The 72089-nt window shown below is 35.8% G+C and overlaps 1 pseudogene; it reads left to right on the top strand.

The window, feature by feature from the left end:
- The first annotated feature begins 38675 nt into the window (after positions 1-38675).
- Positions 38676-40878, top strand: LOC149202085 (uncharacterized; annotated as a pseudogene).
- Positions 40879-72089: the final 31211 nt, after the last annotated feature.

Raw genomic sequence — 72089 nt, 5'->3', positions numbered from 1 at the left:
TGAGCTTAGATTTAATCTGATTTTCGAAATTAGGGTTGATTTTCCTCAGCTTTTGCTAAACAGGTTTTTCATCGTCTATCATTGGGATAATATGCTGAATGATAGAAGTGTCGTAAGTCTTAAGTTCATCATAGTTCCAGGCAAAGACACTTTTGTATTGTTTCAAGAGACGAACGTATGCTAATCTTTCTTCAGGGGCTAGGCCAAGACCTAGATTGATATTTTGTGGCTTGGTATCAGTTCCTAGATTTACTAATTCATAGTTTAGAGTTGAACTTTGAAGTTTTGAATTGGTAGATCTTTTGAATCGGTCTTTCAAATCATATAAGTCTTCCAATTTGACTACTGATTTTGGCATAGCATTATTAGTGCTATCTTGTTGCAACTGTTTGTCATGTTGGTCTTCATCTATAATCTGATTATTGTAAGATCCCTCTGATGTGAGGAAGCTTACAATATCAGGATCATCGTTAAAAATTCTCCAATTGGTAATGTTATCAGGAATCGAGGGTCTAAAAATTAATTCAATTGAGAATCTATCTGGGCTAAAGTCTTCTGAGGGAATGAGCTTGGAAGCTATGTTTGCCAAGAGGTCAGCACTAGCATTTTGGAGTCTGGAAATTGATGAAATATTGAATGCTATAAAATGTTCAGTCAGATCTTGTACTAAAGATTGATAATGCTTTAAATGACCTGATAAACAATGTATAGTATTTCGTACCTGTCTAATTACAATCTCAAAATCTCCAAAAACTTGTAGATACTTGATATCTAGTCTGATTGCTTTGTATAATCCTTGGATTAAAGCCTCGTATTCTGCAGTATTATTGGTACAATCGAACTTGAGTCTGCAAGTTAGCATAATTTTGTTTCCCTCTGGACTAACTAATACGCATCCTGCTCCTGCTCCATCGTTAGACTTAGAACCGTCAAAAAATAACTTCCAAAATAAATATTTATTTACAACACTATCTATGAAATTAACACATTTAGAACTATCTGTTTGAGAAAATTTTTCTACTTGAGACAAAACAGAATGTTCTAAATAAGGAGAAGTATGAGCATTGAAATTTCCTAAGAAAGAGTCAACAGAATAGTTGCCAATTATATTGTCGTTGTATGCTAAAGGCTCATTTTCTCCTTCCAATTCTGTTACTATGTATTTTTTATGCCTTTCTTGCTCAACCTTTATTTGATTTGGTTTTCCATTGTAAGGGAGACACATATGCGACCAATCGGTTACAAAATATCCATGAAGCTTTTCAGACCAATCCTTGCTAAGAATTAAGCCATAAAATTCTGGAATGTCTGCAACTAAAATAGCAATAATTTGACATACCTTTGGATTAGATGACAGCCTTATGGTAACCTGATTTAGTTCTCCAATCACTTCAACCTGCAACTGGTCCAACTGAACTATACGTACTGCAGATTTTTGAGGTCGAACGTTTACCTTTGCACATATTGATTTAGGTAAAATATTGGATGAAGCTCCTAAATCAGCTAGAACAATTATGCAAATTTTTGTTGAAAACTTCATAAGTAAGAAGAAATGGTGGAGTATGAGATCTTGACCTTCCTCCAATTAGAGCGATGTCGTTAGGATCAAATTTACTAGTCACAGTATTTGGAGGTCTTCCCATCTCATGGGAAGCTTGTGAAATTACAACGGCAGGCAGAGGTGCAACTGGTATTGCATGTAATTCTTTCAAAAGTAGCTTTTGTTGATGTTTTAACTTGCTCAATTCATAAAAAGTAATGTTAGCCCTAGTCTTCTTCATGTCTTCTACGATATTATATTCCATCTCATCAGAAACAATCAATGTTTTAGATGGAGTTGGTGAATCTGTTTGGACTGGGCTCGTTTGAGTCACTTTGGGTGACGTTTTCTTTCCTGCGACTTTATCCTTAGTCATTGAGCTTGTGCTCTTCGGCTTAGGAGTAGGTTGAGGAGGATCGAGCTGATTTCTAATTCTAGTAGTGAGTGGTGATGCCTCTTGATCCTCTTCATCTAGGAGGATAAAATCCCACATTCCTTGTACTTCTACAACTTCTTCTTCATCAGTAGGCTCTTCGTTGGAGATTTCCTCTTCTTCTTCTTCTGATTCAGCATTTGTAATAGCATTGGGAGGCTTCGAATCAGTTGAAGGATTTCTTCTATAAGGCTTGTAAGGCTTTTTAGAAGAAGTCTTTGCTACTTGTTTCTTTATATCAACCATTTCGTTAGACATGGTTTTCAAAAATTTCTGCAATCCCTCTAAATCAAATGGGTCTTTGGACTGTTTTTTCTTTGGATCTTCTTTAAAAGTAACCTTCTTAGATTTACGTTCATCAACAACATTTTTCTGTTCTAAGGCTATAATGTGTTTCTCTATCGCTATTTCTTCCTTCATATTGTCAGCTAAAGTTGTTTTGTTAGCTCTATCAACGAAGATTGCTATGTTTGATGGTAGAGCAGATATGTACCATTCACTTCGAACTTCTTCACTAGGCTTGGAGGCGATAGGAATTTTGTTCAAAAGTTTATTAAAACGCGAGTTAAAATCTTTGACAGGTTCCCTTGATTCAGCCCTAAGGTTAGACAGGTCATTGATCAGTGTCGCAGTAGACCTGTCATCACCGAACTTAGTCAAGAATTGTTCTTGGAAAATATCCCAACTAGTAATAGATCCAGATGGTAATGAGAAATACCATGATCTGGCTACTCCTTGCAAAGTGTAAGGAAAGAGCCAAACGACAGCGTCTTCATTAGTAACCCCATTAAGATTTATGGATAACATAAAGTTGTTTATGTGTTCTTCTGCTAGCATGCCTACTTCAGGATTAAACTTAGGCAACCATTTTTCAGGATGGGCCGGTAATTGACTCAAGGGCGCAGACATTAAGACTGCCCCTGGGTTATTCCACGGAGTTTGGGCCATCATTGAACTACTAACAGAGGAAAGCGCAGAAGATGATCCTTACGGTTGGGAAGATGAGGATATTGCAGTTCTATATGATTGAGAAGGAGATGTCGAAGTTCCAGTGGTCTGGTGGACGATAATTTGAAGTGGAGGAGTGGATGGTTGACTTCACGGTGGAGAGGTTGAGATGGATGATGATGATGAAAGAGTCTCACTATCAGACCCTTTAGGTGATTTCCTTGCTCTCTTCCTTGTAGGTAGAGGTAATTCAGTTGGTTCGATACCAAACTTTTCACTTTGCAATCTGGTAAGGGGATGAGAAGGGTTATATTGTGAAGTCACACTACCTTGAGATTTTTCAAATTTTTTGGGAGATATTGAAAATCGTTGAAGTTTATGGATCAAAGATTCAACTTCAGGAGGTTCAATAGTATATTTCTCTGAAATATTCGGGTTTGTGGCAGTGGTTTTTGTTCTATCAACTTCTTGCTCAAGATTTAAAGATTCTAAATGCGATGGAGAAGTCGAGGGAGATGGTGAGGGCGATTTACTCTCAGAATGGTATTTAGATTTAGATTTACTTGCCATTCATAGTTCGGGGCCCTCCTTCTAGCACCAAATATGTTGAAGCCCCGAAAATCGGGTCTACAACAAGGGGGATACCCACCCGGTCTGGACCTTGGTTAGCAGCTCCTTTTCCGTTTGGTGTAGTGGGTCTGACTGGGGATATGGGACCAGTTTCCCAATTTATGTGTGTGTGTTGAGAATTGATATTTCCTTCTAATAACTTCTAAGTAAAATGCTTTTATTCTAAGTCTAATTTAACAACATGCAATTGTATTCTAATAAACAGAAATATCTAATTCCAAAACTACCCCGGGATTTAATCTTTCAATTATGCAATCTAAAATAGTTTCTACAACAATTGGTAATAAAGATAATTCAATTGCTATAAGAAAAGAATTCAATAAAGATGAACTATTTTGTATAAAAAGTTAGCTGAACAGTTGTGAAAAAAATATCGCATAATATATTAAGAAATAATAAATGGCTATCACCATACAGAAGTGCCAAATGATAACTCAAGCATTCAAGCATTCATACATAAATAACTGAACATGAATATCACTATAACACATAAGCAGAATTTGTTAAGAGATAAAAGTACCATTTATAACGAGTTCTACTCATGAGCTCCAGCAATAATGATTTATCTCTTCTTAATTCAACATCTACTAAGAGTACAAAAGTGAAATTTCAGTAGCAGATATTAAACACAGATATCAATAAATCTTGTTCCATTCATTCATCAAAACCTCCTCGGAGGGTGCAGAAGTGCATGTTCTGAGGACAAGTTTTTGATAAATTTCAGGACCCTTCTCTAAATGCATGAGAAGGGTTTAAATACTACTAGCTAAATCTAAAAATAGTTTATTACAAAAATATAGGAGGCGGTTTAAATGACCGTCCTCACTTCAGGCAAAAATAAAGCAAAACTAAATCTAAAAGTAAAATTGGCAATTAACTATCTATGTATCTGATCTTTGTAGTCGCAAGCATCCAGCGTCGGCTTGAGGAGAGTTGGTTGGCCAACCTCCAACTTTAACTATCCCATTGACACCTAATCCTTATGATTGGGTGAATTAATGTAAATAGATAAATAGGAAATATGAACAGTCATCGGGAGACGAATTGAACAGTCTCTCCCTCATGTATATAATGAAGACCTACCTGAAGGAATAAATCAGTCGAATCATTTTTGCCTTATGGAGTTACTCTCTGGCCTGACATGGTATCAGAGCTAGCTCCCAAAATAGATGTAACTCCTTTCTGCCTCCTGCTCTCTGTCCACTGCCCCTGTGCACTCTGTCTGCCATAAGTCTGAATCCTCTGACCTGTCAGCCTCAGACCTGAAAACCATCTGAATCGCTGCATGCCTTGAGGCCGTGTTGCTACATTGATGCCTCCACGCAGAAGCAAACTATGTTGGTCTTGCATTTCAAACACTGGTCTGTTGGTCGAGTCGTTGCATATTGAACGCTACTCCTTTGAAGAACCATCCATTGAAGAACCAGAACAAATCAAAACCATTGCTCGGATCTGCGTGCATGAATCAGGTTCCAACATTGTGTATTAGTGGTATCAACGCTGTGTATTTTCATGATGGTTGTGTATTAATGCTAATATTCTTGTATGTGTTGAACTCTTGATACGCTGACAGTTTCCTACAGTTTAAAAGTACTTGCCTACAGTTTAAGTACAAGTTCATGGAGCTGGCTTCTTTGTTGTAACCGGGATGATCATAGTGCGAAACGCAACAAAAGAGGATGATTTGGGCCCATTGTGATCCCCACAGCTTTTCAGCCCAGACTAGATACGTGATCGTAGAAGGCAACTTGGAGCTCCTGCCTTCCGTTTGTCTTTAGTTTGAGGTTGAAGCTCTATGGCTGGTTTAGTTCATGGAATTATAGCTTGAGATGGATGTTGTAAGTCTGATATAATTGGTTTTGTAATCCGATTTCTATGCTATGACCTTCTTTTCATGCGTGGAGATGTGGTGACTTGTCACTCTGCGTTTTTTTTAAATTGGCAGTTACTTACAAAAGGCCATGCAAGTTGAGCACTAACGAGCTGTGGAGTCGATGGTTGATATTAATGACAAATAGTTACTTATATATATAAACAATACTTGTTTTATTCTTTCATGCACAGTTTTTGAAGGGATCGTGGACTCCTTGGTGTTGGCGTTTGAACACCCTTTTTTTGTGATCAGTTGGATTGTTTTTTTCAAAAGTAGTATGATTCCGACCTACACCTACTTCAGTTTTGGTCAAGGATAAATTTATACCAGTGTAAATGGTATATAATGCAAAATCCTTTTGGTGGACGCAGTGCTTTATGCTGTTGAGAGTATTTTTAGACTTAGTATACTGCCATATTCTATACTTTAACATTGTGCAGATTGATATTTGAGTTTGCTGTCCAGTCACATCAGAACTATATTTTTTTTTCCATTAAGAGTAAAAGTTTTGCAGTAGGAGCTTTTTTTGCTACAGTATGCATTCCATCATATCCATGGTGGGAATAATTCTCACTGGAAAGGAGAACTATCCTGAATGGTCCCGGATGATAAAACACACCCTCATTTTCAATGAGTTGTGGAAAGGAGTGTGTGTCGGAGAAGGAGACAATGACCCAGTACAGCCTACCTCAGAAAAAGAGCTCGTCATTTGGGAAAACATGAATAGCAAAGCTTATGCATTAATCGTAGATTCTGTAAATGAAGAGGTGAGTCGCCATATTTTGTCATATTCAACTGCCTTTGAAGCTTTACAAAAGTTGAAAGAACTCTATGACTCACATTCTGCACTTGAAGTCATTCAACTCATGATTAAACTCTTCAATCTTGAACTGCAAAATAATGATCCACTTGCTCTTGCATCTGAAGTAAAATCTATAATGCATGATATCAAATCCACTAAGGTTGAATTGGATATTCCTCTTATTGCTTTTCTCAAGGCACTTTATCCTACTTACTCCAATAATCTTGAGTCATTGCAAGCAAATGGAAATCTCAAAGATATAACCTTTGACTCTCTTGTGAAAAAGCTTGTTGAAAGAGAGAAAGATTTTGGAAAGAAGACAGCCCCTGAATCTTCTGAAGAGGTTGTGTGCCTTGCTCATAAAGAAAAGCATCCTGCTCAAGATTCTACAAGAGGAAGAGGTGGTCGAAGAGGAAGAGGAAGATATTTCAGAGGCAGGGGGCAGACATTCTTAAGGAGAGAAGGCATATTTGCACTGCATACAATGCAAAAGAAATGGATCACATGATGCCTCTACATGAAAGCTACCATGGGACAAAATTGAGCAGAAAAGAAATCAACAGAAAGGTAAAATTGATGATACAGACAAAGGTAAAGCACCTGAATCTGCTCACTATGTTGAGGCATAATGTAACATTGGAGTAAATGAAGATTTATCTAATGCTTCACTTGCTTCTTGGAAAAATGATTGGTTACTTGATTCAGGAGCAACCTGCCACATGAATTATAGAAAAGATTTTTTTGAAGATTTCACTGACAATGTTGATGGAGCAGTATACTTTGCAGATCAATAAAAAATCAAGCCATCAGGGCTTGGCACAATCAGGCTTAAACTGCCTGGTCTTCTGGACTTTCTTCTGCATCATGTTTTATATCTCCCACAGCTCAAGAGAAACTTGTTGTCCTTGGTCCACTTTTCATGAGGGGAATAGAAGAAGAAAGTCTTATCAAGCTGCAAGGAACCTCTGCTCATGCACAACATTTCTCATACAATTCTCATCATGATGAAGGTACACTTCCATCAAGTTTATTATGGCATGCTAGATTTGGACATTTGAACTATGACAGTCTCCGATTATTGAAGAAAAATGGTGTTGCTGGTTTGCCTACAATTCCTAGGAAACTTAAGCAATGTGATGCTTACATTCTAGGAAAGCATAGCAAACAGTCTTTTCATGATTCACATTCAAGAGCACATAGAAAACTTGAACTCATTCATTCAGATTTATGTGGTCCGATGCCTGTTCCTTCTGCAAATGGAAATAAATATATCATGACATTTATTGATGACTACACCAGAATGTGTTGGGTTTACTTATTGAAGAACAAATCTGATGCTTTTCAAACATTCAAGAATTTTCATAAATGGATTGAAAATGATGCACAATCTCATATTGGATCTATTCGCACTGATAATGGAAAATAATACACATCAAATGAATTTGAAAACTATCTTCGCCAACATGGGATAAAACATCAAACAACTATACCTTATAATCCCCAATAGAATGGTGTAGCTGAAAGAATGAATAGGACAATCTTAAATATGGTACGATCCATGCTTTTCTTCAAAAATGTAAAGATAATGTTTTGGGCTGATGCTGTTCTATGTGCTGCATATATAAAGAATAGATGTCCATCTAATGCTATAAGAAACAAGACTCCTTATGAAATGTGGTATGGACATGTTCCTTTGGTAAAGCATCTCAGGGTCTTTGGTTCCACCTACTATGCCTTGATACCAAAGGTACATAGAAACAAACTTGGTGCTAGAAGTCGTAAGTGTATCTTCCTAGGGTATTCAAACACCTCCAAAGCATACCGCCTCTATGATGAAGTAAATAAGAAGTTTGTTGTATCTAGAGATGTAATTTTCCTTGAATCATCCAAAACTGACAATGTTGTTGAGAAGCAACTTGATCGCTTGGATAGATTTGCAAAATCAAAATCATTTCAAGAATTTGATAATCAAATTCCACATCTTGAAGGGGGGATTCCTATACTAGATCAACATTTGGAATCTTCTTCTGAAGAACACTCTCCCCCGCATGAAACTCCAACAACGGATGATGCTTTAAGTGATGTGATTGATAGAATTGGGAGACTCAATATTGATTCAGTCCCAACTCAATCAATGGAGCAGCCTGGTCCATCTAAAAAAGGTCCCCCAAAGTGGGTGACAAAGACACTTGAAAGTGTTCATCCTGATGAAGTTGGAAAGACAGGAACCAGAAATTCAAACCGGCAAAATGGAGGTGATGTAGATGACTCTAGTTCACCTGTTGATATGGATGTTTCTTATGATTGTGAATTGAACTTGTCTACAGAATTTGAACCAACTTCCTTCAAAGAATCTGCTTCTCATGATGAATGGAAAGAAGTGATGCAAAAGGAGTATGATGCCCTCATAAAGAACGGCACTTGGAAACTGGTTGATCCTCCATTAGGAACCAAACCAATTGGCTGCAAGTGGGTTTACAAGAACAAGTATAAAGCTGATGGCTCACTTGACAAGCACAAAGCTAGGCTTGTGGAAAAAGGTTTCGCACAGAAGGAAGGGGTCGATTATGAGGAGACTTTTTCCCCCACAGCAAAATGGGCTACCATCCGAACACTCTTTGCACTAGCAACTCAGAACAGTTGGAAAGTCCATCAAATGGATGCAAAAACTTCTTTCTTGAATGGAGATCTAAAAGAGAATGTTTTTATGTACCAGCCTGAAGGATTTGCTGTGAAAGGACATGAACATAAAGTATGCAAACTTGTGAAGTCCTTGTATGGCCTCAAACAAGCACCGTGACCCTGGTATGAAAAACTAATTGAGCATCTTCTGAAACTCAATTTCAAACATTTTGATCTTGATGATGCAACTTTATTTGTCAAGAAAGTTGGCAAAACAGTTGTATATCTTGTGGTATATGTAGATGATCTTTTGATGACAGGGAACAATGAAAGATACATTGCATCCATAAAGAAGGAATTGGGGAAAAGTTTTGAAATGACTGATTTGGGCTATGTTCATTACTATCTTGGCATTGAAGTAACCCAACATCCAAAGTCCATATTTCTTTCTCAAAAGAAATACATTGGAGATCTGTTGAACAGGTTTGGCATGACAGAGTGCAGTCCTCTCACTACTCCAATGGAACAAAACTTAAAGCTCACATCTATTGAAGGAAAAGAATTTGAGGATGCAACAAAGTATAGACAGCTTGTAGGAAGTCCCAACTACCTAACTACAACCAGACCAGACATTTCGTTTGCTGTTGGAATCCTCTCTAGGTTTATGCAAAAGCCTTGTGAGGGACATTGGTCTATTGCAAAAAGAGTTCTAAGGTACTTGAAGGGAACTCAAGACTTTGGAATCAAGTATACACAGGTGGACAACTTCAGTTTGATTGGATACTCTGATTCAGACTTCGATGGAGACAAAGAAACCGGGGTATCAACTTCAGGATATGCTATGAGTCTTGGATCAGGAGCTGTCTCCTGGAGATCACGCAAATAATCAGTTCCATCAGATTCCACAACAGAAGCAGAATATGTGGCAGTAGCTGAAGCAACAAAAGAAATTGTGTGGCTCAGGAAAATTCTTGAAGATTTGCAGGTAAAACAAGTACAATCAACTCCACTCATGATTGGCAATACCTATGCAATAAATTTGGCCAAGAACCCAAAGTTCCATGATTGAACGAAGCACATCAATACTAAATACCATCTAATTCGACATCATGTTGAGGCCAAAACAATCCATCTTCATCATTGTTCCACAAATGAGCAAATTGCAGACATCTTCACCAAAGCACTTGGAAGGGAAAAGCTTGAACGATTCAGAATGATGCTTGGACTCATCAACATCCCTTCAGATTAGGGGGGGGGGGATGTTGACACCTAATCCTTGTGATTGGGTGAATTAATGTAAATAGATAAATAGGAAATATGAACAGTCATCGGGAGACGAACTGAACAGTCTCTCCCTCATGTATATAATGAAGACCTACCTGAAGGAATAAATCAGTCGAATCATTTTTGCCTTATGGAGTTACTCCCTGGCCTGACATGTCCTACGAAAATGGAATCGACAAGTGCTGGCACCATCTTCTTGGTAGAATTAGTGAGACATTTGAGAGTCATGCACTGACTGTGTGGTTTAACCAAGTACTACTAGTAAGAATCCCAGTTTAACTTGGTTAACCTTTTGATGGACTCTACTCTTTCTTGAGCCTTTTGTCTCCAGCTTGTCTGTAGATGCTGCACATTTGGTAGAAATTTACATACCACTTGAAGATATCCCTGATAAATACAGTTGGTTTTTAGAGTTCGGGTTTTGTCTTTCACCTTTAGTACTTTTTCCTACAATTTTCCAGGCTTACAGGTAACTGAGTGATTAGAGGCTTTCCATTTTAAGAGGTTTTGCCTGGCGATGTGCGATTAGCGCAACTGCCTCAGTTTCTTGATCTGGGCTTCCCTAATGCTATTTTTTGCCTCTTGCGCGTTTTTTGTTAGAGGATGTAAACCTTAAATTTTGTGGGAGGAATGACTCCACGAGTTCTTAGCTCTGAGTCTTAAACTATCTGTTTGTTATCTCAGCGCTATCCAATACCCATTTGACCATGTCTGTGTATGGAAGAATCTTGGGCCTTGCTGCTATCTGGTGCAAGAACGAACATGCTAGTTCTATAATTGATGCCTTAGATGACCCATGAGAGTCTATTGTAGTTGTAACCTCCATTACTCTGGGATTTTCTTCCTCGAGTAGACTGTGCATGCCTTCCCAAATAGTAATGCCAACATCTCTGTTACAGTTGGTGTCTGTGTATAAGGGCGTCATTTCTTTCTCTTCTGAACTCGGAGCCTTTCCTTTCTTTCCCATAATATTCTGAACATTGCTATGTATACCTTTCTTCTTTTCGCTCCTGCAATTTGCAAATGAGGCAAGAGTAATGATAAGAAAAAGGTGACGGGAAAGCTTTAAATGCCAAAATCATATAAAATATATCACCTTACGTGAAATGGCTCTTCAATAAGATCAAAACCATATTTCATTAATGATTTCCAACTAACTCATTAATTTAACATTAACATGCATAACTGGGCATTGGTTTGTGGAAAGGTTTTTTCGAACAACGAGCCCCGAAGATCTGCGATAAGGCGATTTTGCAATTTGCTTCACAATATCGCAGATCTATTACATGTGGCGATCGTTCACCATGTGTTTTCTGCGCAATGCGATTTGTGAGACACGCCATCGCATATCAACAGTTTGAGGTATTTTGCTTTAAGTGATACTTGAAGCACGTTAAAACTGCGATGCAATGAATGTATTCAACACTTGATTTCGCATCGCGATTTCACAATTTTAGGATTCGGTTTGTAGGAAATCATCTATTACCTTTTTGCGATGCAATGCGATGCTTTTTATTGAGAAAACGGTTTTGTTCAAACTTATCATAAAACTTAAGTCTTTTTGGATTTTTGAGTTTTCTCCTAGGTTTTATGATAGTAAGATTTATTCAAAAAGGAAATACAAGTCCTAATTTATTTTTGAATTTCTATGGATAAGGGTCCCCACTTATTTAGTATTAGTGATAATACTAAATAAGAAGGGGGGTTGTTGCTGGCCACAACACCCTCCAAGATATACCCAACTACAAACACGATTTGCAGCGAATCCAATTCCAGCTGCACAAGCAAGACATCCGACTGGATAGAATTCCAAGGCACATCCCATGCATCATTTAATTGACTGAGATGTCTTGGGAAACTATCAAGGATCCGACATCGGTAGAATCAACATCGGAAGAGCAACAAGAATAGTTAGTTAATCTAGTTTCTTTTTGTCTTTATGCGGGTAGCATTTACTTTACATTATGCATGCTTATGATAGATAGACATATAGCATCTTGTCATGAAATTGAGACATACTTAGCTTGGTTAGAAAGACTGAAACTTTATTATTTTTGGATGGCTTATAACGAGGATAGGTGGCCAATAGACTTGGTTTCCCATTGGGCAAGTTGAGGCCACCTAGCATATATATGTGGTGTAAATTTTCCATTTATAAATAGAAAATGAAGGGTCCTCCCAAGCTTAACAAAAAAAAATGTGTATATTTTTGTAAAATGTTTAAAATTATTCCTTTTTTAGTGATAATTATTTGGTGTATATTGAAATATTAATTAATGATACATGTAACATAAATATATAGAAAATATTGACTTTTTTTAAACTTTGCAAAAAAATTGAAAATTCACTACAAAAAAAATTGAAAAGAGAAATAAAAAAACGTAAACTTGAAAAACGCTTAAAAAACAAACATCTCAAGAAGAAGAAGAAGAATTGAAAATTTGTTAAATAACCAACATTTTAAAAAATTTATCTGTACATAATACATAAAATAATTTAAAGTGTGAAAAATAACCTACCCCCGTCCCCTTTCCCCCCAAAAAAGGGGGTTGATGTTTCATCAACATTTTTCAAAACTGGCATGAAAAACACTAACATTTAAAAAGAAAAGTCCATACTTAATACATAAGAATATTTAAAGTGTCAAAAATGTGCTAAAAAAAGGTTGATGCTACCTCTAAAAAAATGAGAACTGAGTATGATTCTTGTTAAGTTGGTCATTTTATTTTTTGGACAACATATATTTTCTCAAGAAACAATGGCACACTTTTTTCTTGCATTTCCCCTCCCCATAGTAATGATCTCTAAAGATTATTAATCCTCGTTATGATTTCCTTAAGTGCCACTAAAGTTAAAAATAAATATAGTGACATATCTTGCAAAAAAGACTTAAGAAGTATGAGTCTAACTGTTCTAGTTAGTGCTCTAAATGTTCACCTTGCTAGTTTTCTCTCAAGTTTAAAAATAGGATCCTCCCACAATGCATGACGAAGAGCATTATCTAGTAAAGGGGTACCTAAGTATTTGGATGGAAGGAACTTTATTTAAAACCAAGAGTGTAGGAAATATGGGACAAGATGGCTAGGGGAGTATTAAGGAAAGAAGATTCGAGACCTTTTTAAGTTGATTTTAGTGATGAAGGAATCCATGAAATTGTTAATGAGAATATGTAAGACAACTTCCATGGATTTTAATACCTTTCAACTTTTTAGTAGAAGTTGTAGCTTTCAATGCATGTCCCAATCCTTATTTCATAAGAATAAATATAAAGGGTGAGAGTGGATCATCTTGTCTTATGTCTCTTGATGGAATGCAAGTATCTAAGAGGAAGAAGTGTTAACAAGGCTAGAGAAGAAAACTTTAGAGATGAGGGGAAAGACCCAATGAATCCATTTATTAGCAAAAGTGAAGTAAGAGGCAGTGTGAAAGATATATTGCTAGTTGAGATGGTCAAAAGCTTTTAACAAGCCAAATTTTATGAGCATACTAGGCTTCTTTTTGTAGACATAAGAGAGTTGTTCAATTCATGAAGTAAGAGAATATTGCACAAAATTTCTTTGCCTTCAGCTTAGTTGGATTGCTTAGAGGAAATAAGAAAGGGGAGAAATGGTTTAAGCGTGTTAGCTGTAACTTTAGAAATAATTTTATATATGACATTGTAGAAGTCTATAGAACTAAAATTGATAGGATCCTCTATTTTTTTTTTCTCTTTGGGAATAAGAGATGTATTATATATTGTTAATATTGATGTTATTTATTTTTCTTCTTAATGTGTTTGTAACATACGAGACTAGCCTATGGTCTAAGAATCATAACTAGGAGTAATTAAGTCATCAAAATCACTTGGGATCCCACCCATCATGGGCCACACCAAACTTCAACATGACTGTATTTTTTTGGTATTTCCTCCCAACAATTGCGAGTTTGAAACCTTGGTTACCTTATAGAATGAAACCTTGAAATTCAATCAAGTTAACATAAATCGAGTTCTAAAAGAAAGACATAGGGGTTGGACTTGTTCAACTTATGTCTGGAGACTATTAATATAGTTTCTTTGGGTGCAACTACACATTTGACTACTACCTCAAGGTGGCCCCATAACTTTAGGACAAGGTCCTCATAGTAAATGAATCTTATCAAACTATATTTATATATTATTTTATATCAAATTTACATTTTATATTATTTTATATTTAATGTAATCTTATTATATAAAAAAGTAATATTTTTTTTTAAATAAAATATAGAAAATATAATTTCATTTATAAAAATGCAAATATATTTTTATTTAAGCAATTCATAATAATCATCTCAAATCTGTTGTTTTTCGGGCGAAAGTGGAGCGGGGGAGTGGGTGGGGGGGTGGGGAATAGGCTACAATTTCCCCTCTTAGCCAAGTGGCCAGGGGACTTTGCCGGCATGCCCCCATAAGGGAATACATTTCAGTCCAAATATTAACATCTCACTTTAGGTGAGAAGTATGCATAATCGTTGATCCCTAGACCATGCATCACATACGCCTTGAGACGCAACTGCTCTACCATGACAATCTTGTCCTTTTGTGGGAAATGAACGACATACACTTGATTACAAATCAGACTCCCCTTGTGATGCAAGCCCATTTGAAATATAATTCTAGCCACCAAACCTATTGGTTAGTCACCACATCTTCTGCTCTAAGCTCTCTCCACATAGGGCTCTGGTGACTTACCTCAATGAAGCTTTATTAGGTCGTGTTGCAAATTACATCCTCATCTTAGTAGCTAGAGTTTTGTTTGCAATATTCAGTGTTCTTGGTGACACACTGTAACAACCCTGATTTTAAAATATATAAATAATTACATCAATTATGTGATTTATAATCAACACACAATTAATTAACTATTTAACATAGAATTTCATAAATATGAGCAGAGACAACTTACTTGTGGCAATGATATTCCTTACTTGTGATTTCGGAGTTGAATGCTATTTGTATCCTACTAACCGCAACAAAGTTTTGGAGATGACTCTCCACCCAACCGTAGGCTCACTTGCACAAAATCTTTCTACAACTAGCCACCGCTGAGCCCTCAATCAACGTACTACTGCTAGGGAATCCTTTGTCTCACAACACTTTTCTCCCAAGAGAATGGATGATGGAATCATGGAATGATCTCTCATCTTCCTCACCGTCTATTAAATAGAGCAAACATTGGAAGGGGAACCGCATGCACACACTCCATGTGTCAACATGCAACTTTTATTTCTTTATTTTAAGTTTAACTTAATTTAGTAATTCTCTTAATATAATTCTTTCTTATTTTATTCATTTTTACTTTTTGATAACTTTACTTATTTTTACTATTTTTATAGTTTATTTTTATTTATATTTATTTAGAACTCTAGTATTGTTATTTATTATTTTATTATTATTATATTTTGTTCATTATTTATTATTTATTTACTATTATTATTTTTTCTTTATTGTTTATCATTTATTTTCTTATATTTTAAGATTATATTATATTATATTATTTATTATTTTTATTATTATTAGGGGACATTACATACTCCCCCTCTTTAAGGAACTTCGTCCCAAAGTTAAGTTGAATTATTTAACATTTTATTTATTTAGTTATTTATTACTTCATGTTTGCCCAACACCCTCTGTTGAACTAGTATAAGTAGCAGGCATTGAAAGTTTTCACAACACCCAAGAAATCTCAAGAAATCTCTGTCCTTTTTCCCACTTTCGGAACCAGGCATAAACTTCCCTAGTCTGTATCCTAGTCCAAGGCTAGCCCTAAGGCTCGCGCCTGACTCAGACCTCATCTGCCCCAAGGCAGGCATCCGATATGATACTCAATGATCCAGGCATCTCGCAAGGTTGGCCCACTCCCTCCACAACTACTAAGGCGCACAACCCCAGGCATCGAAGTCCTTACACCCCCACCAGAATTCAGCATACCAATCCAATACTAGGCACCTAGATTACAATATCAGGCGCTTGGCCTCCTCAAGATGGTCTCACAGCTCCTCAAGAGCTATACAAGACAAAGGAACCACTGGCATATGTAGTGTTGATTGAGTATGTCCCCAGCCCATATGGTGTTACTTATTCTCCCTCACAGGTATGGGCTCTCATGAGATCATCAAATAAACCAACCCTCTTGGCCCATTTGTAGATTTCCTGTCAAGCACCACATCTCAACATGCAACCAATGCATTAGTTATAATCATAGTATCATAGAAATAATTCACCATACCAACCCTTGCATGCCATCATGATAACATAACATCCTTGTTAATCACCACATTCTGAAAAGTAAAAGAAAACTACATACTCATGCATGTCATAAAATCTTCATGCAATTACCACATGCTTCACATCAAAATATCCTCATAAGTTATAACATCAACATATATGTATCAAATATATATCATGGCATCACATAGTAAATGAACCACATGTCAATATACATTTTATTGTAACATCATAATCCCTATGCATATCATATCCATCATGAACATACAACATCATTATCATATCAAACTAAATGAATAAGAACCACATGTGCATCATTATCCTCATACCATCATATCATGAAACATCATCAATATGAGAATCATCTCAATACTTATCAAATATAGAATAATACACTATAAACATTCTTATCATGATTCATTAGAAAAATCAATTTCGTTTGTTTGAACATCCATCTAGGATATATGTTCTCTCGTTAGTACTATTAGGGTCATGTTTTCATCAAGATACCAATCACTTTTCAATAATCATTTCTTGTTCTTTCTATTAGTAAGTTAACCATTTACACCATAGGTATACTCATCTAAGTACATCGTTAAATTTCAAATGAGCCTCATCATCTTGAGCCTTAATCTCTCGTCATATATTCTTCCTTCTCCAAAGAAATTTTAGTGAAATTCGTTGTTAAGATATTACCGTTTGTACAATCATTTAAATCATCAATATCAAGTTAAAATTCCATGAAAACTATACATAGTTTTCTTATCCAAATAGCACACATACCCTTGGTCATCCTTATTTAAGTCTTATGTCATGCTTAATCCACTTGCCCGAGGGTTTGTTGCCCCCTAGTGATATATCCATCACTCAAATAATTGTCATTGTTCATCCTAAAATATTTTCTTATCTCATCAAGTTCCCTCTTGATCTCTTTTATTGTAGATTCACTCATCTTCAAGTTGGACTAGGGATTCTTCCACTTTAATTATCACTTGTTAAATCTTTAGTTTAGAATTTTCTAAATCTTTAGTTTAGAATTTGAAATGATTGGAACCACTACCACCATTATCATCCATGAAAGATTTGGTATGCCTGTTGTGTTTGGAAATAACTTCTTCCAATACTAATGCTCAACTAATAAGTTATTTTATATGAAGTAATAAATAGATCATCATTCCACTTGGAGTGACATCTATTCAAGTACACCCTTTATTAGTTGATTCTCACTTCTTTTGTCAATTTATGTGTAATCCTTCTCAAAGCCTCATTATAGGATTTCCAACTATATTTCTTCCTGGGCTTCATGCTCAGTGTTTTCTCATTAGTCTACATACCGTATTTCTTTTTCCAAAAGTTAAACAATCGTTATCCTTGAAACATTTTCCTATTTTATCACTTATCATTTGTTACCAAATAAAAGTGCTCACAACTTCATACCTCAATACTTCTAAATTATATAGCTCATCACTTTGATCGTTAGCAATCATGTTCATAAATCCACTCATCTGTATCCTTAAGATAACTTTCTTCTTGATAGAATCACTCCTTCACTTCCTCATACCGAATATTCATAGATATATTTTTATTTTCTCCAATAGTCTTAATTTCCTAATGCTCCATGTCTACTAGCTTCAAAGGTGGAAATATCATTATGGTTTCTTTTCCTCCTATCTTAAATGCATAAAATTGTTACACTTGGAAATGTTGTTACTGCTCCTCTACTCACATAATTTATCTTCCTCCAACCGATCAATTTTATTGTGGATTTACTTCTTTAATCCAATGTTGTCATACATTTCAGGGCCCTTGTAAATTCAATTTCATTAGTTGATTGTCGATGTTCCTTCCTTATATGCATCATCCTTAAATCAAAATTATAGTGATTCTCATCATGTTCTTATATAGAAATAATTATATGATTCCACAACCATTTGCTACCAAGTTTTTTTTCCTTTGAAGAATACATTTAGATTACCAAGTTATGACTTCCAAAATCTTCCATTATGTTCTAAAAAGGGCTACCCGTTCTTATTGGTTTCTTACCCTTGTTGTGACACTTTCACTCAGCCACCTTAAGTATCTATCAATGACTGATTTTTTATTTCTGTTTTTCACCTCATTAGTCTAAGTTGGCCATTGTTATGGGGGTTAACATTCATTATCATTTATTTATTTATTTATTTGTAAATTCCTCCTTATTCTTCCCATGAACTTCATAGTGCATGCCCATAACATAAGTCAAGTGTGTTCTTGATTTATGAACACCAACACATTATATAAAGTGCATCAAATGGTGATATCACCCCCCTTCCAAGCAAATTATAAGTTGCCCCTGCTTCTTCCCCATCTTTATTTTTCAAGATTATATTGTGACTATGAGTTTAATTTATCCTCCTCCTTCTGAGTTGGTTGTGGTTACAAGGATACCATTCATTATTCTCATTAGAAAATGTGCAAATTCCTCCTCTTTCCTTCCTCCATGCTGCTAATGTTGGAAATCAAACATAGAAACCTTCCTTTTTTTCTTAAGATTGTTTTCTATTTATATATATTTTTCCACCATATTATTGTAATAATAGGCTTATTATTCTCCCAAAGCCAGTTTCTTGCTATCTTAGGTTTATACTCATTACTTCCATGAAATTGCACCCTTATTTCCTCACATATTCGCCAAATAGCTATTGTCTCTTTAATTCCCATATGATCAAAACTGGTTTTGCATGTTCATGTCAAGCTTTTAGTTTTACATTATTAAGAACATGATATGCATGTCGATTTCTTCATGGATTCATTAGTACATGTCTACTACCATAATTTCATTATCACCTTTATGAAAATCGTCATGCTATAGGGAGCATATAAAAGGGTGCCATTTTTTTCTTCTTCTTTTGTTTTGTTTTGGACATATCATTATATCCCTATGTTTTACAATAGGTGTGCACTAACCTCAACCACCTATCCAATTCAATAATGACCTAATGTTTAAATATCATATTATCAAGTTAATATATATTAAACTATATCATTTAAATTTTTATAATTTTCCCATATAATAAAATTAAATTTATTTAGTATTTTTTTATATACATTCATATCACACGCATAAAAATATTTCTCATCAATTTTCCTAATACATAAACCACATACATATACATATATATTATAAATCATAAATTTCATTTCTTTCTATACTTTTCGGACATATAAATTACACATATAAATTTGAATTTAAAATATTATAATTACAATAATATATGCATACATCCTATGAAATTTTAAATTAGTTATTATGACTTAAAATTCATATAAATAATATATGCATGCATCCTATGAAATTTTAAATTAGTTATTATGACTTAAAATTCATATAAATTATGAATCCTTATGAGTAACCACTTATAGATTAATTCCAACTTAAAATTTGTTTCACTAACCCAACTCTTCACAATCAATGAATAACCACTACTATTTATTTTATAGTTCTAAAATTAGTATAACCTCTCTTTTTTGGATACTTTTTAAAGGGAAAATGTCATCAGGTTTGATTTGCTTATTATGTTTGCTCATGTACTTTGATTTTCCTACTTATTATAAAAAGGACCTCTTTAGTTAGATTAATAGAAATATAAAAATATGGAAATACAACAATTATATTTATATTTAAACAAAAATTTTATATACCAGAAATATAAAAATCATATTTCAATTAAACTCATACCATCTTTATTCCCTTTTATTTTTTCTCTTTTACAAGTTATTTCCAACTATACAACGAAGTGAAAAAAAGATGCCTCATCGTGCATGTTGATCATAAAGTGATTTTTCAGGCCAATATTTTAAAAATTATAATATTCTAAAACTACTTACGCTTCGCGGACAAAAGGATAACTTAGGTTGCTGAAATGCATTAATTTTCAGTCGATTTGGCACATTATAATTACGCAGTTGTCTATAATACGATTTTTTGAAAGTTTTTCTGGCGAGTTTTTCCGGTCGAAATCCGGCAGGAATTTATTGGAATCGCAAGTTTGATAGTAGTTTCTGCACAATGAAAGAGTCCCAGGGGTTTTTCAGGGTGCTGAATCCAAATATGCAGTTAAAAAACCATTTTAACTGCAACAAATCAAGATTTAACCTCAATTTCTTCCGCCGGATTCCGTCACCGAAATCTCCAAAAAATCGCATTATAGACAACTCCTATAATTACTAATCTAAAAAAACATTAAAAAAATTATGTCATATAAAAGAGTTACGTGTATAAATTTAATTTTTAAAACTTTATTTTCTTTTCATCATTGCATTGGAAACATGTTTGCGGAGCAAGCGAGGGTAAGGTCGACGGTAACATGTTGTGATTAGTTGTGTTGGGCCTTGGTTTACGAAACGCTATAATAGTTTGATATCCTGAGCGTATCAATAATGACCTGAGAGCGGGACCCAATATGTAATACATTTAATTTTTTTTGTTTTTGGGTTACCGCTAAAAAGTCATATTGAGTGATGGGTCTTAGATCTTGTGCGTGATCGTGCTTATGGGTTAATTGTTCAGAGTGTGTGTATATATATATATATTATTTTTATTTTACATTAAAAATTTCAGCTTTATATTAAAATTTTCAGGAAATATATTCAAAATTTAATAATATATATATATTTTTGTTAAAATTTGAAATTGGGTTAGTTTTAAATTCACCACAAATAAAATTATGGATAAATCTAATTATGTATTATTTCTCGAACTTTTACTTAGAGGTCACACAGAGTGGAAACATGCTCTGATACCATATGTAACAATCTCGATTTTAAAATATACAAATAATTACATCAATTATGTGATTTATAATCAACACACAATTAGTTAACTATTTAACATAGAATTTTGGAAATATGAGTAGAGAGAACTTACCTGTGGCGATGATATTCCTTACTTGTGATTTCGGAGTTGAACGCTATTTGAATCTTGTTAACCGCAACAAAGTTTTGGAGATGACTCTCCACCCATCCCTAGGCTCAGTTGCACAAAATCTTTCTACAACTAGCCACCCCTGAGCCCTCAATCAATGTACCACTGCCAGGGAATCCTTTGTCTCACAACACTTTTCTCCCAAGAGAATGGATGATGGAATCATAGAATGATTTCTCATCTTCCTCACAGTCTATTAAATAAAGCAAACATTGGAAGGGGAATCGCATGCACACACTTCATGTGTCAACATGCAACTTTTATTTCTTTATTTTAAGTTTAACTTAATTTAGTAATTCTCTTAATATAATTCTTTCTTATTTTATTCATTTTTACTTTTTGATAACTTTACTTATTTTTACTATATTATAGTTCTCTTAATTTAATTCTTTCTTATTTTATTTTACTTTTTGATAACTTTACTTATTTTTACTATTTTAACTGTTTATTTTTATTTTTATTTATTTAGAACTCTAATATTATTATTTATTATTTTATTATTTTATTATTATTATTATATTTTCTTCATTATTTATTATTTATTATTTATTTACTATTATTATTTTTTCTTGATTGTTTATCATTTATTTTCTTATATTTTAATATTATATTATATTATATTATTTATTATTTATATTATTATTAGGGGACATTACACACACAACTACTTTCCTCCTGACCCTCTAGTTGACAAGTTCAAACATTTTATTTCCATTTCTAGACTTACCTTTGCGGCATGTAGGCTAGATTGCTGATGGAAGTAAGAGGAAAAAACAAGGTTGTCACCATCCCCTGTGGCAGTCAAATGCTTATATCTCTCCTTGATCTTTCAATCTCAAGAATGCACAAAATTTATCCCTCAATTTTTGTCCTTGCACTTAGTACTATTATTCATTTTTTCTTGGCTAGCTTGTTGTCTATTTTTTTACTCTTTGGGATCTCTTTGGTCCTAAAATTTTATTCCCCTCTTTTTGTCCACTAACTTTCTAATATTGTTCTCATCCACTTATCTTGTGGCAACTCGATCCTTGGTGCCATCCTCCCTAGCCGAGTCATTGTTTTCTCACATCCATCTGCACACCCTCTTTGCTCTCTCATGGATGGCTAGCTACTTTGCTCTTCCCTCTCCTTCGAACTTCTCTAAATTCCAATTTACATGTCCACTCCCCTTGCTTTCATGCCCCCCTCCCCCAAAGTCAGCACCCACCTATCTAATTTTTCCCCCATCCTTTTTAGTTACAAGGCTTGGTTTGGAGTCATGCCTCATCAATGAGTTCATGTCCATTGAGGGATCATATACTATCAAGAGCATGCATCTTTGGGACATGCATGTGTGCATCATAGGCTTTAGGATTTGACTGAACAATTTCAGGACCTCACTCTAGGACCCATCTAGGAGGAATTTGTTCTCTTGGAAAGGGAAGGGACCTACCATCGACAACAACTTTCGGACACCAAAGTTTTGGTGGAACTGTTGATTGGGTACCTGATGTTGGGCACACTCGTGGAAGGTTTGATCAATTTATACACACCATTGATTTGTACTGGTATCTAAAGTTCCTCCTAGGAAGAATATTACTGGACCACATTGACCACATGATTGACATCTTACACTCTCTAGAGAACTTCCATTGGCACTTGAGGGACATCGATCAATGTATGAGCTACACTGAGCACAATTTAGGCATTCTTCCATCAGATCGAAGCACCCCCGACAACATGGAAGAACCAATTCATGTGGTTGTTATAGATTCTGACTCCTGGACTTAGTTTTTTATGCTCATGGCCATTTTTCTTTTGAATCAAATAGCTCTATCTCTAGGTCAATCTGGTTAGTTTTTACTATGTATACTCTCTACTTTCATGATCTCACTTGCATCATAGCAAAGAGCACTTTTGGCTATGGTCCAGTCTCCCTAGTGAAAGAACCACCTAACATTGGTAGTATATACGTGTAAATCTCACTTTGAAAGTAGATACAATAAGTATCCAACTAGAAATAATAATAATAATTCTGACTAGCATTGAAAGTAATATTAAATTCTTATTAATAGTAATAATTATGAATTTTTTTAATAAACTTTAACGTGTTCCAGAATATTAATTTAACTATCGATAATTATTAGGTGGATGGTAGAGATTTAACCTCCATAGAATATTCTAGAATATTTAAAATAATATATAGAAATCAAAAGTTAATATTTATCTTCAAAGTAGTTATGTCATTTTTGTCATTTTAATTTAATTTGTTAATTAAAAAATTGTGATATGAACAAGCGTCTTATGAAGTGAGCTATGATATTTTTGGCATGTGGTATTGATAATCCATGGTATTGGCCTTGGTATTGTAACAAAGTCTAATTAAGAATTTTCATGATAAAGTGGGCATAAATATACATAGTTAAGAATTTTCTTGAATGATTTTAAAAATGTATATATGTTTAATTTATATATTATTTCTTTTATTATAATAATAATAATAATAACAATGATAAAGTAAGGGTAAATCTCCATAGTTAAGAAGCTTTTGTAATGTTTTTCAATTAATTTATATATGATCTCTTTTATTTTATTATTAATAATAATATTGATTTAAAATAAAGTTATAATTTAGATTTTTTTATTTCTTTTATTTTGTGTTTTTACTTTTATAGAAAAATTGTAACTTTCATTAAAACTAAAAAATACATTTTATATGTGCAAAGACCTGCCTAAACTAGCCTTGACTTGTCAAAAATTAGGACTGTGTAGCAAGTTTGAAGATATTTATCCTCCACTATGAAAATATAACATAAATACAAAAAAAAAGTCCTCAATAGAGACATGAGACATCAACAAAAAAATAATCATAGCAACAACAACAAGGATCCATTTAAATGTCCTCTATGAAGGGTTGATGATAGTATTCATACACCTATCCTCTATGAAGGGTTGATGTTAGTATTCATACACTTGTCCATTTATGTGCTTCACGATTTTCCATGTTCCCATAATCTGAGCACCACCTTCTCTAGATAAGCTATGAGATTTTGTGTTCCTTTCTTTGTAAATGTGGTAGCAAGTGATATAGTCAAAATTGCTTTAATAGATTGATCTCGTTAATAATATGACATAGTGTGTGCATGTGACATCTATCAATGTGGTTGAACCAATTTATAATTATCTTTGAGTCTCCAAAGTTTTGTAATCTTCTTAACTCCATTTTCAATGGCAAAAAAGAAGTATCAATTTGAGGCTCATGAATTTAGAGAAATTATTTGTGTCGTGTCCCATCCCACTATTTAATTTGAAAAAATGATCTTCATTTAGATACAACATAGTTACCGATCAAATGGGAACTATTATCTCAAAACGGGTACTTAACGCCAAAAATCCCAAAAAAAAATGAAAAAATAACCCAAAAATAAAAAGTGTTGACTCTGCATCACCAATTTTTTTTAGTGTAAATTTTCAGTATTTTTTAATAATAAGTAAAAAACAATAAAAGCCACTTTGTTTGGTGCAAAAAACACCTTGAAATCGAAAAGTGTTGATGCCAGAATAACGTCTTTTTTTCAGGGTACATTTTCAACTTTTTTTAATAATGACGTTAAAAACAAAATATCGTGACTCTGAAAAACTTTAAATTTCCAATGATTTTCAAGCATGACATTAACCATAAAATATCATGTCTTTGAAAAGCCTTAAAATTCCAATAATTTTTAAGCATGACATTAAATTTAAAATATCACTTCTTTGAAAAACCTTAAAATTCCAACAATTTTCAAGCGTGCTGCTAAGAAAAAATATTTATAATTGTTCTTAACCATAACATTAAAGATAAAATGTCAAGACTTTGAAAAACATTAAAATCTTGACAATTTTTCAACCATGGAATTAAAACCAAAGAGTATGACTACAAAACAATCTTAAATTTTCAAAATATTTAAAGCATGACATTATGGAAAAAAATTATGACTAAAAAAACAAAATTGAAGACCTAAATGAAAGAGTTATTATACCAAGAGTTTTTTTTTTTAAATGTTAAATGTATAGTGATTTTGAAATCTTAGCCTAAGACAACTTGATACATTGCAAAACAAAATTAAAAATCAACTATCAAATTAACACGCAGTAGGGGCGGGGGAGGGGTAGGGGCGGAAGGGGGGAGGGAGGGAGGTGGAGGGGAGAGGGAAGGTGTCACGACCCTACACTGGCAGTACTCTTCCAACTGCACTATAGGAGGTGCGACACCACCGACCACTTTCTTTTTAACAATACTTGTGATCATGGACTATACCTACTTTCTATACTTAGTTTATTTTTCAACTTTCCTAAGTATACTTTCATTAACACAGTGGAAACATTCATACATCATTCATCATTATTATCTTTTAACATATATGCACAACGGATAATAAACTAGGAGGGGCAACTCCCTGAAATATGAGTCTACCTGATAATATCAATACTTCACAAAATATTCAGTTTTATAGTCTTTGCAGGAAACCCCAAGTTTCCTTGGTACAATATCTATCAAATCATGCAAGTCGGCCTGCACCGTTTGCACTGCCCAAACCACCGTTCGGAGTGCCCAAGGATACTTCCGCCCATCGCACCTCGTTCACCATCACACTGTTCAGCACGTCGTTCACCTACAGCTCGTTCAGCCAAATGCCCTCAACTCGTTCAGGCGGACGCCCTCGCACGCCCTCACTCGTTCAGACGTTCAGACCAACCTCGCTCGTTCAGTCGTTCAGCTCGGCGCCCTCGCATGCCCTCGCCCATTCACTCATTCGGCCGGGCACCCGCGCACGCCCTCGCCGGTTCACTCATTCGGCCGGGCACCCTCACACGCCCTCGCCCATTCACCTGTTCAGCTCGACGCCCTCGCACGCACTCGCCCATTCACTCATTCGGCCCAACGCCCTCGCCCGAATGCCTTCGAACGACTTCGCCTGAAATTCCTCAAATGACTTCGCCTGTTCGGTCGTTCGGCCCAGCGCCCTCGCATGACTTCATCTGAATGCCTTCGAACAACTTCTCCCATTCGGTCATTAAGCCTGGCGGCCTCGCACGCCCTCGCCTGAACACCTTCAAATGATCGTTCAAACAAACGCCCTCACCCGGTTGTTAGGCCTGACATCCTCGCACGACCTACGGCTCCGTTTTCTGCGTTTGCCCCGGCTCATTGTTTTGGCCCAAGAGTCCACCTACACCTTGCCAAATTTTAGTCCTCTCCAAGCTAGCTCGCCTTCCAGCTCACATGAACACTTGGAAACTTCAATTGATTCCTTTTGCCACCATTCCAATGCTTTACTTATATGGCGGTTGGCCCATCGTTTGGGGTGTCGACTCACTAAGCCGACCCACCGTTTCGTCCAACTTGCCCCAACTTTGCATCGGCCCATGGTGTGGGCGCCCATGTGCAGGACCGCCCCCACATATAAACTTTCCACCACCCAACACTTAGTCATTTTCACAAGATGACTTCGCGTCGCACGTTTCCTTCATTCGGTCATCTCGTCGCACCATTCGCACGCGCCCTCAACTCGCCGTTCAACTGCCCAGCTCATCGCTCGCCCGTCATGCGCCCATGCCAACTCTCGCCGACCTGTCGGTTAAACGCGCCCGCTTGGCACGCCCGACTCGTGGGTCTGACACCATCATACGACATCGCAAAGTGTCACTAGCTCCAACATCCAAAGATTCTCATGCTACCTGCCTTTGCTCTGCCATCGCACAAACCATAAAGGCTTATGTCTCCATGAATCGGAAAGTCTCCTCAATCCATGATCATCAACCACATCCGTCACAATCCCCACATGCTTCTCCCACTGTGGAAGGTTGGTCCCTCCAACTCAAGCTACATGCTTACTGCAACATATCGTGTCAACCTCATCATGTATCGCCATCGTGTGAACTGCTACCATGATACTCCAACACAATGCTAACACATTTCTGTACACTTTTGGACCCCATGATTTGAACTAGTCGGGTAGCTAGTCCAACTGTCATGCTCAAACCATGAGAGTGTGCATCCTCATGCCATCATCAGTCGTTTCTTCTAGCCTCCTGTCACAACATCAACTTGATCAAGAATCCATCTCCATCTAAGTAAGCCATGCCCAGGTCCATGAAGTAAACTCCATCTCGTCTGCAACATGTTGTCCATGATGTTTGGTGTCAATGTGCTGCATGAAATCAATCGCATCTATCCCAACATCATCATCCATATGTGTAAAATCCATCTCCTCAAAATGAAGAGATCCTCTCATCAAACCCGACTCTCAATGTGCCACATCTAGGTCCATGAAGCAACCTCCATCATATCTGCAATGTGCCATCCCTCAAGTCTGCCAAAGAAACAAGTATACACTTGTCTCATCTCCCATGTGTTGCCCATGATCATAGACCAATCAGCTCCCATGTATCAAAAGTGGTTAAGTCTCGGCTCAACCCATGCCCAAGTGTTGCCACCAAGGCATCATCATCGCTGCAACTCCATCACTCCAAAGTGTCTCATATCGATCCTCCACATCAAGTCACTCTCTCAAGCACACCCATAAATGTACTCAAAAGTATGCACCCCATACTGCATCAAAGTCCCTGACCTCAACTCCTCAATGCATCAGATCCTCCAAGTCCACCATAATATGAAGTCCCAAAAGTCACAACCTCATGTCATCATGAGCTCCATGAGTCATCTCCAACCAACATCCTAGCAAGCATACATGTCTCGGCCCAAAGGTCCCTGCAAGATGCCTCAGCTCTCCATGTAGTAGGAATGCTCCATAGTCTACTCACAAATCCAACCAAGTCCATGGCCTTGTTGTACAAGAGTGCACAACATCCCCATCGGCTCATAAGTAAAACATCTCCATGTCACATCAGCAAATCCACCTGCACAACATCCCTACCTTGGCACTCCTCATTGGATGCCCATAAGTGACACCTCTACAAGTGCTCCTGCATAATGTCCCTGCATAAGACTGCCATGCTCCATGTCTCCAACTCGATGTCCATGACTCAAGTTGCCCATGTTGTCCAACTAAGTAGACCCATCACAACAATCGGTCATCCTCATCCAAGTCTGCAATCTGGTCTAGTGAACTCGGTCACCCAAACCATATCATCATCACATGAGTCTCTTCCACCATGGCTCCCCCACTGAAGGTTCCACCAAGACTTCCTCTTGGTCTCGGCCATGAGAAGTCCACCCAAGTATCATCATACCTCAAGTGTGTGCCCTTCTCCAATCTGTCCATGAGTCATGCCAGGCACTTAGCCAATTTCTCCATATGGCTAAAGCATGACCCATTCCTCTGCAATGATCATCACGTTCCTCCCTTGTCACGGGCATTTGCACCTTCTGCCATAAGGTCACAAACAACCCCAACAAGCTTTGCAACACTCAATGGTCCTTGCCTCTCCATACAAGGTCTCATCGTAGACATCCATGGTACGATCCTCCATCGCATTGGAAAACTGATTTTGCACTTCCCTGCATATGGTCCATCCACTAAAATCTCAACTGAAACACAAGTATAAGTACTTACTTCATCATGAGGCTCCTCCATGTGAGTATCCTCATCCACCAATGTCTGCAAACTGCACGATCCTGGTCCAGCTTGAACAATTTCAAGTTCATCGTCCATCGCTCTCATACCTGCAACATCCTCAACCATGAATGAATGAAAGTTATGAACTGCTTTTTCTCAAGAGTTAGCCATTCTAGCTTCTTTCGAAGCAAGTTCTGCCTTATCTTCAACTCCTTGAGTTCTGCACCAAACAAGTCCACTTTCCCTGCAAGTCAATAGGCTTCATCCTATTCATGTCAGAGATCCCTTCCTTGACCAAAGCACGAAGAGCATCCCTCGTTTTAAACAAGTCCTTGCTCCATTCTACAATTCTTTGTTCCAAATCACTTGATTCTTCAAGTAGACTTCCTTCAGATTGACTTGGCCCCAATGTGTGCCCCTGCCATTCTTCGAAGGTCATAATCCCTGCAAAACCCATTTTCTGCAAAATGGACATCTTCCTCGATTCTCTGAATCACCAAAGCCCGCGAAATACAGACCTTTGATACCAACTGCCACAAAGTGCAGTGGGATCAGCTTCTCTACAAATCGATTCTCTGAATCAAGGCTCTGATACCACCTGTCACGCCCCTACACTGGCGGTACTCTTCCAACCGCACTATAGGAGGTGCGGCACCACCAACCACTTTCTTTTTAATAATACTTGCGATCGTGGACTACGCATACTTTCTATACTCAATTTATTTTTCAACTTTCCTGAGTACACTTTCATTAGCACAGCGGAAACATTCATACATCATTCATCATTATTATCTTTTAACATATCTGCACAGTGAATAATAAATTGGGATGGGCAATTCCCTGAAATATGAATCTGCCTGATAATATCAATGCTTCACAAAATATTCAGTTTTACAGTCTTTGCAGGAAACCCCAAGTTTCCTTGGTACAATATCTATCAAATCGTGCAAGTTAGCCTACGTCGTTCGCACTGCTTGCACCACCGTTCCGAGTGCCCAAGGATACTTCTACCCGTCACACCTCGTTCACCATCACACTGTTCATCACGTCATTCACCTACAACTCGTTTAGCCGAACTTCCTCAACTTGTTCAAGCGGATGCCCTCGCATGCCATCACCCGTTCAAACATTCAGACCTACCTTGCTCGTTCTGTCGTTCAGCCCGATGCCCTCAAACACCCTCTCCCGTTCACTCGTTTGGCCAGGCGCCCTCGCACGCCCTCCCCCATTCACTCGTTCGGTCCGGCACCCTTGCACACCCTCGCCTGTTTGCTCGTTCGACCCGACGCCCTCACATGCCCTCGCCCGAACGCCTTCGAACGACTTTGCCCGATCGTCCTCGAACGACTTCACCTGTTCGGTCATTCAACCCGGTGCCCTCGCATGCCCTCGCACGACTTCGTCCAAATGCCTTCGAACGACTTCATCCATTTGGTCGTTTAGCCCAACGCCCTCACAAACCCTCGCCCGAACACCTTCGAACGATCGTTCAGACAAATGCCCTCGGACGCCCTCACCTGGTCGTTCAGCTCGATGCCCTCGCCTGGTTGTTCGAATCGATTCCCTCGCACGCCCTTGCACGACCTGCAGCTCTGTTTTCTGCATTTTCCCTAGCTCAGTGGTTCCGCCCAAGAGTCCACCTACACCTTGCCAAATTTTAGTCCTCTCCAAGTTAGCTTGCCCTCCAACTCACATGAACACTTGGAAACTTCAATTGATTCATTTTGCCACCATTCCAACACTTTACTTATATGGTGGTTGGCCCATCGTTTAGGGCGTCGACTCACCAAGACGACCCACCATTTCATCCAACTCGCCCCAACTTCACGTCGACCCATGGTGTGGGTGCCCATATGAGGGACCGACCCACATATAAACTTTTCACCATCCAACACTTAGTCATTTTCACAAGATGACTTCGCGTCGCACATTTCCTTCGTTTGGTTGTCTCGTCAAACCATTTGCATGTGCCCTCAACTCGTCGTTCAATCGCCCAACTCGTCGCTCGCCCGTTGTGCGCCCGTGCCAACTCTCGCCATCCCGTCACTTAAACGCACCCACCCAGCATGCCCGACTCGCGGGCCTGACAGAAGGGGTTGGGAGGAGGGCCGAGGGGAGGGATCGGGGGTGTCATGACCCCAATTCCTTTTTCATAAATTGGCTTTAGTGCAGCATCGGCTAAGTACTTAACATTTTCGTTAGTTAACTTACTTTCCAAACTACGCCTATCATTCATCATTTTTAACCGATAATATTAATGTGCGGAAACCATTAATATAACATTCAACAGTAGAGAAACACTTAATCATATGCAAGATAATAATCTTTTATTAAATCTTTCAATTTACAAGTTCATAGGGAGACAAGCTAAACCGGCTTTACATAACTTCCTAAATGACTATGTCATTTTCCCAACTCGGGCGCACCGCCGTGTGCTACCAGCTCACCCAGCTCAAGTGCCTCCACACGTTGGTCGCACCGTTCAGCAATCGACATTCATCGTTTTACACCGCCGGGCGCTCCTACCCATGGCCACCTTACACGATTCACCCATCGGTCTTATCATTCGGCAGGCGGACACGCCCGTGTCGCCCTGCCCGAACGCACCTTACCGCCTTCGTTTGAACCGCCCGCCATGTGGGCACATCCGCTCCACAACCCGCACCTTAACCGCAAATTCACCAAATGTTTTAGCTCGCACTTCGTTTGCTTGTCCAACTCGTTGTTCATTGGTTTGTATATATGGTCGTGCCAACGCGTGGGGCGCTCATCCGACCCACCAACCAAACACATACAACTCGTCGGCTCGTTTTTTTATGAACCATTGGCCCACCCGTCGTGACTCTTCATTTTTAGGCTCAAGTCAGCTCGTGGGCTTGAGCGTTCACTCGCCCACTATAAGTTCGCGGCCTAGCTCATCGTCCACACCGCTCGTTCGCTCGCCAAGTTTCCCCAGATAGCCCTCGCGCCCGTGTCTTGCCCTCACCAGCTCGCCAGTTCACTTTGTTTCATCGTTCAAGCTCGCCCGGTGGGCGTGCCCGTGTCGCCCAACATTTGCAACAGCCACATGGCATTACATCCTCCCCCACCTAAGGTCATTTCCATCCTTGGCAATCCAGCTATCCTCTGTAGCTTCCTGTCATACTTCACAATCTTTCGCTTCCATCTCCAAAGTGAGTCCTCTGTTTCCCAGCTATCCTCCTCCGGTGCATCCTTCCATCTGACAAGAAATTCCCGTCTTATGTGACTTCCAATCCCTACTGTCCGAGATTTCAAAATATTGTCCATCACAAGGTTCGACCTGTCAACAATCATGGCTGGTCCCCTCGGTGGTTCCACTCTCTTTGGATGATCAGCATCAAGTCTACATCTCTTCAACTGACTGATATGGAAAACTAGATGTTTCATATGCATATGGTGCGGAAGCTCCAACTCATAGGCAACCTCCCCCACTCGCTTCTTCACTCGGAATGGTCCCTCATACTTCCTTGTTAACGATCTCACAGTCCCCTTAGGTGGCTGAAATTGATCTCCGATAATCCTGAGGAACACCATGTCTCCCACACTAAAGTGTGCATCCCGTCTGTCCTTATCTGCCCATTTCTTCATTCTCCTTACAGCTTTGTGCAAGCGCACCCATGCTAACTCCAAGGTCTCATCCCAAGCCTTCATGAACTTCTTCGCATGAGGACTCCTCAACAAACCTCCTGTCACTACGGTATGTGGTGTCGCTGGCATCTGTCCATTCACTAAGTCAAATGGACTGTACCCTGTCACAAAACTCTTTTGTATGTTGTAGCTGAACTGAGCTACATCTAAGAGTTCAGGCCAATTCTTCTGATCAGCCGTCACATAATGTCTCAAGTAATCCTCCAATAATGCGTTGATCCTCTCAGTTTGTCCATCTGTCTGCGGATGGTAACTCAAACTCATCAACAAATCTGTCCCAACTAACTTGAAAATGTGGTCCAAAATCTGCCTGTAAATCGTGGATCTCAGGCTGATACAGTGCTCAACGGCATCCCCCAATACTTCACTATGTTATTGAAGAACAACTCTGCAGTCCTCTCAGCTCCACAAGGCATCTTTGTTGGAACAAAGACAGCACACTTGGAAAAACAATCAACCACGATCATGATTCCATTATACCCATGTACTTGTGGTGACTGAGTGATGAAGTCCATCGAGACATTCATCCATGGTCTTTCAGGAATTAGTAAAGGATGCAACAAACCTCCTTGCCTTTGAGTATTCGATTTGTCCTGCTGACAAATGATGCATGTATGTACATACTCCTCTACATCCTCTCGCATCTTCTCCCAAAAGAATCCTCTCTCCAATAATGCTAAAGAACGACGCTGCCCTAGGTGGCCAGCCCACGGAGAATCGTGGCACTCCTTCAAAAGGTGCCTCCTGAGCCCTGATGACTTTGGAACATAGAGTCAATTTCCAAAGAACAAGAATCTGTCTCGAAGAAAGAACCTTTGTGTCTTCCCCTCCTTTATTTGCTTCACTATATTTTGCCCGTGAGTATCGGTCTCAACACTTTCCTTGAGCTTATTTTGCATCTCTTCTGACATCTGTACTCGACTCCTACTTTGTGTTGCCTAGTCTTCCCCCTCCAATGCTGCTAGTTGTCCCTTCCTACTAAGGGCATCTGCCACTGCATTGAGTCTTCCCGGCTTGTACTCAATAGTCATGTTGAACTCTGCCAAGAAGTCCTGCCAACGAGCTTGCTTCATTGACAACTTTGGTTGTGATGCAAAATAACTTGCTGCAACGTTGTCTGTCTTGACAACAAAAAGGCTTCCCAATCAAGTAATGCCTCCATACCTGTAAACAGTGAATGATCGCAGTCATCTCCTTCTCATGGACCGGATACCTCTGTTCTCTATCCTGCAACTTCCGACTCTCGTACGTCACCGGATGCCCATCCTGCATAAGAACCCCTCTTATGGCAAAATCTGAAGCATCTGTGTGTACCTCAAATAGTCTCTCGAAGTCCAACAACTTCAGTATCGGCACTGTGACCATCCTCTTCTTCAAGTCATCAAATTCCATCTGACATTTTTCCGTCCAACTCCATCTCTTGTCTTGCTTCAGCAGGTTTGTTAGTGATGATGTCACCTTGGAGTACCCCTCTACAAACTTCCGTTGGTAGTTGGTCATGCCCAAAAACACCCTCATATCATGGACATTCTTCGGTTCAACCCAATCCTCAATCGCCTTCACCCTGTTTGACTCCATCCATATGTACCCTTGACCCACTATGTGTCCAAGGAATGGAATCTCGGTCTGAGCGAACATACACTTAGACTTCTTCAAGTACAATTGATTCTTCTTCAGCACCTCGAACACCAATGCCAAGTGCTTCTTATGATCCTCCATGTTATCACTGTACACCACTATATCGTCCAAGTATACTACTATGAACGAATCCAAGTATGGACGTAGAACATCATTCATCAAAGTGCAAAACGTAGCAGGAGCATTGCACAACCTGAATGGCATAACAAGGAATTCAAAGCTACCATACCTTGTTACTATCGCAGTCTTCCTTTCATCTCCTTCAGCTATCCGCACCTAATAATACCCATGCCTCAAGTCCAACTTGGAAAACACTTGGGCCTTCGCAAGCTTATCGAAGCAATCTGCAACTAATGGCAAAGGATACCTGTTCTTTATCGTCTACTTGTTGAGAGCATGATAATCACAGCACATCCATAGCTCATTCGTATCTTTCTTTCGCTGGAACAATACTGGAGCTCCATAGGGGGACCTTGAAGGTCTGATGAAACCTGCATCAATTAACTCCTTTAACTGTCGTTTCAACTCCTCCAACTCAGGTCCTGACAACCGATAAGGTGCTTTAGTCGGAGGTTGTTTCCCTGGCTCAAGCTCGATGCTATGGTCCACTGCACGCCTTGGTGGAAGCTTCTTTGGTAGCTCATCGGGCATCAAATCTGCATACTTAGCTAGCACCTCAGAAATCTCAGCTGGAACAGGCATCCCCACTCCATCATCACCTTCGACTCCTTTGAATACAACCGCATATGTCTCCACGTCTGACTCCCGCATAGCCTTCTCCAAACTTAGTGCAGAAACATGTTGCACCTTGACTTCCTTCCTTTGCTTATGAGTAGGCAAAGTCCAAGTCTATGATTTTCCAATCAGCATAACCTCATCGCAAAAGGGGACAATAATTGCCTTATTGCCCTTCAAGAAATCCTACCCCAATATCACATCAAAATCGTTCATCTCCATCACCATGAAGTCCAACTAACCTTGCCAATCTTTAATCTGTACAGGCACTTCGTGTGCCAAACCTGCCACTTTAGCTCTTGAGTTTACTGCCTTGACTTCCACATTTGATGGGAAGATCATCAGTCCAACTTCTCTTGCTAACCGTGTCATCATAAAGTTATGAGTGGCCCCCGTGTCCACTAGAGCTTGAATGGTCTTGCCATGAACCATCAAGTCTACGAAACCCAGACTGTGAATCCATGATTTCTCCATAACTTTCGTCTGCATATTTTCCTAGTCTCTACAATTCGCTCTGATACCACTTGTCACGCCCCCAATTCTTTTTTCATAAATTGGCTTTCGTGCGGCATCGGCTAAGTACTTAACATTTTCATTAGTTAACTTACTTTCCAAACTACGCCTAACATTCATCATTTTTAACAGATAATATTAATGTGCGAAAACCATTAATATAACATTCAACAACAGAGAAACACTTAATCATATGCAAGATAATAATCTTTTATTAAATCTTTCAATTTACAAGTTCACCGAGAGAAAAGCTCAACCGAATTTACATAACTTCTTGAACGACTATGTCGTTTGCCAAACTTGGGCGCACAGTCGTGTGCTGTCGTCTCACCCAGCTCGGGCGCTTCCACACGTTGGTCGCATCATTCAACAATCCACACTCATCGTTTTACATCGTCGGGCGCTCCTACCCACAGTGACCTTACACGATTCACTCGTCAGTCTTATCATTCGGCAAGCGCACACACCCATGTCGTCGTACCCGAATGCACCTTACTGCCTTCGTTTGAACCGCCCGTCATGCGGGCACATCCGCTCCACGACCTGCACCTTAACCGTAGATTCACCGAATGTTTTAGCTCGCACTTCGCATGCTTTTCCAAATCGCCGTTCGTCGGTTTGTATATATGGTCGTGCCAACGAATGGGGTGCTTGGCTGACCCACCAACCAAACACATACAACTCGTCGGCTCGTTTGTTTTATGAACCGTCGGCCCACTCGTCGTGACTCTTCACGTTTAGGCTCAAGTCGGCTCGTGGGCTTGAGCGTTCGCTCGCCCACTATAAGTCTGTGGCCTAGTTCGTCACCCACACCACTCGTCTGCTCGCCAAGTTTCCCCAACTCGCCCTCGCGCCTGTGTCTCGCCCTCGCCAGCTCGCTGGTTCGCTTTGTTTCTGTCGTTCAAGCTCGCCCGGTGGGTGCGCCCGTGTCGCCCGACGTTCGCAACAACCACAGGGCATTACAAAGGGGTGGGAGTAGGGACAGGAGCGGAGAAGGAAGGGGAGGGCCGATGGTGGGGAGGGGAGTTAATTGTTGTTGTTGTTGTTTTTTTTTTAAATTGTTTTGAAATTTTTTTAATGTTTTTTTTAATTATATATATATATATATATATAGATAGATATATATTCTTTATTTTTATAATTATAATTTTAAAAAATAATTCTTAAATTTTTAATTTATTTTATTTTTATTTTTAATTTTAATTTTTAATTTAATTTAATTTTTCTTAATTTTAATTATTTCAGTTTTTTTTTTTTTTGGGGGGATTTTTCTTTTTCATTTTTTTAACTTTTTTTTTTTTTTTTAAAGATTTTTTTTGAAAAAAAAATCATTTTTTTATTGATTTTTTGTTTTTTTATTTTTACTAGTTAATTTTTGTTTTTTGTTTTACATTATAAGTTTTTTGTTTTTTTTTTCCTTTTTATATATGTTTTTGCATTTGATTTTTTTTTTGTCATGTTTTTTTATTTTTATTTTTTATTACTAACATGTTTTATGTTTTTTTTTTATTTTTTTTTGTCATGTTTTTTAATTTTAATTTTTATATTTTATTACTAACATGAAAATCACCAACAGTTAAAGTGAGCTTAGAAGTGAGCTTAGAAGTTAGAAGTTAGAAATTGTAATTATAATTATACAATATCATATTAGAAGTTAGAAATTGTAATTATTTTTGCATGTATTAGAGTTAGTTAAAATTAAGAGAGTCAGTTAATTGAGTTAAGTCTAGTAAAGTAAATTCTATCACCAACATTTAAAGTGAGCTTAGAAGTTTTGTGTGAGATATATAATTATACAATATCATATTAGAAGTTAGAAATTGTAATTATTTTAGCACGTATTAGAGTTAGTTAAAATTAAGAGAGTCAGTTAATTGAGTTAAGTCTAGTAAAGTAAATTCTATCACCAACATTTAAAGTGAGCTTAGAAGTTTTGTGTGAATATATAATTATACAATATCATATTAGAAGTTAGAAATTGTAATTATTTTAGCATGTATTAGAGTTAGTTAAAATTAAGAGAGTGAGTTAATTGAGTTAAGTCTAGTAAAGTAAATTCTATCACCAACATTTAAAGTGAGCTTAGAAGTTTTGTGTGAGATATATAATTATACAATATCATATTAGAAGTTAGAAATTGTAATTATTTTAGCACGTATTAGAGTTAGTTAAAATTAAGAGAGTCAATTAATTGAGTTAAGTCTAGTAAAGTAAATTCTATCACCAACATTTAAAGTGAGCTTAGAAGTTTTGTGTGAGATATATAATTATACAATATGATATTAGAAGTTAGAAATTGTAATTATTTTAGCATGTAGAGTTAGTTAAAATTAAGAGTGTCAGTTAATTGAGTTAAGTCTAGTAAAGTAAATTCTATCACCAACATTTAAAGTGAGCTTAGAAGTTTTGTGTGAGATATATAATTATACAATATCATATTAGAAGTTAGAAATTGTAATTATTTTAGCATGTATTAGAGTTAGTTAAAATTAAGAGAGTCAATTAATTGAGTTAAGTCTAGTAAAATAAATTCTATCACCAACATTTAAAGTGAGCTTAGAAGTTTTGTGTGAAACATATAATTATACAATATCATAATAGAAGTTAGAAATCGTAATTATTTTAGCATGTATTAGAGTTATTAAAATTAAGAGACTCAATTAATTGAGTTAAGTCTAGTAAAGTAAATTCTGTCACCAACATTTAAGGTGAGCTTAGAAGTTTTGTGTGAGATATATAATTATACAATATCATATAAAAGTTAGAAATTGTAATTATTTTAGCATGTATTAGAGTTAGTTAAAATTAAGAGAGTCAGTTAATTGAGTTAAGTCTAGTAAAGTAAATTCTATCACCAACATTTAAAGTGAGCTTAGAAGTTTTGTGTGAGATATATAATTATACAATGTCATATTAAAAATTAGAAATTGTAATTATTTTAGCATGTATTAGAGTTAGTTAGAATTAAGAGAGTCAGATAATTGAGTTAAGTCTAGTAAAGTAAATTCTAGTTCAGTTAAATATTTTGAGAAAAGTGTTTTAAAATAATAATTAATCTAAAAAGCACAAATACGGCCCCCCTAGTTTCTTATAAAAATCTAATTTGTGTATTCACTAAGCAAACCACTCTTATTGTGTTTGTGAATTTTTGTGGCTTTCTTACTCTGTCTTTCCATCACCGCATGTGCCTCACTTAAACCCAGTTCTCCAACAATCCATTACATAATTGTCCTTTCCATGGCTGCTGGTGTTGCTGGAAGCGGCCTTCTCCTTGGCCCTCCAGAGCTCTGCAATTACATTCCTTTGGCCGATCGTAGCTCCCAAGATGACGCAACAACTCGTCCTACGACTGGAGACGACTTCCTTGATATGTTGCGACATGGTATGCAGGAATTACAGTTCGAGAATGCGGAGGACTTCCTTCATATCGGCCAGACGGAGAATTTCTCTCCAACCTTCTTAACATCTGACCGTCAGCTGCTCGATTTCTGCTTCCATGCTGTGCCCGAGACTCTTTCCCACAGACTCACTCAACTGCCTCAAGCCGCATGGGACAGCGATGCGCTCACCGCTTTCAAACGCTACTTGAAACGGTGCTTCCAAGTTTTGAAACGGATCTTGGAAGCGGCCAGTCCGACTTTGAAACGCTACTTTGAATTACTGGCAGGAAAGGCGCATATGACATTGACTGAGAATTGCTCTCCCACTTACTCAACATCTAGCAATTCATTGTTGGATTTCTTTTTCCATGTTGTGCCCGATACTCCCTCCCACAGAGTCACTGAACTTCTGGAAGCCGCATGGAATGAAGATCCACTAACAGCTTTAAAGCTAGTTTGTCAACTGAGAGGCGTACGAGGAACGGGCAAATCAGATCGAGATGGCTTTTATGCGTCCGCTTGTTGGATCCATTCACGTCACCCCAAAACTCTAGTTGCCAATGTCGACAGCATCGCTCAATTTGGTTATTTCAAAGACCTACCTGAGATACTTGTTCGCCTGCTACAAGGATCCGAAGCTACGGAAAAACGGAAGTCCGAAAAGATCAGACACAAGTTAAAAATCTGGAGTGCGAAGGCAAAGGCAAAGTCTAAATCGAAACATAGACAGATGAGGTTTAGGCGAAACGGAGGCCCGCCGGGTTATTTTGCTCGAAAGGGTGCCGCTGCTAGGGAAGCCAAAATGCTCGGCACGCTTAGACCGAGAGAAGAGCGAATTGCGGAGGATTTATCAAACGGAAAAATCCAAAGAGAAAGGGCGCGAGTCATCAGGAAAGAAAAGCGGCTGGAAATAGCGAACTTGGCTCTGAAACGCTACTTGGAGGATTCCCGTTACAGAGCATTGCATGATCAAATTGCACAGTTTTTCGCCACTTTGCTATCTAAAGATTTGGAGGCGCTCAAGATGGGGAAAGTGAAAAGCATAAGCTTAGCGGCAAAGTGGTGCCCTTCCTTAGATTCGTCCTACGATCGTTCGACTCTACTCTGTGAAAATATTGCACGCAGGCTCTTTCCTCGGGAGGACTTCAATACTGATGAAGATAGACATTATGTTTACAGAGCCCGCGAGAGGTTGAGGAAAGAGGCGCTGGTTCCACTCCGGAAGGCTCTCCAATTGCCAGAATTGTACATGAGTTCCAATTTGTGGGGAGAACTGCCTTACGAAAGAGTGGCCTCTGTAGCCATGAAAAATTACAAGGACATTTTTCTGAAGCACGATGCCACCAGATTCACGCGCTATTTGGAGGACGTGGAAGCGGGGAAGAAGAAAATAGCGGCCGGAGCTTTGCTTCCCCATGAAGTTATCCAACAAGCGCTCCGGTCCAAAGATTCAGCACCGGCGTTAGTTGCGGAACTGCAGTGGAAGCGAATGGTGGAAGACATGAAGAAAGAAGGAAAGCTTTCTAACACCTTGGCGGTCTGTGATGTTTCCGGGAGCATGGAGGGAACTCCCATGGAGGTCTGCATAGCGCTCGGAATGTTGGTCTCCGAGATTAGCGAAGAGCCATGGAAAGGCCATGTTATGACTTTCAGCGAAAGTCCTGAATTACATTTGGTCACAGGGGATTCCCTCGTCGAAAAGTATGCATTCACAAAAAACATGAATTGGGGAACGAATACCGATTTCCAAAAGATCTTCGATGTGATATTGAATATGGCAATGAAATGCAGACTCGAGCCGGAGAAGATGATAAAGCAACTGCTGGTTTTCAGTGATATGGAATTCGACAAAGCTTCTGCAAATCCATGGAAAACAGATTACATGGTAATCAAGGATAAGTTCAGAGATGCGGGATATGGATTGCCTCCAACGATTGTGTTCTGGAATCTGAGAAATTCGGGAAGCACGCCAGTTTTGAAGGAGGAAGAGGGTGTGGCAATGGTAAGCGGTTTCTCCGAGAACCATCTCAAATTGTTCGTGGAAAACGATGGAGAGATAAATCCGATGATAGCGATGAAGAGGACGATTGAGGGGAAGTTGTTTGAACGGCTACGAATCGTTGATTAGCTGTGGCCGTTCGTTCGTCTGCATATTGAGTTTGTTAATGTGAAGATGTCTGCAATGCTTGGTTGAGGACCTCTCGACTTTGAACAGTGGGATGAAACTATCCCAAATCATGGCCCGTTTTTTCATAAAGAACTGGTTCTTACATTATTATTATCAGCTGTGTTTTGTTTTTGTTTTTTATTATTATTTAAAATAATTGTTGAATACCCTGCACGTATGAATATGTACTTTCAGATTTAGTTCATAATTCACAGAATAAAATTTTATACACAGAGAAAGTGAACCCACCCAATATTTTATGTTTATTCAAGTCTGGAAAAGTTCGTGATGCCATGAGTAATTTTGAATTTCCCCATGATGACAGGTGTCTTTTAGAATTAAATATGAAAATGTATTTATGATCACCGATATATAGAGCTTATGCTGTGTAAAATTATTAATTTGTTAAAAAATTAACATTAAAATTTATAGTTAAAATAGTTTATTTAATTTTGCATGCACACAGAATAAAAGGTGGCAAGGTGTTTGGTTAAGATTTTTGGTGTGAAAAGATTATTTGTTGGAAATTTTGTGAGCAATGTGTGTGATCCAGGTCAAGTCAATCTTCAGGTGATTTTGATGGCTTACGTGCTCTTTACTCAAGCTACATGCCAATCAATAGTTAACCATCCCCAATTTTAAAATATGCACTGTATGTCATCACTTCTACTTAATTTTTACAATCATCAATTTAATGGGCGGAATAAAAATTTACCCATGTTTATTTGTGTTTCTGTGTGTGCTTGTGTCTAATAGAGAGATATATCCATGTCTCTGAGCATTGATAGAGATAGAGATATCTATTAATATATAACCCTATGTTTTAGATATAACTAATTCCAAATTGGATGGGAGAAAATAAAAGAAGTTAAACATAAAACGAAACTCCAAGATATGCATATATTGCACCTTGGTTATAGATTCTGAGATGAGCACAAGTTGTGCAGTGTTTGGGCATGCTAGAAAAACCTTGTCTCTCTCATAACTCACATCATGCAATCCCACACCATGCACCCTAAACCTATAAAAAAAACTATGGGGGTATAGTAATTAGAATGAAGGGTTATTTAGCAGTTCAATAAAAATAATAAAAGTGACTTGTTTTGATTTTGAGGGTTTTCATGTTGTTTGTTCATTGTTAACATTCTCATGATAAATCCCATTTTTTATAAAATTGATCTATTTTTTCATCATAATGAACCATGGGCACGCCCGCCCAAAGGGGCCACACGCTCATTGGACTCGACTAACTCAAGTGGGCCCAAAGAATCGAACCCATGCCTCGTGATAGAGGGCTAACGTACTGACAAGGGGCGCGCGGGGGAGGGAGTGGGGGCTTCGACCAATCGAGCTACTCGTTCAGGCTATAAAATGGATCTATTTAGTGGTTGGAAATGGAAATACCAAATAGACAATCACCATGGTTCCTATGCATTCCATAAATTCATAATTGAATCTGAACATAACTAGGTTTGTGTCTTTCAAATATTGGGATAAAGGCTAGAAAGATTTGTCCTTGTTAAAAAATCATAAATTTCTTCAAGACACATACCTTATATTTTATTATTGCTTGAAATATTAGAATCCTCCCAAATCCCTATTTAAAAGTAATAGTAGGTTCAAATATGCTTTATTATTTATACGTTCTTTACCAATCCAACTCATCATGTTGAAAGTTGAGATCAATTGCTCCTCTTCAAAATACATTACAGCTAATGGGTTTAAGCATGCTAATTGAGAACTTTTATATAATAATTCAACATGACTTGCAAAACCTCTGAAATTACATAAACAATAACAATACATAAGTTTCCTAAATATAATTTCGCAATAATGAACATGATTCAATATGTTTGTTCGTTAACCATTATATATGTGTGTTTACTTGATTTCATTTTGCTTTATGTTGAAACCAGAATTAATAAAATAAAACACAAACTTTATATTAACAAAATATTACTATGATAAAAGAGTTAAATAATGGGCATAAATATATATATAAAACATCATGTGAAAGGCAGTTTGGAAAAGGGATTTGCTAGAAGAAAAAAAAAAAAAACTACTGGATAGATAAAGATGCTTATGAAATTTATACCTTGTTACTAATCATATTTTGATTTACAATACCTAAGAAAACAAAAATTTTATTTTATTTATAATCCAACATTATTTATTAAAAAATCATTTATAAATTTATTTTCAAAAAAATACTCAAATTATTTTTTGTTAATTAATATTTTCAATTAAAATTGTAATTTAATTAATAATTTATTTTTAAATATTTAAACTATGTATAATTAAAATAAATTTATACTTTTCATTGTGATGCAAAATCATATTAATAATTTGCTTTTTCTTTTCCTGATATACCTCATGTTGAAATCGTTTCACTTCTAGAGGTGTTTTTTTTAATGTATTATCAAAACTAACGTTGGAATTTGACGGGCATTTTGGGGTTATTTTGCACGTAAAATATGGTTAAAAAATTTAAATCATTGTTTTGGATAATGTGTTTTGAAGTTAGCAGAACTTATTTTCGATGTTTAAATTTTTTTGCAACTTATTTCAGTGATTTACAAAATACGCAGGTCCCCCTCACGCAGCTGGACAGGAATACGGACCTAGGTAGTAGTCTCGCACAGAAGGAATTCAACGTTTCTCAAAAACCTATCAATACGCAGAATCCCTTCACGCTGTTGGACAGTAATGCGTACCTGGGCAGCAATCTCAACCCTGCGCAAAATGAATTCAACATGCCTATCTCCACGCAGCAGGTGCTTAAGCATACGCCAAACAAGGATCTGTTGGAGCCTCTTGGGATAGCACAGGATGTATCCTCCTTCGCTGCTGCTTATAATAATTCCAGCGCCCAATTCAAACAGCTCAAAACAGCCAATTAACGATGCTTCTCATGCAGCTGCCTGCGGCTATATCAAGAACTCTGCAAATTCGCTCAACAACCTTATCAGAAAATCATCGGTAGTTAATCTTTCACAGCTAGTTTTAGATGATAACTTAAAACTGCTTCTAGATAAAGGTTTAAATTTTGCATTATCTCCATCCAAAATTCCTATAACTGACATCATAAGTAACATTGAAGTCATTATCAAAAACACTGATCAAAATGCAGCGGAAGAAATAAGACAAGATGTTTCCAAAATTCTTAGAAATGCCAGACCTCCGCCCAGCAACATATCCAAAGAAGAAGCCATAGCCCTAAAAAACATCAAGAATAACAAAAACATTATAATATTAAAAGCTGACAAAGGAAATTCCACTGTTATCATGGATAGGACAGATTATGATCATAAAATGGAAGAACACCTAAACAATAGTGGTTGTTATAGAGTTCTGAACAAGGATCCTAGTAGCAAAATCCTTCGCCAAGTAAGTAACAAAATTAAAAACTCCTCTCTTGATGCCTCTATTAAGAACGGATTAATCCCTAATAATGCCATTATCCCTAGAATTTATAGAGTGCCTAAAATCCATAAAACTAGTGTTCCATTAAGACCTATAGTAAACACTATAGGATCTCCCACTTATTGGTTAGCAAAATATCTTGCGCACAAACTTAGACCTTTATCTGGTAACACTCCCTCTTACATCAAAGATTCTGCTTCCTTCATAGAATGGATCAAAAACCTAGAATTTAGTGACAATGACCTAATGGTTAGCTTTGACGTAGTGTCTCTCTACACTATGATTCCAGTGGATGAAGCATTAGAAGTATTGAAGAATATCACAGACCTTGAAACGGTGGAACTAATAGGCATTTGCCTAAATATTCATACTTCAGGTTCAAGGGAAAAATCTATGAGCAAACGCATGGCGTTGCAATGAGTTCTCCATTATCACCATTGATTGCCAATCTATACATGGAACACTTTGAGCAAATGGCCCTTAGGTCTTTACCCTTTACCCCTGAAGAATGGAAACGATATGTAGATGACATTTTTGCTAAATGGAGCCATGGTTTGGACAAACTTAAGGAATTTTTATCTCATATAAATAGCCTCTCTAAACACATAAAATTCACTATTGAAATTGAGAAAGACAACCAGCTCCCCTTTTTAGATGTCCTCCTTACCAAGAAAAATGGCAAGCTAAGACACCAGGTCTTTAGAAAGTAGACACACACTCACAGGTACCTTTATTCAAACTCCCACCACCATCTGAAGCAAAAAGTTGGTGTCATCAAAACCCTAGCCACCAGAGCCTCCAGAATCTCTGACCCTGAACATTTAGAGGATGAACTTAACCATCTCCATGAGGTCTTTGTAAACAATGGCTATCAAAAACACATTATCCAAAAAATAATTAAAGATTCCATATCCAATAAACAAAAAAGAAAATCTCTTGAAAACCCTAAAATCTCCTTACCCTATATTAAAGGAACCACAGATAAAATTGCCAGAGTTCTCGCCAAGCATAACATTATGGTTGCATTCACGCCCCTAACACCCTAAAAAACATGCTTGAGTCTGCTAAGGACTTAATAGACCCAAAAAATCACAAAGGAGTATACTCGATTCCCTGTTCTTGTGGTAAAGTTTATATAGGTGAAACAGGGAGATCTTTTGGAATAAGATTAAAAGAACACATTAATGATATTACAAGAAATAGGTTGGAAAAATCAGGTCTAGCAGAGCACGCATGTTTCTCCTCACACTATATCTGTATGGAACAAGCAAAATTAGTCCACAAGGAAGACCATTATTTAAAAAGAGGGGTGAAAGAGACAATTGAAATTGAGAAATCCTCCAATAACATGAATAGGGATGACGGTCTTAAATTAAGTAGCACCTGGAAACCCTTATTAAATAAAATGAAAAAGCATTAAATTAATCTAATACTCCCTCTTAATAACATTTGATAAGTCAAAAAATAAGTAAATTAATTAAAAAAATAAATAAAAAACAAATTAATTAATTAATTAATTAAAAAAAATTAAAAATTAAAATTAAAATTAAAAATAAAAATAAAAATTACTTCAATTCAAACTATTTTTAACTCATTTATATAACGTATCATACAATTAAATAACAAAAAAGAAAATAATAATAATAATAATAATAATAATAATAAGATGAATAACAATAATATACTAATAGATAAATAATTAATAATAAAAATAATGTTTAAATTGTATTAAATAAAATAATATATATATATATATATATATATATATATATATTAAAATAAATGAATAGTAAGTAATTAAAATTAATAAATAAACAGAAAATAAATATAAATAATAATAAACTAAAAAATAATAAATAAATAAATGATATACAATTAAATAAAATAATATAATGCAAATAAATAAATTAACACATAAAATAATATAATATATATAACAAACAAATGCTTTCAGATATATTCAATCATTAAAACCTAAAATTTAAAATCATTATAATAATATTAAATAAATATTTAAACAAAATTAAAAATAAATAAATAAGAATTAAAATTAATTAATTAATTAATTAATAATTATGAATCATTCAGGCTGACATTATAAAGAAAAAAGATATCAAATATCTTTCTAAACAACTATTAATAGCTCCATAATTTTCACGACTCTCTCTTCTCAAAAAACAGATCTCATTGCCCTGATGATGGACTCACCTAGCTAGTCCGAAACATTGGTTTCATAAATTGTTCACAGGTTTTTCCACTAGCATAAAAATAAATATTAATTTTGAAGTACCATTTTGAAATTTGAACAAATATTTGTCTCCAAATCTAAATAGATCTATTATTATAAAATTTTGGAATTCAAATAGATATGTTACTACAAAACTTATCTTTGAAATCCTATTTTGCACACTAAAAATTTTGGAATTCAAATAGATATGTTACTACAAAACTTATCTTTGAAATCCTATTTTGCACACTAATTCACAGAATCTCTTGGTGATTCTATTCTTGCAGTTTTAACTTAATAACAAGCAAAGATTCATTTGAAGTACCATTTTGAATTTTGAACAAATATTTGTCTCCAAATCTAAATAGATCTATTATTATAAAACATTGGAATTCAAATAAATATGCTACTACAAAACTTAATTTTGAAATCCTATTTTTCACACAAATTCACAAAATCTCTTGGTGATTCTATTCTTGCAGTTTTAACTTAATAACGAGCAAAGAAATGGGCATTTGTGTATGCACTCTTAGTTACCATTTAAATTAATTTTAGTTGTTTTGTACTCTGAGTTGTATGGTTGATTCTTTAAATTTGTTTCAGGAAAAAGGATTAAGAGAAATCCAAATCATCTTTTCAGCTTGGGTAACTTTAGGATCCTTGAATAAAATATAAGTCTCCGCCCTGAATAAGAATTGAGGTATGTGTTTATTGTCCCCCTACTTTGAATGGAAGTTGCTTTTGATAAGTGGATGTAATAGTCTAAGATTTGAATGTACTTTCATGATGAATAAACTCCATATAAATGGATTGGTTTACACTTACACTTTATGAAGAGACAACACTGTTATCAATTTCCATATAAATCAATTCATTTACATTTTATGGAGTGTAAGCACTTACACTCTATGAAGAGACAACATTGTTATCAATTTCCATTAAATCAATTCGTTTACATTTTACGGAGTGTAAAAAGCAAGCCGAAACATATTATTCAATTGATAGATAGATGGCATTTTCAGTCCCAAAATTTGTACACCACCAAATACTTCCAACTTACATTTGCTTCCAGAATACTCGTCAACGTTGGTGCATGCCCTGATTAGTTAGTGTAATTTCAAATTTCAATTAGAAGGTTGTACCAAGTGAAGACACGCTAATAATATTTATAGTATTTTGGATGTCATTCACATTTTTTTTTTATGCAAAATGATTTAATTGATTTGTCTGTTATAACCATGTATATTATTATTCACTTATTTTTAATAATTTGATTGAATCTAGTTTTACTCATCGGCCGAAAAAAGGCTTCTCCAAAGCTTTCAAGTGGCACTTTGATGTTGGTCAAAACATTTACAAGTATTTCAAACCCTAATATGCTTGTATATTTCAATTTTAATTTTATTGTTGTAATGCAAAATTGATAAGGTGATGTTATTTATATTTTTTAGTTGACCATTTAAAATTTGCGGAATTGGTTATTTGATTCTTTACTATTAACATTTATATGATGATAATTCTTGTCACGCCCCTACACCTGCGGTGATCTTCCAACCGCTTGTAGTGAGGTGCGGCACCACCAAACGCTTTCTTTTAACAATACTAACGTTTATGGTCTACGCCTCATCCAACATAAACATACTTATCTTATGTCTTACAACCGAATGAAAGCATTATCCTTTATACTTTAATATAAATCATTCTCAATCATTAACCATGTATAATAAACCGAGAACATCAATAATACACAAGTACAAAGGGAGGGGCAACTCCCAGAAAGTCTGCCCAATGATATATTATAACAGCTCTTCTTCAATAATACAAATGCAAGTGATGCTTGACAGACTTCAAGCCAACACTTAGAATATTTTTACACCAAGGCATAGAACAGCCTTTTACACTCATGTGCACTTCTTGCACGAGGAGAAAGACTCACCCGAGTCACTTATCCTATTCACCCAAGTCCTGCACACGGTATCGTACATAATCGACCTTCATAACATCAACCCGGATCAAAACTGCGTTGTAGTCCAAAGGAGGAGCTACGCATCACCCATGCGTGCTTCCTTTCACTTCTGCGCAAGTCTTTTCCCTTTCTCGCTGATTAGAAGTGCGGATTCGTTGTTGTCAAATGGAGCGCAGCCTCCTTATATTTATACGCTTGCCTCCAAGCGTATTTGCTTGAGGCCGACTCACTAAATTATAATATGGAAGCCCCTTCACGTTTATTTCATATGTCGGCTTGGTTACGTTTCATGTCCAACGTTTCAACGCATATAAACCTTCTTTGCACGCCCTTATAACATATACGTTCAAGTGTGATGATGCTTAGCCATTTTCACACTTCGTCGTCTCTCGCCCGAGCTGCGCACCCATTGTTCACCGCTCGCCCGTGTATGCGCTCTCGGTCGTCCGGCGCTCGCCCGTCGCATCACAACGAAGGCCTTACATTCTCCTCCACCTGAAATCGTTGTCGTCCTCGACAACATACCATCATCCATGAGGCAAACATCACTGCAACATATGTAGAACCACTGTCATCTGCAACATGTTGTCCATGTGTATGTCCCCTCCAAAGTGAAGAGATCATCTCATCAACTCTCGGTGTGCTCCATCCAGGTCCATGAAGTCCTCTCCATCACCTGCAATGTGCCAACCTCAAGTCTCCATAGAAACAAGTATGCACTTGTCTCTCCCATCCATGTGCTGTCCATGATCCCTGATCAAATCAGCTCTCATGTGTAGAAGGCAGTTGAGTCTCGGCTCAACCTATGCTCAAGTGTATCATCATCATTGTTGTAGCTCCATCACCTCAAAGTGTCTCATAACGAACCCCTACATCAAGTCATCTGACCTCAGCTCCTCAATGCATCAAGTCCTCTAAGTCCACCATGAAGTCTCTAAAGGTCACAACAACCTCATGTCCTTATGAGCCCCATAAACCATTCCTAATCAACACCTTAGCATACAATATGCCTCAGTTTCCCATGTAGTAGGAATGCTTCATAGCTACTCACAAGTCCATGCAAGTTCATGGCTTTGTTGTACCAAGGTGCACAACTCCACCATCAGTCCATAAGTAGTGGTCTCCATGCCACATGTCTCCAACCTGATGTCCATGACTAGCTGTCCATGTAGTCCACCCAAGTAGACTCATCACAACAATCGGTCATCACACCCAAGTCTCCAATCTTCGGTTTAGTGAACTCGGTCACTCAACCATCCCATCATCAATCATACCTGCTCCATATGCTTGAGGGCTCACTGCCATGAGCAGCTAACAATGAGCCCATCTTCTTACTCATCTAAGAAGATGTAGAGGGAGTAGAGCCTGAAGGCTCTTCCTCACTAATCAACTCAATCCATCTGTCAGGATTCTCAACCTCCATCCTTTGTAGATAAGCAACCCGGTCTTCCTTCTGGACATCTGGCCTCACATATATCTCATCATCATCATCATCATCTTCCACCAACTCTAGTCTTCTTGTCAAGTCCAAGATGCTATCTGAGAGTGATCTAATGACCAATGACTGCTCTGCAAGCTTTGTCTCAATAGTAGAGAACCGCTTGTTCACCTTCTCCTTTTCTTCCATTTGCATTGCTCCCACTTTACAATCAGGTCTTGTTGCACCAATGGTAGGCACACCAATGGGTACATCTTCCCTGCCATCATAAATGTAGAGCTTCTTCAAATGTGGCACGATCAAAGCATCGAATTGCTTCATAAACTCCATCCCTAATACAGCTTCATAGTCATCAATCCGCACTATGGTGAAGTCCACTTTCCCGGTCCATTCACCAAGTGTAGTATCCACCTTTTCAGCTATACCAAGAATGTCCATAGGAGGAGAATTCACTGTCTTCATTTGTGCCTTCACCGGTACAAACTTCAGCCCAATTCTTCTTGCAGTGTCTTCACTCATGAAGTTGTGAGAGGCTCCACTATCCACCATAGTGAGTACATTAGTGCCTCCAACCTTCATTCGAACATATTCCAACTTGTTCCTTTCCGGGTCTCTCTTGGAGACTGCTTCCGTAGTAGCAGAGGCACCAAGTATCTGCATCATCCCTACAGAGGCATCATTACTTTCATCATCAGATTGTGCAACTACAACCACCTTTGGTTTGGAAGGACAATTCTTCACCGTGTGTGGCCCTTCACATAACCAACACTTCAAAGGTTTCCTCATCTTCGAGCCATCATTTGGTTTAGAAGCACCCTCGTCCTTCTTCTCCTTTGGCTTTTCGGTTTTCTTCTTCTTGTCATCAGAAATCTCTTCAAAGTGGTCCACCAACTTGTCAACTGCAGCAAAAGCTTCTTCAAGTGTCCTAATCTTCTGCCTCCTCACCTCATTGCGTGCCCAAGGTTTCAGACCCATGATGAAGTTGAACACCTTGTCTTTCTCTGCCATGTCATGAAGTTCTAGAGCTGCACTTGAATACTCTTGTTGGTATGCTTGTAGGCTCCCTGTTTGCTTTATGTACTTGAGTTTGGTCCTTGCTTCCCATGTGTCATCCTGAGGACTGAAGTGGGTCTGCAAAGCCTTCTTCAAGTCACTCCACGAAGTAATGTCATCAGCACTGCCATTGGCAATCTGGTCCACCCTCCTTTGCCACCACATCTTAGCATCATTTGTCAAGAACTGAGTAGCTACCTTGACTTGTGTTTCACCATCAATCAGGTTCAACCGCTCCAAGTACTGCTCCATATCCCATAAGAAGTTGCCAAGAGTTGCTGCCTTCCTTGTCCCATCATAAGATTCTGGCTCCTTGACTTTCATATGAGGCATTCCTCCAAATGAGTAATGTCCCATGGCCCTCTTCACAATTGTAAGCTCATTCTTTGTATCTTCAAGAGTCTTCTCCAAGTTCTCAACCTTTGCAAGGCTTTGATCCCTTGATTCCTCAGCCTCTTTGATCCTTTGTTCAAATTGTGCACACCTGAATTCAGTGTACTCATTTTGTGTCTTGAGCTCATCATTCTGCATTCGGAGTTCATCAAGTTCTTCTCTCAAAGAACCCTCCATCTTTTCTATCTTTTCCAACATCTTTTCAATGAACCCATTAGTAGAGTCCTTGTCATGACTAGATTCAGCTTGGAACTCAGCTGCCATCTCGACCGGCTTCTTCTTCTTCTGTGATCTAGTCTCGACCATTCAACAAGTCCACCGAGTATCCTGCAATTTGAACCAACCCTTGTTTCACTTCGTGTGAAACGGCTTCCTTCACCTGCAAGTACCCTTGTCACTGCCACGAGCAACCTTTGCTCTGATACCAACTGTCACGCCCCTACACCTGCGGTGATCTTCCAACCGCTTGTAGCGAGGTGCGGCACCACCGAACGCTTTCTTTTAACAATACTAACGTTTATGGTCTACGCCTCATCCAACATAAACATACTTATCTTATGTCTTACAACCGAATGAAAGCATTATCCTTTATACTTTAATATAAATCATTCTCAATCATTAACCATGTATAATAAACCGAGAACATCAATAATACACAAGTACAAAGGGAGGGGCAACTCCCAGAAAGTCTGCCCAATGATATATTATAATAGCTCTTCTTCAATAATACAAATGCAAGTAACGCTTGACAGACTTCAAGCCAACACTTAGAATATTTTTACACCAAGGCATAGAACAGCCTTTTACACTGGTGTGCACTTCTTGCACGAGGAGAAAGACTCACCCAAGTCACTTATCCTATTCACCCAAGTCCTGCACACAGTATCGTACATAATCGACCTTCATAACATCAACCCGGATCAAAACTGCGTCGTAGTCCAAAGGAGGAGCTACACATCACCCATGCGTGCTTCCTTTCACTTCTGCGCCAGTCTTTTCCCTTTTTCACTGATTAGAAGCGTGGATTCGTTGTTGTCAAATGGAGCGCAGCCTCCTTATATTTATACGCTTACCTCCAAGCGTATTTGCTTGAGGCCGACTCACTAAATCATAATATGGAAGCCCCTTCACGTTTATTTCATATGTCGGCTTGGTTGCGTTTCATGTCCAACGTTTCAACGCATATAAACCTTCTTTGCACGCCCTTATAACATATACGTTCAAGTGTGATGATGCTTAGCCATTTTCACACTTCGTCGTCTCTCGCCTGAGCTGCGCGCCCATCGTTCACTGCTCGCCCGTGTATGCACTCTCGGTCGCCCGGCGCTCGCCCGTCGAATCACAACGAAGGCCTTACAATTCTTATGTTATATCGAAAGGGATAATAATATAAATTATTTTTGTAGGTTAATAATTGTTAGTGCAAATTTTCTAATCAATATTACCAAATGGTTTGTAATTATTATATGACCTAATCGATCATCAGAATATAATAATGTAGCTATCTTATCATGGAAACTTTTTTGACAAAACCATCTAGAAATGGCCTTTGTTTGGTTCTTTTTATGTTTTAGGAATTATTACAAATAGAAATTTTAAACTTGTAGATAAATATTTTGTGTATTTGTACTCCTAGCCTTCACATTCTTAGTCTTTCTCTATTTGATTTTGTGCCATTAATATTGCAAGCTTTCAATTTTCCATGGGAAAATCTATTTAGGCCCTTGTTCACCTTTGATTGATTTTCTTCCTTGTTGATGCAACTTGATGTGCATGTGAGTGGACCATGCCAATTGAAGGGAGCTTTCTAGTGAATTCGAATGTGCACACACAAAGAAGGAAAAATATATTTGTATTCAAGTATGAATTAAAATATCCAACTTGTGCAAAATTGCCTATAGCACAAGGATATAAAACCACATAAAATGGTTCTAAGACCATTCAACAAAGGTTATTACCTAGTCTCCTTAAATATATGTCCACAAAATAAGTGATCAATAAACATCTAGTCTAGAAATATTTTATATCAAATAATGTCATCTATATATATATATATATATATATATATATATATATATATATATATATATATATATATATATATATATATATGAAGTGGATATAGATATGCCCACAACACAACAAATTTGGCTTGGTTTGAAACGATTTGTTCATGATGAGATCTCATCAAGTGCTCGATCTAGTATGATTGAATTCCCATAGGTGTCACCTAGACATTCACTAGTTCACCTTTAGGACATGGGGAAAAAAGATAACACATTTCATACTCCTTTGAAGGAATGTCATTAAATAACTCATAATCCATTCATTTGATTTGGGTAAGTTGGATTAGAATCCAATTCCAAATAGTTTCCTTGAAATCTAATGAATATACATCTATCTCTTATGCAAACATCATTAAAAATATCACTTGAATGAAACAAACAATCAATCCATGAGTGTGCTAGTGCATCATCAAACCTACTTAGCCAAAAGCACAAAACTTCTTCCTTATCATAATGAATTTGGACCACAATCTTTCTTATTTCCACTTTCTCTCCCTAAGTGTATTGGCTACCAACCCTTATTGGATTGCTTGGGCAGGGAACCTATCATAGTGTCATTGACTCACCACTCACTTATGAAAGTTATCCTATGTAACAATGTCACATGTGGAACAATGAAAGTTTCACTTCAACTACAGTCTGCACTAAATCTCCAGTGTCCCAACTTGTCACTTAAAAGCTCTAAAATATCTGTCTCATGAAGAACAACATTTACTGCCACTTATGAAATATTAAAACACTTTTAATACATTGCGTTTGTTTGACTACAAACTCTCCACCATGGACCCTCGCATTGATTCCATGTGACTATGGCTGCGGAGAGGAGGTAGAGGATAACCCATCTTATCGTTTTACTATCTTGGTCATCTTATATGTCTCATTCCAAAGAATTTCAAGCCAAGATTCTTAATTCAATAATTCATTTGTGTGTCATGGTCATTTTGTTTTTTTCCTTATGATAAATATGTGAATTTTTTTAACATAATTTTGTTATTGAGGGGTAATTTTTTAATAAAACCTTTATTGGTGGAGGGTTAATTTATTATCAAAACATCACTCTTGAAGGGAAATTTTTTAAACATAAGCATAAAGACCTAAAACGTAAAAAAAAAATGTATGTCGGGTAAAGAGGAATCCAAATTCCAACCCTAACCAAAACAAAAGGTTTCCTTCTAAATATAGTAGGTGAATCAAATCAGTTTCTTTCTATAAAGCATATAAAAAGAATATTAAAATAATATATAGATTTGGAAAAATGTTACTTGTTGATAAAGTTAATGTGTGGCTTTACCTTTTTAGCACAAGTACGACCTACAAATGGAAAATCTTGGACTTTTTTTATCCATCTAGGCGAGCAAGTGGTAATATTTGAAATCTAGACACAAAGGGAAAGCCATATTTATGAGTCATTTTAATTAAATTTATTAATTAAAAAATATGATATGAACAAGTGTCATATGAAGTGAGCTATGATTTTTTTCGAATGTGGTATTGATAATCCATGGTATTGGTCTTGGTATTGTAACAAAGTCTATTTACTAATTAAAAATCTTCGTAATAAAGTGGGGTAAAATCTCCATAGTTCAGAAGCTTCTATAATGTTTTTTAATTAATTTATATATGATTTCTTTTATTTTATTATTATTAATAATATTAATTTAAAATAAAGTTATAATTCAGTTTATTATTTATTTCCTTTATTTTGTATTTTTGTTTTTATAGAAAAATTCTAACTTTCATTAATACTAGAAATTACATTTTGTATGTGCAAATACATGGCCATCCTAAACTGGCTTTGACTTGGCAAAAATTGGGGCTATGTAGCCCTCATATATACATCATAACAAGTTTGAAGATGTACACCCTCCATTGTGAAAATATAACATAAATATAAAAAAAATGTCTTCATAACAAATATATGTTTAGTGCATATAACATAGAGATATCAACTAAAAGATAATCATAACAACAAAAGCAAGGATCCGTTTAAATTCCATTTATGAAGGGTTGATGATAGTATTCATACACATGTCCATTTATGTGCTTCACAATTTTCCATGTTCACATAATTTGAGCTGCGCCTTCTTTAGATAAGGTGTGATATTGTGTGTTCCTTTCCTTGTAAATGTGGTAGCAAGTGATATAGTCAAAAGATTGCTTTAATAGATTCATCTCCTCAATAATATGACATAGTGTGTGCATGTGACATCTATCAATGTCATTGAACCAATTTATAACTATCTTTGAGTCTCCAAAGTTTTGTAATCTATTGTCATTATGGTTAATGTGTTGCCCTTGATGGCAACCTACTTGATAAACATGTCAACATTGCGATAACATGATGATTATGCAAATTGATACAGATGCTACAAATGGTATGAACAAAGAAATGACAGTTCAGAGATAGATGGATGTTAAAGGTGAAGTTTGAGAAAGTATACGTGGATCCTATGAAGAAGGGTCATGTATATACGCAAGTATTGTTAATGAATGTCGCATAAAGAATCTAAACCATGGTAATCTAGATACCAGGTGTCTTTACCATCATATTGGCCCATAGTAATGGGAGTGACAACTGTTATTTGATCCCGTCAAATAATACTAACAACATTACCAAGGGATTTGACTAAGGTATTGGCTAAGGCTAAATCTATATAAGGAAATGGAGATCAAGGTGTTAAGTGTGCAAGTAATGGGTTATTCATGTGTGATTTGATTTAGAATAGGTGTACATCAGGAAGAAAGGAGAAGACTCGGATCTGTAAGATATAAAAGTATGTTGACATATATGATTGATTGATTTACTTGTTGAAAATGTCAAAGTAGATAATAATGATGAATCTGTAATTATAATGATGTTGTGATCTAAATGAATTATTCAGAAGTCTATATTATTGACAATAAAGGGTGCAGAGAGTGAAATTGTGTTTGCAGTGAAAGTTTTCATATATGTATGCATGAGTGTTTGGGAATAGTAGCGTACATATGCGGATCCATCTCTGTAGGTTCGCATATATATTTTGAGATAAAGTTTGCAGTATGTTGAAATCTGTATGTAGGTGTTGTGAATGGTAATCGCATACATACGTTGATCAGTCTTGTGTAAGTCGGGTATATGTACTAGGGTTTAAAGTATTGTCTGATAATTACATTTGATGTCTGATTTGTTTGTTGTTATATGTCAATGATGTCTCTATCTTGATGATCTGTGTCAGACAATGTTGATTGGGTTAAATATGGAATGGAATATTGATTGGTAATGATGATACAATATGGTGATCTATGATTGGTTCAGTGATCTGTGATTGGTTCAATGATATATGTATGGTTCAGTGGTTAATTCAGTGTTGCAGTGATTCATGATGCAGTAGTCAGTGATTTTGGATTTGTATGCAGGTGTGATACAGAGGAAGAACATATATATGCAAGTGTGCTTCAGAAAAATATCATATACATTATAATGTATGACTAATCAGGGTTTATAGGAACAACACTATGTTTTTGTGATGATTAACAATATATGGTTTGGTATATTAATGAAGGGTTGTGCATTGGTATGATATGATGGTTTATATCTGATATGGATCGGTTTGATCTAGTTGCAATGATTGATTGATATTCGGCTAAGTGATTGATGTTATAGTGAATCACTTGGTTTAGCGATTGATTTATAGATACAATATTTAGTTTGGTATTTATCTTAATGATGGTTGTGGGTTTAGTTTATAAATATGATGAAAGGTAGCCTACAGGTTTTGATATTTTGAATCAAGTGGGTCTAGTATGAAATATTATGAAATGTGGTCCACAAGTGGTGCTAAGGGTTGGAGCCTTCAGTGAGGGAGTCAGAGCTTCCTTCTAATGGTAGCTGGTAAATTTGTTTAGGGGGTAGGTGGTTCCTTTTGGTAGGAGTTGGTAAACAAGATCACGGGGTTGAAACTCCCTTCTAGTGGGTGCTGGAAAATAAGAGGAGGTTGTAGACTTTTGCAGGTGGGTTCCTGTGTACTGGTAAGAGTCTGTGCCAGTACAAGATGTAATGAAGTTGTCTTAATAATAAAATAAGAAGACATAAATGACAACAACGATGGTTTTCTCTGACATTGGGTTTCCACCTAAAAATTATGGTGTTCTCATGTGTTGTTGCGTTTCTTATGTATGATGGTTTATTCGGTTATTACTACTCATGGTTACTATTTAATTAATGAATGCTTAAATAATAAAGTATTGGTTGAAGATGAATATTTGATAAAACATATAAAAGTTAGTTATCCAGATATACATTATTTGCATTTACCACATTCGCATACATACACGGGTTTCATGGATAACAGTAGCGTACATAATTGAAAATATGAAATGAAAAGTTAAAGTGAGTTTAAAATACTGATTCACACCCCCCTGCCCCTCTAAGTATTTTTCTTAACAATTGGTATCAGATCCAAGTTCCTTAGAAGAAGCTTGATCGCTTAAAGGGTGATCCATCAAGATGAGTAGTCAAGAAGGATGATTTTCTATTAATCCACCCTTATTTAGGGGAATTAACTTTGTATTTTGGAAAGTTAAAATGAGATCATTTTTGCAGGAACTTGGAGCTGATGTATGAGAAATTTTTGAAGGTGGATATCAATACCCGAACTCCATCCCAACAGATGATGCAGGGAAGAAACATTATGAGACCAATGCAAGGGAAGTCAATGTTATCTTGGGAAGCTTGGCTGAATCTGAATTTGTGAAAGTCATGCAACTGAATACTTCAAAGGCTATACAGGACAAGATTTTCCAAAGATATGAAGGTGACACTAAGGTAAAAAGTGCTAAACTTCAAATATATCGAATTTTGTATGAGACCCTTAAAATGCATGATGATGAAAGTATTGCAAGTTTTTTACTTAGAGTAGACGATATTGTTAATTCAATGAAAAATCTTGGTGATGAAATAAAGGATGTTACTGATATTGAAAATATTTTGAGATCAATAACTCCAAAGTTCGGTTTCGAAGTCTCCAAAATTGAAGAAAAGTCTCACTATTGAGCAACTCCATGGGATCCTAACAGATTTTGAGATGAGAAAACGGGGGCCATCAGATATGAGAGAAGCAGCCTTCAAAGCCACATATAAAGGGAAAGAAAAGGAAGATACTAAGGAAACAGGTTACATGTCATACGAAGAATAAGATTTTTTTTTGAAGAAACTCCAAGTAGGAACTGGCAGGTTCAAAGGTAAGCTTCCTTTTAAATGTTTTTCCTGTGGAAGAGTAGGTCACTATGTTGCTAATTGTCCTTGTAAAGAAAATCATGAGAAAGAGAAGAATGTTCCAAAGAGGAATGTTAAAAGAAACTTTGATAGCAAGAAAAGTTTTTATACTCATGAAGATAGTGAATATTCTTCCAATAATGAGGATGATGAATCAGATCATGATTATCTGTTATTTATGGCATTCAAAGAACAATATGTATATGAATCTGATGATGTTTTTATGGATTATCAAGAAGAAAGTGATAATGAATATTCTTTCAATAATAGGGATGATGACTCAGATCAGGATTATCCATTACTAATGTCTCTTGAAGATCAATCAATTAGTGAATCAGATAGTTGCAAAAAATATGATTTATTGAAAACATTAAATGAAATTGATAGACTCGAGAACACAAAAAAACAACTAGAAATAAAAGAAAGTGGTATGGTCAAGAAAATAAACATGTTAAGAATGCAATTGGAGGCAAGCAATAGAAGAAGAAAAGTATTTGAAAAGAAACTTCAAGAAAAGGAAAAGCATTGTGAAAAATTAGAATCTGAAGTTTTGACTCTAAGGGAATATTATGAGAAAATAAGCAAATGGGTAAAGGCATCTGAATCACTAGAGAAGATTGTTAACAAACAACTCTCTCCTCTAATCAAGACATACATTGGATATAATCACATGGCTTCACATACACAATGTGATGACAAAAACCAACATAATATTGTTCAAAGGAAAATTGAATCAAGTCACACATCTGAAAGGAAATCTCCCAGATCAAAGTCAAGACCAATCCCTAGGCATAAAGGATGGTTTCATGGATATTTTTTTTCTTGTAACTCATTTGGGCATAAGGCCACTGATTGCAGGTCAAACATTCGGAATGGAAGCAGAAGATGGGATAAGTTCCAGCACATGATCAGAAATTGCAAGAAGATTTGGAGGAAGAAGGAACATCAATCAAAGGCGTAGGGAAGATTGTCCCTACTACATTCCATTGCTCTTAAGAGCATACTTATAATAGTGACTGCAAAAGTGAATGTGAGGTACATAACCTCATGGAGAATAGGTGATTAACAGGTCCACAAGATCATTGGTGTATGATCTCAAGGGGAACTATGCATATGTAGATGATGATTCCGTATGTTGTTTTGATATTTTGGTAATGTGTATATTACTGACACTGTATTTGATGAAGTTATAGGGAACAGGAATAAACATGTCATGTTCAGGGGGAGCTGTATTTATGAAAAATCAGCAGTTTACTTTCTCTAAGCAGATCACATGGAGGACAGTCATGTGTATACATTGTTTTTGGTCTAAACAGTCGTGTATGCCTCTCAATGATGAATAAACAGTGGCATAGATTCACAGGGAGCCTCTCATATGTTTTATCAGTTAATTATTAGCATTTTGGTTTTGATGTTGATTTATTACAGATAGTTGGTGATGCCTTTGTGCTGCTTAGGGTATTGGCTTATGAAGAGTTTATGAGTTGATGTTGCAAATCCTATATTGTTGTTGTTGAAATGATTCTTTGATGCGTTTGCTAATTGATGAGATGGATATAATTTGATCAGAATTAATGGTGTAGAATTGGCACAGGTTCAAGGGGAGCATCTTCTAAGCTTCAAATGGTCCATTGTTGGAATTATGGTTCCTTGAGCATTTCTTATTGGTTTATGATGAGTACATATGATTATTGATATATAGTTGTTTTTGTTGTTGTTACTGAAGATATATATATATATATATATATGATGTTGCCATTATGTCATGGGTTATCAATGATACATGGATTGCATGTGGTGAAGATATATATGTTTTCTACATGTTGCTTGAGTTTTGTTTGTCAAAACTGTTAATGTCGTCCCATTATTATTGTTGTTAAAGCTTGAAACACTTAATAAGGAGGATATGAAGATGTTGGTTGATGATGCTTTTGATCAGTTCTATGATTTGTGATGTTGAAGGTTCTATTTGTTTGCACTATCTATGTGCTACATATGATCATATGTTGCTTGTGGATGGTGGCTCTTCCTACAAATGGAAAGAGCATGTTGACTTTGATGATATGATGTCAAGGGGTTGAGTTGATGAAAAATATCTACTAAACAATCTTATGCTTATACTACAGTTGATTGGTGATGCTTGGAGACATTGCATAATTAGTCACAGGTTGATAATGTTGGAGCTAGATTGTCTTATCTTACATATTGATGATAAGGATGTTCATGTTTCTACCTATTTTGTTACTATCAGAGGTTTTTGCAGATTCCTATATGGTGAATGATGGTTGTTGATGACTATCATGGTCTTGCTACCTCACTATTGAGGTCTCTAGTTTTGGTTATAAATGTCATATATGTCTCTTGATGTAAAGGTCATGAAAAGACTTAGGTTATAAATCATTGTAAAATTCAGTCATGTATGGACTATTAGGATCAAGTCATGTCATGTATGTAATCCCATTATGTTGGGACATTGATGGAAAATTTTTGGTCTAATATGTAAACCCCACAAGTTGGGTAATTGATGTAATCATGGGAGGATAGAGTCATTGGTCATATGAGAGGTCATATTTAATTAAGTCATAAATTCTTGTACTCTATTGGATACTCAACATATGATTAGGGGGAGCATGGTCAATATGCAGTATTCATACTTAGCAGATCATACCTACAGTGAACCTCTCTACAAAGGGGGAGAGAAGCTTGATGTTTGGAGAAGAATTCTTGGTGAGAAGTATTGGCATTTGCATGTGTGTTTGTAGGTATTTATAGATGATGACCAAACACCAAAGTGGTTGCCATCAAGTCCAAAGGGAGAGATTGTTAGAATTATGGCTAATGTGTTGTCCTTGATTACAACCTACTTGATAAAGATGTCAACATTGTGATAACAGGATGATTATGCAATTGATACAGATTCAACTTGGTATGAAAATATACATGACAATTTATATATAGATGGATGTTAAAGGTGAAGTTCGAGAAAGTTAATGTAGATCATATGAAGAAGGATCACGTACATACGTAGGTATTTTTAATGAAAGTCACGTACAAAATTCGAACCATGGTAATTTGGATAACAGGGGTCTTTACCATGGTATTGGCCCATAGTAATGAGAGCGACAATAGTTATTTGATCCCGTCAAAGAATACTAACGACATTGCCAAGGGATTTTCCTAAGGTATTGGCTAAGGCTAAATCTATATAAGGAGATGGAAATCAAGGTGTTAAGTGTGCGAGTAATGGGTTATACATGTATGATTTTATTTAGAACAAGTGTGCACCAGAAAACAAGGAGAATACTCAGATATGAAGGATCTGAAAGCATGTTGACATATATGATTGATTAATTTACTTGTTGCAAATGTCAAAGTAGTTAATAATGATGAATATGTAATTATAATGATGATGTGAACTGAATGAATTATTTAGAAGTCTATAGTATTAATAGTAAATGATGCGAAGAGTGATATTGTGTTTGCAGCAAAATTTTTTAGATTTATACGTTGGAGTGTTTGGGGATAATCACGTACATACACAAATCCATCTCTGTAGGGTCGCGTATATATTCTGAGATAAAGTTTGCAGTATGTTGAAATTTGTACGTAGGTGTTGTGAATGGTAAGCACATACATATGTTGCTCAGTCTTGTGGAAGTTATGTATATGTAATAGGGTTTACAGTACCATCTAATAATGACATTTCATGTCTAATTTATTTGTTGTTGTCTGTCAATGATGTCTCTATATTGTTGATTTATTTCAGACAATGTTGATTGGGTTAAATATGGAATGGAATATTGATTGGTAATGATAATACAGTGGGGTGATATGTGATTGGTTCAGTGATTTGTGATTGGTTCAATGATCTATGTATGGTTCAATGGTTAATTCAGTGTTGTAGTCATTCATGATGCAGTAGTCAATGATTTGGTATTTGTACGCAGGTGTGATATAGGGGAAGTGTGTATATACGTAGGTGTGCTTTAGAACAATAGCATATACAATTCTAATGTATGTTTGATCAAGGTTTGCAGGAACATCACTATTTTTTTGCGATGATTAACAATATATGGTTTGGTATATTGATGAATGGTTATGCATTAGTATGATCTGATGGTTTATATCTGATATGGATTGGTTTGATTTAGTTGCAATGGTTTCTTGAGATTTAGTTCAGTGATTGATGTTACAGTGATTTAGTTGGTTCAGTGATTTCTTTACAGCTTCAGTATCCAGTTTGGTATTGAGCTTAACGATGGGTGTGGGTCTAGTGTGAACATATGATGAAAGGTGGCCTACAAGTTTTGATGTTTTCAATCAAGTGGATCCAGTATGAAATATTATGAAACATGGTCTACAAGAGGTGTTGAGGGTTGGAGCCTTTAGTGAGGTAGTCGGAGCTTCCTTCCAGTGGTAGCTGGTAAATTTGTTCAAGAGGTAGGTGCTCCCTTCTAGTAGGAGTTGGTAAATGAGATCAGGGGGTTGGAGCTCCCTTCTAGTGGGTGCTAGAAAGTGAGAGAAGGTTATATCCTTCTGCAAGATGATAAAGCAACTTCTGGTTTTCAGTGATATGGAATTCGACCAAGATTTTGCAAATCCATGGAAAACAAATTACATGGTAATCAAGGATAAGTTCAAAGATGTGGGATATGGAGTGCCTCCCAAGATCGTGTTCTAGAATCTGAGAGATTCGATAAGAACACCAGTTTTGGAGGAGGAAGAGGGTGTGGCAATGGTAAGCGGTTTCTTCAAGAACCAACTCAAATTGTTCTTGGAAAACAATCGAGAGATAAATCTGATGATGGTGACGAAGAAGGACATTGAGGGGAAATTGTATGAACGACTACTAATCATTGATTAGATGTGCATGTTCGTCTAAGTATTGAGTTAGTTTGTTAAGATGTCTGCAATGCTTGGTTGAGGACGTTTGAATGTTGAACAGTGTAATGAAACTACCCGAAATCATGGCCTCTTTTTCATAAAGAAATGAATAAAGAACCGATTCCTACATTATCATTTGTGTTTTGTTTTTTCTTTTTCTTCTGATTTAAAATAATCGAATGTTGGGGGCGTATGAATCTCTACTTTCAGATTTACTTGATCATTCACAGAATAAAATTTTATTCAGAGAGAAAGTGAACCCACCTAATGTTTTATGTTATTCAACTCTAGAATAGTTTGTTAACATATCAATTATTTTGCATTTCATCAAGATGACAAGCATTTTAGAATATTTATAATCACTGATATATACCAAGCTTATGCTATGTAAAATTATTAATTTATTAAAAACTTATTTGTTAGTTTTTTTAGCAATTTTTTTTCCTAAGTTTGGCAGGACTACATCTTCAACATGTCTAATATCACTCTTATGGAACGTGGAATGGAACCAACATGTCTAATATCACTCTTATGGAACGTGGAATAGAACCAATGACTTTACATCAGAGAATATATCTTCAACATGTTTAATATCAACATGGAATATATCTTCAACATGTTTAATATCATTTTTATGGAACAGGGAATCAAACCAATGACTTTACATCAGAGAATGCCTCAACAAAACAAGACTCCTTAAACCTTCAAATTAATTTTATTAATAATAAAAACTTTTAATTTAAATTATTATTTAATTAATAATTCATTATAAAAACATTTAAATGAGTTACCATTAAAATAAATTTATGCTTTTCATTATGATGCGAAGCTATCTTTTTAATTTGCTTTATTCTTTTCATGGTGTAGCTCAGGTTGAAATAGTTCCATTTCTACAATGCCTTTCTTGAAATGTATGAACAAGAGTTTTTCTTCTTCCAAATGGAGTAGGTGAATTTAAAGAAAACATCTTTGTTTGTGAAATTGAAGAAAACATTCTTTGTTTCAATCAAATCAATTTCTTTCAATGAAGCGTATATTAAAAAAAATAGAACGGCTAAAATGATATTTGGATTTGAAAAAATGTTATTAGTTGATACGATAAATGTGTGGATTTACCTTTTTAGAACGAGTACGGCTGCAAGGCAGACATGCAAGTCCCAAGCTTAGTGGTAAGATTTGAAATCGACCCACAAAGTCTAAGCCATATTTTATGGGTTATGTTTTTAAGAAAGTTTTAGGTTTATTTTTTATTTAATTTACTTAAAATTTGGTAGAGATTTGTTAAAATCAATTGTGGATTTTTATAAAAGTGTTTTGAAAATTTTTTAAAATGTTAAATTATAAAAATCAAAATTTAACAAAAAATTTTGGTCAAATTCCAACCAAAAACTCCAAAATCTATAATGTTTAAACAATACCCAAAACCATTGAGAGAATCTCCAATCCCAATAAACTTTGTTGTGATATATTATGATAGTACTTTTAGACGTGTGTCACACCGGATGGTCCTAGGTTTCCACTAGAGCGAACAAGAGCTGAGCTGAGCATCAATGGTGCTAAATAATCTCACAAGGCCCTATAAAAAAAACGTATGCCTCGAAATTTAGGGGTTGGTTCTTGTTCTTGCAGTGCTAATATATGAACAGGTAACCAATAGGATACTTGGAAAATATTCAATATGAAGAGGAAACTAGTAGGATATTTGGTAAATATTCAATAACATATAGTTTGATGTGTGACTTATTTTCTTTTTATCTTGTGAATTGAATGAGAGTATAGTGATATTTAATGAACAAGTTGAAAAAATAGTGAGCATCAATTTAGCTCATAGTGCTTAATATTTATGATAAAAATATCTGGTTTAGCTTGGTCTAATAGAATGTCTTGCCCCAAAGTGTGACATAGCACATAATGTTTCCTTTGATATGGTTTTATAAGATTTAAAAGAAAATTCTAATTTTCAAACTTTCTCTTTAAATTTTGTATAACAATACAAGTAAACTAACGTTTATAAGTAGCATAGGATTTATAATCACATTTATATAGAGGTAGATGTATATATACATATATTATTTTTTATCTAAATTATATAAATTAAATGATTAGTAAACATTGATAAGCATCTATTCATAAAAAGTATCAAAATACTTATTTCATAGTTAAAAACATATAAAAATGAGCTAAATTATAATTTTATTTTAAATTATTATTATTAATTATGTCACTAAGCATGTTTACTTGGAATAAAATTTCTAAAATTTTATTTTAATTATCAATAATTATTAAGTGGATGGTAGGAATTTAAGTTTGTCAGATATTCTAGAATATTCTTAGTATCGTGCACAAATCAAAGGTTGAGATTTATCTCCAAAGTAGTTTTGTCATTTTACTTTTTCATTGAATTGATTAATTAAACAAAAATTATTATATGAACAAGTGTCATATGAAATGAGTTATGTTTTTTTGAACATGTGGTATTGATAAGCCATTGTATTAGTCCATGATACTATAACAAAATCTATTTACAAATTACAAATCTTCATGATAAAATCTAGTTGAATCTCTATAATCTTGTTACATGTTCTTTTTAATATATATATATATATATATATATATATATATATATATATATATATATTATTTTATCATTAATAGTAACAATTTAAAATAATGTTATAATTTAGTTAATTTGTATGACTTAAATTTTAGTTGATGCCACATTAAGTGGGATTGATATTTATTAGTATTTACCAACTATTTAATTTATTTGACTATGTTAGTTATAATATGAGTTAAATATATACATAGAAAAATATGCAACAATATTATAAAATATTCTGTGAAGGTTAAACTTTTAAGATTTACCAAATAATTATTAATAATTAAATTAAAATTTTGTAAATGTTATTCCAAAATAAACACATCTATTTATTTTGTAAACCCTATTTTATAATAAATATTTATTTATATGGAATAAACAAATCTATCCAAATAATAAATATTTATGTTATATAAATAAATATGGTGATATATTTATTTTATATAATTTTTTATTATATATTTTATATTATAAAACATATAATATAAAATTATATAAAATAAATAAATTACTAGAAACATATATTCAAAATGCACAAAACAAGAATAATGTATTCTCAACAAAACTATAATAATCTTAAAACACTTCTTATAATATTTTTTAACCATAAAAATTAACTCTAAAAATTATAAATAATATCTTAATTTTTATAAACTATCCCAATAAATATTAAGTATCTTCATCATATAATATATAATTTATTTTTAAATTCTTCTTTTTTATAGCAAAAATATATAATAAATTTATGAAATATTTTTTAATATACCACATATTTAAAAAAAAAAAAAAACATTTTGTAAAATGCCACTTAAACAGAAGCATGTGAAAGAAAAAAAATCTCAACCAATTCAAAACAATAACCCACCCCTCATGAAATGAGTTTTCCTCTCATATGCTCACATTGCCAATCCATGGCAACGTCAATACCATAACTTCTGCTCATTGCTGGTGTTTGAGTAGTAAACCTCACGAGTTCACTTGTTTCAGATGTGCGGTTATACAGTTGGGGCTGAACTTAAATCGCTGCCTTTTTATGGATTAACTTCATCTCATTTTATAGTAACTTTGGCGGAGGTCACAGTGAAAGCCAGCCTTTTTCGTAGAATCGATCACAATCAAGGTTGGAATTCGAAACAAATCCATTTGTCAAATATTTTCACACTTCTCTGGCCGGTATGTACATTAATCAAGGTTGGAATTTCAAAACTAATATATTTGTCAAATATACTATTTTCACATCTCTTTACCTTGTCTATTCAGTATTGGAATTTCAAAACAAATCTATTTGCCAATATGTTGTTTTCACACGCTGAGTTTAAGTTGATCGCTGATTTTCCGAGAATCTGACGGACATAGGCGCGGTCAAAAATTGACCGCATCCATGTCCATCCGATTCCCGAATATTCGAGGAATCAGCAATCAACATAAAGATGAATCTGACGGACATAAGCGTGGTCAAAAAATTGACCGCATCCATGTCCATCCGATTCCCAAATATTCGAGGAATCAGCGATCAACATAAAGATGCCCGTTTTCACACCTCTCTTGACGATCTTTATTGTTTGAAAAAAGAATTCTAACAATATTATAATTTTTTTAACTGTATTTAATAGACAAATGGTCTATCAAATTACCATGTTAAATATAAACATGGTAAGATTTATTTATCGTTATGTTATTTTCACACCTCTCTATGGACGGTCTTTACTGTTTGAAAGAAACATTTTAACCATATTACAATTTTTTTTAACTATATTTGACAGACAAATGGTCTATCAAATTACCATTTTAAATATAAACAAATCACCATGTTACAAGTACACAAAGCTTTTTAATATTCCTGGCAAATTGAGAGCTCTCACTTTTTTGATACTCAATTCACCATGTGACTAGTACACAGATTTTTAATATTCGTCGCGAACTGACAGCTTTCACGAGAAGAAGAGGTGGCCGAGCACCCACAAAGTCAGCACCAATCAAAATACCACAACGGCCAAAGCTTGTGTTGAAGCTCTTACCAGCAGGATGGAATTTGACTGGTATTTTGCTTGTCATGAGGCATTTTGCACGTATTTTACATCTGAAAATTTTTTATACCTTTTTTGGGATTTGCTTGGAATAGGGAGCAAACATTTTTTAAAAGATCAAAATTATTTGAAAACGTTATTAATTCTTATTTTTTTCTACTTTATTTTCTACCTACCATTGACCATTACTCATGAAGCTCGACACTAGCCATGGTCTAACTCAGCTCAACGGCAACCAATAAATCCCATGCTATTGGGCCATTATTAGTCTTTAAGATTACTTTTGTTCTCTGCAGGGTCAGTGTGAAGTACACCTTTGTATCTGCGGGCAACCAATAAATCCCATGCTATTGGGCCATTATTATTTTGTTCTCTGCAGGGTCAGTGTGAAGTACACCTTTGTATCTGCGGATCATTATGCATAGGGACTTCCATCTCCGCTGTTTATCGGAAAAAAATAAAGCGACCAAATTATTTCCGGTGACTGCTCCATGACCATAGCTCATGGCCATAGCATACATGATACTGCCCATAAATAATGTTTGTTGTCACACTGTACCTAATCGAATCTGCCTCCGCCTATTTACCGCCGCATATGCTCTACAATACAATGTACGCCGAACACCTCGAGATCCGGTCTCGTTTGCCTGAATTTGAAAACCCGCCCAGAAATATTCAAATTCGGAGTTTGAATTTATATACCCGCCCTTGTCAATGGCAGTGTTGAAACCACAGTTCCGAGAAAATTTCCAGGAACTTATTGTTTACCCGTGCAAATCACTCTATCTGTGTTAACAGGTTAGTCGCAATACTGGAGTCGCAGTTGCCAAGAGATTTCCAGGAACTTATTCGGTCAGTGACAATACTGTAATCGGAGTTAAGAGGAGATTTTCAAGAACTTCTTTCTTCCGCATTCAAATAACTCGACCGGTGGTATCTGGTTAGTGCCAATATTGAAACAGTTACAAGAAGATTTCAAGGGACTCCTCACTTCCGCATTCAAATCACAGTACTAGTTCAATACATTGTTAAAAACTTAAGGGTATTAAATCTGGTTCAAGGTCTATGGTTTGCGGCATGGAAAGAAAGAACTCGGAAATCCACCAGATCCGAGTGCGATTTTTTCTATTTAACCCGACTAGCTAAATATTGAAATACAGAAGCGTAGCAAAGACGCATCTTGTGGGCACTTTGCACTTGTTAGATTAGCTAGGCGAGGAAGACAAAAATTCTGAAGGTGAACGCAGAATCAAGGTGGTGATTGATCCACTTCTCATGTGGAAGTTGTGGTCAACAATTCTTCTGGTTTTCTATAATATTAATCCCTGGATACTTCGATTGATGTGGGGTGGAGATGGAGTGTATGCGCGCATTCTCAAAGAGAAAAATGCATTCGATTTTCAACCACAATACGACTCCCACAATATGAAATAATGGAGAAATGTTATACTATTAAATAATGGAGGAATGTTTTTTTGGTTGCAGACATAACCGGTTTCCAGTTGAATGCTTTTTATGGGTAGCTATCTAAATTCTTTGCAGAGTACGCTTCTTAGATATTTTGCTTTTTTCAGGTAAAAGACTGAACAAATTACTTCAGATAAATTTCTATAAATATTAAAGTTTTAAGTGAACCAATTATTTAACATAAAATTCTCTAAATATTAAAGGTTTATTTTTAATTGTATTTTATTTATTTTTAAATTCTATAAACATTAAAGTTTTATTTTTAATTGTATTTTATTAGATAAAAAAATGAGTTTTATTTAATTTGTATTTTATTTTATTTAATAAATCATAAAGAGATTAGAATTAAAAAAGTTAAAACTTAAGTGAACAAATTATTTAACATAAAATTCTCTAAATATTAAAGGTTTATTTTTAATTGTATTTTATTTATTTTTAAATTCTATAAACATTAAAGTTTTATTTTTAATTGTATTTTATTAGATAAAAAAATGAGTTTTATTTAATTTGTATTTTATTTTATTTAATAAATCATAAAGAGATTAGAATTAAAAAAGTTAAAGTTTTATTTTCTCTTAATTTATTTTATCAGATAAATAGTGAATAATTATTCAATGTAAAAGAGTTATTTTTATTAATGAGACCTACTTAATAGGTGGTATTCATTAATCATGATTACAAATAGTTTATTCAATGTAAAAGAGTTATTTTTATTAATGAGACCTACTTAATAGGTGGTATTCATTAATTATAGGATTACAAATAGTTGATACAGAGATTAAAATCTAAGCAATATAAATGTTGAGTTCTACTTTAACGTCTCTATTTTACCCATTAAATAAGTAACTTATACTTATTTAATACAATACTCATTTTTGTATGCAATGTAGTACTCACTAAATAAGTTTGAATATAAATGTATGCTGATTTTGATTTGTAAAAAAAGGAGTAATTTACAAAAAATAAGAAGCTAAAGATGAGGTAATACAAGACAAAAATAGAGATAAAATAATTTCAAGTGATCTCAATTATTGAATTCAATTAAATCTTCTTTTACGATCATATAATTTTGATTAATGGTATTTTACTGATTTTAATGTGTTTTATTAAATGATGGTAATCAGTTCATATTAATAGAAAATTTAGGGTGGGAAATCCATTTATGTATTTAAAAATGCGTTATAAAAAACAATGAATCACATGAGGGCTGGTGGTCAACCTCAAATTTATGCATTTAAAAGTCATTATAAACAACAATGAATCACATGAGGGCCTATGGTCAACCTCAAATTGACACGTATCCCTTTTAAAATATAAATAAAATATTCTCTAAATATAAATACAAAATATACTATAATAAAAAATAATAATGAATAATATATTTGGTTAGTTTTAATTATGTCAACGTGCTTACTTAGTTAATTGATAATGAAATGCGATATGAAAAATATATAAAAAGCCTTCATTCTCACTCTCACCCATAAACAAAACATTTCCATATATCCAAATGAAGTAACATAATTTTATAACAAATTTAGAAAAAGATAAAGTAAATAAAAATAAATAAAAATTTATAATTTATAATTCTTGTATTTTTTTATGAACATTTGTGATGTCCCAAGGAAAAATGTAATTATTTTATTTACCGCAGTAAAATCAAAGACTGGATATTTATTATTATTATAAACCTTTGAATTATGTATTAGAATTTTGTTAATTATGAATGGAAACAAATGTTGAATGATAACAAATCTTGTAATTCTTTTCATATCAAGAAGTTAGGGAAAGGTAATTACCTAACCCTAACCACTTACCTATTTATGAATTCCCAAGAAGTAATAAGAGTACATGAGGAAATTGAGAGGAAGAGAGGGGAAGTGGACCATGCTGAAAGGTCAAACAGATGGAGAGCTAAGTCTAGTGAAGACCAAATAGCTATAGATGTTGTGACAAATTAAGTTGTGAGAAAGCATCTGTGCTGAGAGCAAAAGCTCGGGGGGAGGCTTGGACCTGAAGGCAAGTCTCATGGTTGGGAGGATAAATCAAGAAAGCATAGTTGTGTCTGCAATAAGCTTATAGTCTTAAAGACTGGATATAGGTAAGTAGTTTAAATACCGAGCTTATTTATGGTCCAAAATTAGTAAAGATTGGTAACAAGAGTAGAAATTAGTAATCTAGCGATTCAGGTAACTATGTATCTAACAAGTAATAAAAAGACTTGAAATCTTTTCAAGAAGCTTTAAACGATTATAGATGAAATTCCAAGACAGTTCCCTGTAGACTGTAATGATAAAACCAATATATCCT

Source organism: Pinus tabuliformis, chromosome 2_1 (assembly GCF_031772625.1).
Source record: "Pinus tabuliformis cultivar Carrire ecotype Pingquan chromosome 2_1, CPIR1, whole genome shotgun sequence".
Taxonomy (NCBI): Eukaryota; Viridiplantae; Streptophyta; class Pinopsida; order Pinales; family Pinaceae; genus Pinus; species Pinus tabuliformis.
Note: the sequence above shows the minus strand (reverse complement) of the source record. Positions and strands in the feature narration are given on the sequence as shown.